This window comes from Conger conger, chromosome 10 (genome assembly GCF_963514075.1).
Source record: "Conger conger chromosome 10, fConCon1.1, whole genome shotgun sequence".
In the NCBI taxonomy this organism is placed as follows: domain Eukaryota; kingdom Metazoa; phylum Chordata; class Actinopteri; order Anguilliformes; family Congridae; genus Conger; species Conger conger.
Genome location: NC_083769.1, coordinates 6,891,158 through 6,963,246, shown reverse-complemented (window position 1 = coordinate 6,963,246; position 72,089 = coordinate 6,891,158).

The window sequence follows — 72,089 nt, the reverse complement described above, 5'->3', positions numbered from 1 at the left end:
TGTGAGAGCCGTCCGCCTGTCAGACACGTCGGGGCTGCTGCAGTCAAGGTCTCATCAGCTCTGTCACCGAGCTTGTGACACGGCGGTGCACGAGGGCAGAGCGTGGAAAGCCTCTCCCTCTAATACAAATCGCCTCCGAGCCCCGCCGGAGTCAAAATGACGCCATCTTCTCACGAAGGTCTTCTCGCCCTTTCCTTGTTCCAGATGAAACTACCTCTCCTTAAAAATGGATTAGAAAGAGGCCCCGGCACTTCAATGCAATCTCGCACAGGAGGAGTCATTCAGGGACAATTTATCTCTTTATGAGCGAAGAGGCACAGGGGTAATTTAATTTGACCGTTATGTTGTTTATAGCTCCGTAATATTAGTTTTATCCTTTAAGAGCTGAGTCAAGCACAGTGTCTACAGCTTTCAAAGCGGTGTACAGAGGTGGTGTACAGAGACACATCCAACCGAAAAATGTTTCGCTACATTTTGCTACGGTTGAACGATACGTTTCCTCCCAACTGAGCGTAACGTTACACAACGGGCTTTTAGGTTTATTTTGCTACGCTTTTCGAGGCCGAACGTGACACAGGCGTATGCGCATCACAACATGCTGAATCTATATGGTAAAATATCACACTCACATTTCCAGCAAGCTTAATAAACATGTATACGATCTCATGTGGGCGATAAGAAATAATCTTACAGTAAGTGCAAAACTGTTATGCAACCAACATATGCACAGTGAGTGGAAACGCCTGGTCTGTCGGCCTATGCCGAGAACACAGCAGACCTGTATACCTCCAGGGCAAAAAGGGAGAACGCAAAAATGAAAAGAAAATTATCTTTGGATCAGACTCTAATCAAAGTGATGGCTCTCTTGGGCTATTGCATCCAGAGACCATTGGAGCTTGGCGTAATGAGCTGTACACTGGGTTTACAGGTGTTTTGGGGATAAGGGACCTCTCGCACTGACAGCAGAGATTTTCAACAGAAAGTTTTAAAACACAAGAACTCCACCAGGGATTCACCCACCTAAGGCTGGACTCAAAACTTTACTTTTTAAATCCCCCTGAATTTCAGTTTAAATATGTTATTAAATGTGTTATTTTATGTTCGATGTTTTGCACTGAAAGATGATTGGCTGAAAGAAACAGGAGTAATTATTTTGTCATTTCAGGTCCCTGGAATATCCATATTTATAGAAGAGCAGCGCATTTTTCCTACATTTTGTCTTGTTTTCTGCATAACCTCCCTAAACTGTACTGGACCATTATACTGGTTCCCCGTATACTGCACTGGACCACAATGCTGGTACCCCCCATATTGTACTAGGTCGCAATGCTGGTATCCCCTATACTGTACTGGACTGCAATGCTGGTATCCCCTATACTGTACTGGACCACAATGTTGGTACCCCCTATACTGTACTATGATGTAGGTTCACCACAACTGTACTAGAGCACCAAGGAAACGTGGGCATGTCTTTATAAAGAACATGTCCAATGAAATAAAGAACTATGGTTGATTAAACAATTAAGGGGACAAGTTATTATGAAATCCTGAAATAGATGTGTACGTCTCACCGTGTGCACGTCTCCTCAGGGTCATGAAAGCGTAATAACTGACACACCAAACAACCTGGACAGTGAATTCTGTCCGCAGCTGCTTTGATGAACATCAAGCGTGTTTGTATAATGATCGCGTGGATCTCTGGCTTAAGGAAATGAGTTCCATTAATCAAAAGATCCCTTGGTAGAGATTGCCTTTACACAGGACTCAGGAAAAGCAGGGTACTGTTCTGTAAGGGGAAAAACAAACTCATGAATTCATTATTGTTATATAGCCCCAGTGACTATGGACTGTTGGGGAAGTGATGTGTCAGTTATTTCTTTCTGTAGTCAGGACATTAATTAGCTATATTACATTATATTAGGGCAGCTTCTCTTTTTACATTACATTACAGTTAATGTAATTTCACGCTTTTTATCCAAAGCGACTTACAGTTAGACTAAGCAGGAGACAATCCTCCCCTGGAGCAATGAAGGGTTAAGGGCGTTGCTCAAGGGCCCAATGGCTGTGCGGACCTTATTGTGGCTACATTGGGGATCGAACCACCGACCTTTCTGGTCCCAGTCATGTACCTTAACCACTACGCTACAGGCCGCCCTCTATTTGCTCTTTTGAAGATGCCATGAAAAGCAGTGTGTCTGTAAGTTGAAGATGAAGACCAGAAGAAAAGAAGGTTGAGACCAGGGTAAAAATATGGACGTTAAGTACTTTAGCCCTTTAGACGCTGGTAAAATGCGAACTTTCATCAGAAAACGGAACGGCAACGGAAACACTTGGCACTGAGGCCAGCGAAAACAGAAGTTTCTTTCTCCGTTCTCAGGAATCGTAGACCACTCATACACAGTACAGCTGTGTGACCCAGGTCAGGTGGGTGCTGGACCATAAGGCCTGGACGGTGCTGCCTTTGAATTCTGGGACAGCCGTTTGGAGGAGTAAGCAGAGCGCCAGTTCCGTTCTCCATTGGGATGGTGCTGCTCTATACGGTAGGACAATTGATCTGGAAAACAAGGTCAAACCAACGCAAGTTCAATCACCGAGACTTAATTGAGAGATTTAATAGCGAAATTAGTTTTACAATAGAAATGTTTTGGCGATGACTCCGTCACTTCACGTGACCCCTCTGGCAAAGGGAGGATGCTGCTCTGCCTGTGGAGCCATCCCCCTGGTGGAGGAAGGGCCAGGCGAGGGAGCCAGAAGCTGGTGGTGGTAGGGAGGTAGAAACGTTTCTGAAATGCAGACAGAAGTGGATAATGGATCATTTTTATACTCTACATATGTCAGGGACTGGGCAGACTCAGGCTCCAGGCTGAGCGGGGCAGGCAGAGCGTAATCGTGAAAACAGGCAGAGTTCAGACGACCAAGAAGACAGACCAAACCAGTGAAAATACAAAATACAAAAACACAGAAGAGTCAAAACCAGGCAGATATCAAAAACAGAAAAATCCAAAAAGAGAGCAAAACCAGACAGAAAATAACTAGCAACGAGAACTGTAAAGGACAGTAAATACAACACAACGAGAAACGGGTGAAACGAATGACATGAGACAGGACGGAAGCACACATAAGGAGTGGAAGGCAGACGGAACAAATGAATGAGAGGGAATGACACTGAAAACAGACTACGGTGGTCACAGAGGGGACTAGAAAACAGAACAGAGAAATGTAGACGGCAAAAAGGGCACAGACGTGACAACGTAAATGGTTATAATTGGCTGATTGAGCAAGGCGTTGCCATCCAACGTCTCTGCGATTGAACTTTCGTCTCACTTTTCTGCACATTGCTCTGGATAACGTGCGCTATTCAGGGATTCTCATCTTTTCACAATGTGGGAGGAAAAGCTATTTGTTATTTTCTCAGGTCGATTGTGCCTTGCCTCTGGGGAACAGCTACTCTCAAACCAGATCTCTCAGTCAGAACGTCGAGTCTTATTAAGACGAAACATGCCACTGGTCTCAGAAGCACTGTTCCCTTTTCTCTCACCTTTAAGACTGGCAAAGGCCTCACAAAGCCGCTTCCAATTAAAACAAGGCTGTATTAATGCGACTGCTTGGTCAGGATTATTAAAAACTGCCAGGGATAAATGCCTATGCTGTAAATGCAAATAATTTAACCCGGGGAAGATTATGAACATTTCCACTTGGATCACACCACCCTTGAAAAACTCAGTAGTGTAAGGGCACGGGGACGGAGGACCAGATGCAACTGAAAAGGGGGTCTTCAAGTAACCACCAGAACGTGTGATAACCAGAGCTAGTGAGCGGAGCTGAGTGGTCAGAATATCCCGCTCCTCGCTCAGGTGGCTGTTCACTGGGCCGCTCCTCCGCTCAATTTCGCTCCGCGCTCGACTCAAAAATCCTCCCGCTCCTGTGAAATCGCTCCACGCTCGCTCCAATTTAAAAGAGGGAGAAATAATCTACAAGCCGAATTGTCACCTTAAACGGAAAACTTATATCCTAAAGAATTAAGAGCAACGGCAATAACGGAAACGTCTATGGCTAAGAAACCATAACCATAGCTATGCGGCCACAATTAGCCCATCAGAAATGTAGCCTATTGAACTGCCTTCATGTAGCCTATTTCAAAAATCAAATGAGCCTGTAATTACTGTCGTCCTTAACATTAAATACAAATATGAATTAGGCCTAAAAATAAAATAATTAGGCAGGCTAAGCATCCAAGAGTGCACTTTAAAAATGAAATGTGTCTATGCCTAACAATTGCCGTCCTATAGCCTAAATAACAGCCTAATAAATAAAAAAGGAATTAGATAGACAGGCCTACATTAGTTATTTTGCATTCACTTTCAAGAAAACAAGTCTGGCCAAGGTCTGAGGCTTCAGACTAGTGTGGTGACAGCAGACAACACCCTCTCGGCACTTGCAGACCCAAACTTTTTTGGCTCGTGACCCCATTTTGACATCACAAATTTCTGGCCACCCCAGAGACTTTTTTTTTCTTTCTAGAATTAGTTCTTGATCATGTTTGTTATACTGTGCTGCATATACAGAGTAGCCAGATTAGTGCACAAAGTGACATTTTATTTTCCCTGATCAGGAAATACATGTACAGATAGGCAAGCTACAAGGCTGAAAATTAATACTGAACAAACAAACTCTCAAACAATGAATTGTGAAAAAAGAATTACTGCAGCATCTTAAACTGGCCACAGTAAAGATTTGAAATATGGAAAGTATCACAATGCTTCTGTTTCAGTTTCAGTTTTCATGTCTTTTATGTATTATTATTGTCTCTCTCAACTCACCACATTTAATGGGATAGCTGAGCCTGCACACCTCGCTGCAGTCAGGTGCTGTAGTAGACAGAGCACATCTCATCTCTCACATAATATCCAGTCGGGAACGGTACTTTGACTTCATACACACATGGGCACTAAATCCAGCTTCACACAAATATGTGCTTCCAAAAGGAACCAACCGTTTTAGAGCACACAGTGAGATCTCTAGGCATTTCAGGTGGCCGCACATCTCCTTTGTGGAATACTTATCGATGCTGTTGTCTTTTAAAAACTGACTCATCTGGGGGAAAGGGGTGAAGTTTGCCTTTGAAAGGCTTTCGCTCCAGTATGAGAGCTTCCGCCTGAATCCATCAATACGATCACTCATCTGCATGACATTCTTGTTTTTCCCCTGCATGCTTGTGTTAAGTTCGTTTAGTTTTCCAAAGATGTCTGTTACATATGCAAAGAGGCACATGTTCTGCTGGTCACACAGAAAGTCGACAAAAATCAGTTTTTTTCACATCCATGGAAAACGCCAACAGTTCGTCTCTCAGCTTGAAAAACCGCTCCAACGTGTAAAATCTCGACAACCACCGTGCCTCTGTGTGAAACAGTAAATTTTTTATATTCAGAGCCCATGTCTGCGCATAGTTTTGCAAACAGACGTGTGCGCAGAGGATGTGGCTTGATGTAGTTCACCATGGTTACGACCTGCTGCAGTATGTCTGCGATGGGCGCACTCAGTTCTTTAGATGCCAGTTGTTCACGGTGAATCATGCAGTGATTCCATATTGCAGATGGGGCCCGCTGGGTGATAAGTGTTCGCAAACCACTTCGCCTTCCCGCCATTGACGGCGCCCCGTCTGTGCAGAATCCCACCATATGCTCCCAGGGAATTCTGTTTTTCTCCATATAATCGTGAAGGACATCGTACATTGCTTGGGCAGTCTCATGTTCAGGAAGAGGGAGGCAGTACAAAATATCCTCGTGAATTGCATTCTCCTGCATGTAACGAACAAATGTCAAAGCATGGGCATTTTTTCCTTCTGTGCTCACATTCAATTGAAGAGCGTAAGCTGGGGAATTGCGAAGTTTTTCTGCCAGCCTGCTCTCTTGGTCATCGGCGATTGCATGAATCCTTCTTTTCACTGTGTTATCAGACAGTGGTATCGTCTTCAGTTTTTGAGCCTCTTCCTCCCCGCACATCGTTTTTACCATTTCGATGGCAGCTGGCAATATTAATGTCTCAGCAATGGTATGCGGCTTCATAGCCCTAGCAATGAGATCGCTCACCTCGAAAGACACTTTCAGTGCCCGCTCACTAACCGTCACAGCCTTTTTGAAGTTCACTCGCTGCTTATTCAGTTCGCCATATTTCTTTTCGAAAAAAGATCTTGGTTTGCCGACATGTTCTTTGTGTGTTGTCTCAAAGTGTCTTTTAAGCTTGTTGGGTTTCTTACTCTCGGCAGACAGGACGTTAACCACACAGCAGACATTTCGGCTTCTCCTCGTTGCTTTCAATGACGCTAGTAAATCCATACTGAAGGAAACTTTCATCGTATTTTCTTTTTGGTGTCTGTTAATCCGCTCCTCTTGGAACTGTCTTTTCAGGGCCAGGTGGGCGAAGAAATCTTTCCATTTTGTTTTCTGTTTTCCCTACTGGCTGCAACTTTGTGTTTAGACAGGTTGAAGCACGGGAATTCGTATGTGGTGTTTTTAATCATAATTTTAAAAAGAATAATAATAAAAAATATTTTTATCAGTCATTTTTTTAATCAATTACTACACATTTCAGACAACCCCATTTGAATTCCACAGGACCCCACGTGGGGTCGCGACCCCAAGGTTGAAAAACACTGCTCTAAATTAAAAAGTGCTCCACGCACATAATCTAGGGAAACCACTAGAGGAGAAAAGGGAAAACAGAAAACTTGGTACAAGTCTATTTTGACTCAATAGGTATGAGAAAGAAAACCTGATACGATTACCCAAATACGCGGTAACACGGCTTTAGGTCTCTAATGAGAAAGGGTCTCTGAGAAAACCAACCTTGCAGGCTGCCTCTACCTGGCTCAGTGTCTGAAACACAATGTAACACTCAAGCACAGAGACAATGAGTCTTAAATAGGGTAGAGCCCGCCTACCAGTAAGAGATAATTGTTAGTAATTAGACTGCACCTGGATATCAATTAACCAAGGCAGCAATCTGCATGCATGAGCCCGAATAACGATACTGCCTGGAAAATGAGCAGGAAAACCCAGACAAGTAGGTTTTACTTAGATAATTGAAGTTTAAATAAACTCAAACAAAACCAGACTTGTTACTTTTTGGAGACACACTCATGCTCATAATTATTGGCACCATTGATAAACATGACCAATCAAAGGGGCAGTTCACCCAGAAATAATATTAAAGTGTTTCCACTTAACCACAGTACTATCTGTTTAGGTCTGCTGAAATTTTCACAGTTCACAGTAATTCCACACAAAACCAATCTAGACACATCAAATGCGCGGTCTGATGCTTGTAATGTGATACACTGTATTAGGCCCTTGTATGATGCTTTCTGCGGACATTGGACTGATATTTAAATTCCTTGAAATATCCATGTTCATGCTTCAGCTATTTTCTGTATTGTGTTATTTTGTGTTTGAAGACTTTATTTTGTGTTCGAACAGAAAAAAAACCAGAGAACTAGCGCAGAAAATGACAGTCTTTGGGGAGGACAGTTCCCTCTATTGGGGTTGGAAAGAGGTGCTTATTGGTTATTGTAGAAGCAGAGAGCAGACATGACTTTGTTCAAATGAGTTCCCAGCCTCTGTCAGTGGCAGCAGAATTGGGACATACTCGTTCAGGCTGATTCTGCTCCAGCAACAAAACAACCTGAGAGGCCGGCAATCAATCAACTCCACCCTCTGTACAAGGGTCAATTATTTCTGTTGCAATTGGATGTTTGGGAGGCGGCTTGTCTTTTTGAGATAGCTAAATTCAAATAATGCTGGGAGAACTGTTTTTATTTTTTTTCTTCTTCAAGGTTTGTGGCTATCTCCAAATATAAATAGAAAAAAAAGGCTACTGCCACAGACCCAATCACATATTTCAGAACCGAATGTCAATGTTTTGCAGTTTTTTGAGATGTTTACTGTGTAACATTCAGTAACCGTGCTTTATAGTCTCCCCTTCAGACACTGCAAAACTTCAAGGGGGGGGGGATGTTGGGGATGAGGCTCTGCGTTCCCCCCCCCCTCTCAAAACAACCCCAAACTCCCCCACAGGATAGAGCCATGTCTCCATCAAGGCTCTGGATATAGGACTGCGCTCCTTGCTGTGAATCTGCCACATCCACTCAGCAGGAGGCAGTACTACAGAACACACCACCAAAAACATCATTAGCTTCATCACCACGCAGCGACTCTATAGCGGATACGCTGATAATTCACAAGCCGGTTTCACGGTCAGGTTTCGCCACTACCGGGGCCCTGACTGGCCAGAGGCTGACTTGTGCGGTGAGCAGCTAAAATGGACGACACCTTCGTAATTGCGTGTTTTCAAAGTGTTACACTTTTAAAAATAAAATAAAACATGGATCGAGCCCCTCGTGCCTTGTTTGAGAAACAACTATATAGCTGGGACACACTGTTTCGCACGCAAACAATAAACTGTTCGGATGAACCAAACTGGTGTCTGAGGCAGATAATCCGTAATGCACGATGACAGCTAACGACAACCTGATATGCGTTCGCAGAACTCCGAAGGACGCAATTAATCTCACGCATGGGCGTCCTTTTCGCTGCTGCACTCTGTAATGAGTGACAATTGGCAGGGAAGAGAGATCAGCACGCAACACATCAAAGTGAATTAGGAACACGAAACGGCAATCTCTCTGCTCTCTCTACCTCTCCAAGTAGAGCACTCCAACAGCCAAGTGTTCTGCGATTAACCCTCTGGGGTCTCAATGGAAAAATTAGGAAAACTGGTGACTGTGCCATGCTCTGACATTTGTGTCATTTTAATCTACTTTTTATACAGTGATTCCAATGTGTTTCATGTCTTTGTTTTGAGCACAAACTCAACTACAATTGGCAACAGTAAGTAGGTTAGAGTTATATGTTGGTTGCAAATTGCTCTAGAATCACACAAAATGTAAACTGTAGTTTTGAACACGCATAGAACTTGAGTAAAAACACACACTAAACAATTGTAACGGAATTTTTGGATGACTGAAATGTGTTCATCTAGGTCTTGGGTATCAAAAGATGACAAAATATTGTAGGAAATCCAATTAGAAATATAAAATAAATTTCAAAACCTTAGTGTTGTCACTACTATTTTTCAGCAGCAGTTGACAATGGGAGGGCTAATGGCCTTTCTTCAATTAATATTTATGAGGTATGTGGTCCTGCCAGATAAGTAGGCTTTTCACACCTGGCCTGACCCCTCCCTACCTCTTAGACAAAGCCTTCCCACAAAGCAATACTCAGTGAGCCATTTAGAAGACAGAAACAAATACATTTTCTGATTCAGGAAATTGAATTGAAATCACCACACAAACTACATTCGATTAGATTAGATTCAACTTTATTGTCACTGCCCAAGTCCTATCACAATGAAATACAGTTTGGCATCTAACCAGAAGTGCAAAATAGTGCAATGAAGATGCCATTCACATCAAAGTTTTGCATGCCATTTTTCAAAACAGTTCCTGTTCAGCTGCAAGCACAGGGGGACATCACAGCTTTTACACTTCCAAGGAGTGCTCAGTTTTTTCCCAGCGTCCATGCTGCAAAGTGTGCACATCTTGCGACCACACAACACCATCTTGCTGGCATCCAGAATCTGCGTGGCTGTAGGCACAGGCACATGATCGTAATTGGCCGGTTGAAGTTTCTTGACAGCATCTGTAGAGAAAAATAATTTGAACAAGTCCAGTGGAGTGTGCGTGTGTGCCGGACTCCGCTGCACTCCAGGTGGCCGCGTAGGATGGAAACGCATCCCCGGTGGAGCCACATCAGCAACATTCTCCGTTTCCCATGACTGGTGGACTGGTGGAGCTGGAGCTGGTGAGCTTGGTGGAGGCCCGCTGCGACGCCTGCGTGGCGTTTTCGCTGGCCGTGAACTCGTCTGTGTTTCCTGATCAGCATCTCTGTAAACATAAATACATAAAAACTATTGTTCCCAATAAAAGCTAATGCTAATAATACAAGCTATAAATTATGTTGAAACCACATTAGCTGAAACACGCGACACGTTTTCCTAGTTCGGTTAGGCCACACTCTCGCCCGTTGAAGGCAAGGTAGGTACAAATTGTTGCTAAATGGTACCGATAGATTAGTCACTCCAAGGGGTTAAGGTTCTGTTCCACTGAAAAAAATCACATTCTCAGTTCACATTCCTGCAACTATTCAACTTTCAGGATAATACCACCTTTTGAATGATTAGGCCCTGTGTATGCTGGAATTAGTATCATTATTTACCATTTCTATCTTTGGAGTCGATTTTCTCAAAAATTGATATTACAGGACATTTTTCTTCGCACATAGTCCTATCATCATAAAACATATCCAGTGTTTTGAGCCAATTATTCTCTTGTTATAAGCTTTAGGAGTGGGTACAGCATCACAAATCTCATTGTTGCATCCAGAAATGTCATAATTTTTCATCCTTTGTGAAATCCAAATTCCTAGGAAATTGGGTACTGGTGATTAAAAAAAACATTCTTCAGACATGTCTTATTTATTCATCATTCATTCATTACCCCAACCCGCTTATCCTGAACAGGGTCACTGGGGGACTGGAGCCTATCCCTGCATGGGCTCCAGCCCCCCTGAAGAATGTCTTATTTAGAATTTGAAAGAATTATAATGATGTCTTACTTGGTTCAGAATATAGACTGCCACAAAAATGTTTGTTTATGAAGTATGCAAATGAGCTAATTTAGATTTGTTGATAGAATCTTTTCAAGTCCATACCTCGTGATAATTGAAGTATGTACCTCTGAAATGACCAAGGATGCATTTTTGGAGGAACATAACATTTCTCATTTTTCAAAATGACAGTGCACCATCCACAGAGTATGAGTAGGCTTAATGGTGTGAGAAACATGACACCAACGTCCTCTATGCCTCTTTATGACCGCCACCAGATCCCAGTTCCAGCAACTAACCATCAATTGATGGGCTTTCTTGTGAACAATAAAATTCCTCAAAAAACTCATACAGGTTTGTAAATGTATTAAGTACCGGCTGAGTTAAGTGGCCCCATATCTCTTTTTCAGTATGCCTGGAATCCTGGAAGAGCAGAGTATTTCAAAATCACATGAATCTGATCAAAATAGGCTCAATATTTGTGCCATTATCATACCACAATAATAACACAATAAATGTAAGCATGCCCTTGCACAGGAAGAAAATAACCAGAGAGACAAATACAACTTGAATAACCTGTTATCTTACAAGACAGCTCCGGATCACATTATGATTATAGCAACACTGCCACCGCGGGTATAAAAAATTTAGCTTTTTAATTCTAGCTTAGCCTCCCATTGACAGCTTGTTGTGGAGGGGGTAAGTTGGACTGCTGTTTTTACAAAGGACTGCCTTACCACAGTAATACTAGCCTTTTCTTTTTACCGTGCATAGTAACTTTGTTAATGTTCCAGAGTTTTCATTGTCTACAATGCACACAGAAAGCAAATCAAATTATCTTAAAAAAGCTACCAAGAGCGTGACATCTAGTTTTACACATACAAATTAAGTGCTTTTTCTTTGAATCTCGCAATGATATCCAAAGCAGTGTAAATATTATGATCTATAAAAAATACAAATGTCAGACACCGAAGATGCTCAAAGAAACAGGAGTAATTATTTTGCTGTCGTTCAAGTTTGTGTCATTGTCCGTTGTAATGTTTAAAACATAACAAAAAAACTGCCCAATTGGAATATCTGAGTTTATAGAACGCAGTACCTTATTTTCCCTATGTTTTGGCTCCGTTACCCCGCGTGAATAATGCAGAATTATTCGTTAGCGTGACGTCTGTTAATAGCTACTCCACTGGCTGCCAGTTGCCGCCAGGATCAGATTCAAAGTCCTGACCCTGGCCAACAGTATGTTGCAGCAAACAAGACGGTCCCTCCCTACCTACAGGACATACAATTCAACCCTACACACCAGCTCAACCTCTCCACAGGAATTGTACCTAATCCAACCTGTTCTGTAGTTTGTTCTGACCATGGTTTGCCCTTTTCGTATGTCTCTTTGGATAAAAGCGTCTGCTAAATAAAATCTAATATAATGTCATAGGCAAAGAAAGAGAGAAATACTGCCACTGGTATTGGCCTATATTTCATGTGGCAGAGAGGTCCATTTTGATCTATTTTTATGAAAAAGGTTCCATAAATTTGTAATGGCACTCTACATTTAAAATGCCTAATCAGGTCATGCAAGGAAAGCACTGAAGTAGTTTAAAAAGTAAACAACAGGATAGATAAAATGGACAGCAACTAATTAACAGCTCTCACAAGATCTTCAATCTGTCTAAATGCACTCACACATTATGCACGCACGATGAGAGACCGCTTACGCTTTAAAGAGCCCAACACGTGCACACAGGTTAATTCGGACAAACATATATGGAGGCAATGCTGCCATCGCTGTTCCTCAAGGGCGTACTTGCGTTTGTCAGCGCTAGTGTTTACAACCTGTTATACACTATAATTCACAGAACCAGGCAGGCTGTATAGAGGTTCCTCACAGCTTCTGTCCAACTGAGATTCACACATTCTACAAGCGCTGTCTGAGGGAACTGACAGACAACCATAATAAAGATTCTGTGAAAATGCTTGCAGCGTGTTTGCTAAATTTATGACTAATTGAGATATGTGATTATTTCAAATGATTTCTAACAGATGGCTTGGAAAAAAAACGGAAGATACTCATACTCGGTAGGCGGCTGCCTTTGGAGTCAAGCTGTGGAACAGTCACCCTACCCTGACTTTTGTTATTTCATTTACTTCCCTTCTGAACACATACTCCTTCTCTGCATTTTTTGGTTCAACCTCCATTACTTTAATGGAAAAGGACCACCCACCATAAGCGTCCGGACCACATACCCTGTGTTACTGTCACCTTCCTGTTGGTTTTGAGCAGTCCAGCCCTTCTCCTCGGACTTCTCATTGACAAGGCGTTTCTGTCTGCAGAACTGCTGCTTTTTGTTCCATTCTCTGCAAACTCTACTGCAGACTGTTGTGCGTGAAAATCTCAGGAGATGAGCAGTTTCTGAGAAATTCAAACCACCCTGTCTGGCACCAACAATCATTCCACGGTCAAAGTCACTTAGACATAGATCACATTTCTCCTCCATTCCAAAATTTGGTCTGAAAAACAGTTGAACCTCTTGACCATGTCTGCATGCTTTTACGTATTTAGTTGCTGCCACATGATGGGCTGCTTAAATATTTGCATTAACAAGCTGGTGTACAGGTCTACCTAATAAAGTCATCAGTGACTGTATCTCCAGAAATATTTACTCAATCTCACCAAGTAATACCTTGTTGTGTAGCTCTTGGTCATATGTACATACTTTACTTCAAATTTTGAAACATGGAGCCGGTCACATAATGTGCATCGAATAACTAAATAACTAAATTGTGAACTAGTCAAAGTCTGTATGGTGACGTTGGCAAAGCAACAAGGTATTGCACTGTTATAGTGTAATAGTAAGCAAAAGTCAAAGTCGTCAAAGTTGCACTGGCCGTAGCCATCTTTACTGGATTTAAAATCATTCGCCTCCATTCACTTCCATCCAACAGCAAAATTTGTCCTGGTCCTTTTTGACCTGTACTTTCCTTGTAGGCTACCAACAGCCGTTATCAATTAATTTAGAATTACTGTTATACTTCCGATTCTATACCCTGTTTGGGTTAACCAGACTTTCAGTTTCAGATCTCCGAAGTTCTCCGCTGTTCTCCGCTGCCTGATGATTAGCAATTTATTAACCCGCCGAATTCCCTTGGCCCTCTGCGTCTCCCCTGGTCTTCCCCACACAGTGCTGAATGGTTATCTCGTCCCTACAGTGCCTGGTTAGCTAAGGGCTAACACATATTGTTGCTTGTAATTGCTTATTTGCTTATTTGAAGCTTTAAAGCTTATTTCCTTCAATTTGTACAATTTGTACAATTTTGTACTATATATATATATATATATATATATATATATATATATATATATATATATACCAAGCACTTTATTAGGAACAATTTTACTTTATTACACCTACTTATTCATGTCATTATCTAATCAGCCAATTGTGTGGCAGCAGTGCACACAATCATGCTTCTTGCATTGCTATGCTTGCATGCTTGAATTGTTTTAAAAGTCCATTTTTAAACTACATACATATATTATACACCGAACTGTTCAGCGATTCTGTGTCTTCTGTTTGTCACAATGTTAATAGCTTTCATGTCATATTCAGGTACCATTTGTTTGAAAACAGCATTTTTCTCACTCTAGTCTCACTCTATTGGCTGAACTGTAGTCCACCAATTTGCTGCAATTACACTCTGCATTTTCATCAGGAAATGCACATCTGTAGTTGAAAATAAAATTCAACCACTATCAGATGAAATTATACCCCCCCCCCCCCCCCCCCAAATCTGCATAGAACTTATTCTGCCAGTCATTGAAATCACTTATTGATTGCTTTTTTGATGAGGAGCATGAGGGCATAAGGAAAAGCAGCCTTGTTCGCTTGTGTATAAAAACTCTGCTGAATGATTGCAATATGGCATTTTATCACCTTGCACATTAGCAATAACAATGTTTTTATCGAGCATTAGACACCACAGTGTTTAACGCTTAGCCACAGCGCTCCATAATTCACTCCACCTCATCAAACTCACCTCCATAAAGTGCCTTTCCTGTCATGGGACAGCGCCCAAAATAGTCCTGCTCTCTGGAGCGGCAAGGCCCCGCACCTTTCTTTCATTAAAGAGGTATCCCTGGTTCCGCCAGTAACATGATACAATAAGGCTAAGTACTGAGAAGTCAATCAAAAACATTAAAGTATTTATTAATGGTTAACCAATTATAAGTATATTCGATGGTTTGCTAATGTATAAATATTAATGTATCTGGCTATCGGGCGGCTATCTGGGGGCTCAGAGCTGGTATTTCCCCCTTTTATTCTTCCCTTCTGTTACTCTGTACAAGTGCCTTTGTGACAGTTTTCTGTGCAAAGCGCTATACAAATGAACTAAACAAAATTGAATGTAACCAACACATTAGTTAGTAGTTAGCGAATACATCATTTATGACAAGTTAATATCACGCATAATGTATTTGCACATCATTTAGTTCATGTTAACAGCTACATTAGTTAATGCCAATTCATGTACCCTTGTTGTAATCAGCCTCTAAGCAGACCACATTGTCTGCCGGCTTTTTGTGCGCTTCTGAATTAAATACATTCAAGTCACCGATTTGTTCAAGAGTCCACACACGTCGTTCCTAAGGGCCGGATCTGACCGCGGATTGAAAGGAAGCCACACAAACCTGCAGCCCTATAAGAGTGCAAGATTGACACCTCCGGTTGAAACAGTGCCCGGGCATGAAGCCTGTGAACACTATTCACGGAAGGTGATGACTATTTTAAAAAAAGGAAATATTAATGCAAAGCGCAAGACTGGGCATGAAGCTGAAAGTGATCTTGCAGCTTTACTGTATGTAATCTCTGCAGAATTGAATTGCAGATGGTAGACGGTTTCTTCACTGAGGAAATGAGGCCATCACTGCTGGTATTTCATCTGTATTATTTTATTTAATTATTAAATGCTTTCTCCTCTGGAGAAAAAGATAGGTATGAGCACAACCATGTTTTGATGAGGACACCGTTTTTTTTGTATTTCTTTACTTTTCATTTATTTATATAAAAAAACAACAATTTGGCAGCAAACATGGGGCTGCACGAATGCCTCCCGAAAACAGTACAGTATGTGTTGTCTTTTTAAGATCCCGAGAGAGAGAGAGAGAAAGAGAGAAAGAGAGAGAGAGGGGATGGTGGGTGTGGAAATGTTCTTGCCTTACAACATTTTTCAACATATCAACACATATTTTTAAATGACCTATGTGACATCACGATTCTTGCCAATCATCAGGAGCAAGGGTTGAGGTCAGTTCCATTTTAAATCTAGCCAATCACAAAATTCACTTTACTTCAAGGAGTGAAAAGAAAAATCCTCGCTCAACCTAACGGAAACTTTTCTGTTCCTGAGCTGAATTATAATTCACTTTGTGAATCGCCCGAGTTGAAAATGCCACTGACCTCAACAAACACAGAGTGAAACCCTTTAGCATGCTATGTAAAGCGCTCCTCCTAAATGTATCATACTCTGTATCTCACACGGAGTCAGATGTAATTAAACCATTAACCCCTGGTGTATGGATATGTCAGAGCTGCGATATCAGAGGCGCATAAACCATAAAGGCATGACCTCTGACCTCCACTGCTCCATCACAGCTTCTCACTGTAATGTTCTCAAACTGTTCAATTATGCAAGCAAATTAATAGCACTTACCCAGACAACCTGTCACCGCTCAGTCAAATCAAACCCGATTTCCCTGGAGCACGATCGCACTGGGCGGAAATGGAGTGAGCGCGCGATTGGAAGAGATCTCTGCTTGCATGTATTATTTCTGCTCCGAGAGCGGCAAAGTATTATAATGTATAATTATCAGTACACCATTATTAAAATATGCCATTTCTATTATGCCAACACTGGTGAAGTGCACACCTGTGAACACATGAATATACAGATCGTGCATTCCATTTTGGAAAGTGTACAATGCATATTGCACATGTATTTCCATTTGGACATACACTCACACTCACACTTTATTAGGAACACCTTTTTATTCATGCAATTATCTAATCAGCCATTTGTGTGGCAGTAGTAACCATCAGAATGGGGGAAAAAGTGATCTGAGCGACTTTGACAAAAAAAGAAATCCAGTGAGCAGCAGACCGAAACAGCTTGTTAATGAGAGAGGTCAGTGGAGAATGGCCAGACTGGTCAAAGCTGACAGGAAGGTGACAGTAATGCAAATAACTGCAATTTACAACAGTGGTATGCAGAAGAGCATCTCTGAACACACAACGTGTGGATAGGTTACAACAGCAGAAGAAAAATAAGTCTAATAAATACCTAATAAAGTGCTCACTGAGTGCATATTTCCATATAATTACAATACCTTTACAAGAGCAATTAATTATTGTAAAGACAGTGAACAGCTGCTACTTGTAAGACCTGTCTATACACAGCATAAGTACTACTTAGGTAGGTATAGTTCAGCAAAGACAAACTAACTAGATAGAGCATTCAGGAAGGAACTGGCCAATAGCCAAGGATGCTCAAATTTAACAGAAGTTGGCTGCAGTGTTATCTCAGCCTATGGGGTAAAACCAGATGCACGGATCAAAAGAAATTCAGGAATGGCTTTTTATAAAAAAATATAACTTGTCGAGCATGAAACATGAAATAGACTGCGGGTTCCTGTGAGCACCGTCCCCCAGAGAAATGACTGAAACGGCCCCTTATTAAAGACAGGAGCTGAAAGGAACGTTTGAGCTGCCCGAGCTGCTGCAGTATGACATATATACGTGAGTGAAACAGATCTTTCGAGGGGGGACTGGGTCAATTTGACGCAGACGTTGAATGAGGAGGGGGAAGCAGAGCTGTAGCCTGCGGCTCCGGGGGGAAGAATACGATATTGAAGGCATGAAGGGATATTGATTGGAGGAGAACGGAAAATTGACAGACATTTGATCGAAATACACGCCCGCTGGTCCAAAATGAGTTTTCCAGAAAGCGAATGAAAAAAAAAAACTTTAAACTTGAAAATATACTGGTATTTCTTTCTGGAATATACTGTATACTTTAAAACATGTTTATTTGGTTATGAAGAATTGGCTAAATGGAGGAAAAAGAAATTAGATTTCAGCTTGTCTGTAAGAACAATGTCCAGCATAACTACAGCTAGCTGAATGGCCCTGCTGAATTAATCGTTAGCGTAGTGGTTAGCATGGCTGCTTCTAGTCCAGGAGGCCTGAGTTCGAGCCGCGCCAGATCGTAAACGGTTGCAGGCGATCGATTCTGCGTTGCCACAATGATGCCAATTCCATCCCATCCATCCATCTCAACCAGTGTGGTGAGCGCTCTGGAGCCAAAATGGCTTCTACTGTACGTGTCTCCCACGGGCCTACACAGTAATAGTTGCTGTTACCACCTCACTGTATGCAATCCATCATTATACTTATTGTCAATCTGGTATGTGGAAGACCAAACACCAGTGCTACAATGCTCATAAGGGTAGCGATGTGTCTGTGGGAGGTGGTGACCGCTGGCATGGTAAAAGAACAAGCAATTCCTGTTTGTGCCATCTGCCATGTCATTTACTCTCCTCTATGCGCTGAAAAGACAACGTTCTTCCCACACAAAGAATAACACTAAAAGTTACAGAGTAAGTGCTAGAGCCCTCACTTACCCATCAGCCAGAACTACGAAATTATGCAATGAAAGGTCTGGGACATTGTCTAACCTTGTCACAAGTAAAAAATATTTTTCTCTCATTTAAAAATGATTTATTAGAAATTAGTGGGTGGTTAAGAAAACATTTAAATGCAAAACGTGGCAAGTCGATTAAAAACATTTTTATGTGTCTGTCAGGGTGGCAGGACAGATGAACCAGGCACAGACTCTGGACTAAAAGAACAAGGCAGACTTTAATATAAAAGGGCAGATCCAGAACGCAGTCCAAAAACACAGACAGGTAGGTTGACATTTGTTCACGACTTTACCTTGCTGGATTGAATAACATAATGCATTTGTTCACGTTGTCAGACCTACTGACAAGTAAACTGCCTTTTGGGCCTGCACTCATGACCATTGTTCCAGTTAATACACACATTCCTTGAATATTTACATACACATTATAAACATATTAAAACAGGTTAGTCTCAATACTGTACATTAAGTTCCCCAGCAGAATGATATCTACAATATACAGTAGCATACTGCATGGGCTTGGATTATATATATAACACATTGTCCTATCCATCCTCATCTTTGAGTCTTCATGTTGGGTGGGTGGATAAAATTGTTCTCTGGCGGTGCTACTTCTCCTTCCTTATGTACACTCTCTTTGCTAATTTCAGTATTTTATGGTGTATACACATACAGAATAAATACCTGCCTGTGTGTTCAATTACATTCACATACAGTATAGAGCATATTTTATGGCATGCACGCATTTAAATAGAAGCCTGTGTGTTCAATTCACCTACATTCACATACAGCCTGCTTTTTACAGCAAGTGTCCAGGGTAACACAGTGAAGGAAGTGGCAACTTGAAAATGCGTGCATTTACATTACGTTACATTAAGTGGCATTTAGCAGACGCTCTTATCCAGAGCGACGTACAACAAAGTGCAAATCAATCACAAGAACAAGTGCAAAAGTGTTTTGTTTTTCAGTTATAGTACAGCACAATAGCTTCCAGTCATTTTGGTGATCAAGCATCTTCCCACAGAAGAAGATAGATGGAATAGGAGAACTGGAATTGCATCAGAACCATCTTCCCACTCAAACTCAAATTGCATTATGCATTGGATGGCCCGAACATAATAATAATTTGTTATTTAGCTGTTATTTAGTTATCCAAACCAACTTACAGTTGATTAGACCATTCCCCCATGGATTAATGCAGGGTTAAGAATTCAGCGCTCAAGGGCCCAACAGCTGTGCGGATCTTATTGTGGCTACATCGGGGCTTGAACCTCAAACCTTCTGGGTCCCAGTTCCTCAGCCACTGCTACATTCAATTCACATTTGGATATACTTTCATTTAGTTCCTCTGAAACCACCGGCCTAACTCCTACAAGTGAATTTTTTTCAATCTACTGTCCTGCTACACAAACACAATGTGATTTGACTTTTTGAATAAAGCAAACATTTCAGTTGAGGCAACGGGGAAAGACATACAGTGGTGTGAAAAAGTGTTTGCCCCCTTCCTGATTTCTTATTTTTTTTAATGTTTGTCATACTTAAATGTTTCAGATCATCAAACAAATTTAAATATTAGTCAAAGACAACACAAGTAAACACAAAATGCAGTTTTTAAATGAAGGTTGTATTATTAAGGGAGAAAAAAAATCCAAACCTACATGGCCCTGTGTGAAAAAGTGATTGCCCCCTAAACCTAATAACTGGTTGGGCCACCCTTAGCAGCAACAACTGCAATCAAGCGTTTGCGATAACTTGCAATGAGTCTCTTACAGCGCTGTGGAGGAATTTTGGCCCACTCATCTTTGCAGAATTGTTGTAATTCAGCCACATTGGAGGGTTTTCGAGCATGAACTGCCTTTTTAAGGTCATGCCACAGCATCTCAATAGGATTCAGGTCAGGACTTTGACTAGGCCACTCCAAAGTCTTCATTTTGTTTTTCTTCAGCCATTCAGAGGTGGACTTGCTGGTGTGTTTTGGATCATTGTCCTGCGGCAGAACCCAAGTTCGTTTCAGCTTGAGGTCACAAACAGATGGCCGGACATTCTCCTTCAAGCCGGACAGCAGAATTCATGATTCCATTTATCACAGCAAGTCTTCCAGGTCCTGAAGCAGCAAAACAGCCCAGACCATCACACTACCACCACCATATTTTACTGTTGGTATGATGTTCTTTTTCTGAAATGCAGTGTTACTTTTACGCCAGATGTAATGGGACACACACCTTCCAAAAAGTTCCAACTTTTGTCTCGTCAGACCACAGAGTATTTTCCCAAAAGTCTTGGGGATCATCAAGATGTTTTCTGGCAAAATTGAGACGAGCCTTAATGTTCTTTTTGCTCAGCAGTGGTTTTCGTCTTGGAACTCTGCCATGCAGGCCATTTTTGCCCAGTCTCTTTCTTATGGTGGAGTCATGAACACTGACCATAACTGAGGCAAGTGAGGCCTGCAGTTCTTTGGATGTTGTTGTGGGGTCTTTTGTGACCTCTTGGATGAGTCGTCACTGCGCTCTTGGGGCAATTTTGGTCGGCCGGCCACTCCTGGGAAGGTTCACCACTGTTCCATGTTTTTCGCCATTTGTGGATAATGACTCTCACTGTGGTTCGCTGGAGTCCCAAAGCTTTAGAAATGGCTTTATAACCTTTCCCAGACTGATAGATCTCAATTACTTTCTTTCTCATTTGTTCCTGAATTTCTTTAGATCTCGGCATAATGTCTAGCTTTTGAGGATTATTTGGTCTACTTCACTTTGTCAGGCAGGTCCTATTTAAGTGATTTCTTGATTGAGAACAGGTGTGGCAATAATCAGGCTTGGGTGTGGCTAGAGAAATTGAACTCAGGTTTGATAAACCACAGTTAAGTTAGGTTTTAACAGGGGGGGCAATCACTTTCTCACACAGGACCATGTAGGATTGGATTTTTTTTCTCCCTTAATAATAAAAACCTTCATTTAAAAACTGCATTTTGTGTTTACTTGTGTTGTCTTTGACTAATATTTAAATTTGTTTGATGATCTGAAACATTTAAGTGTGACAAACATGCAAAAAAATAAGAAATCAGGAAGGGCGCAAACACTTTTTCACACCACTGTACATTTGTACAGTATAAAATTAAGCATACTGTAATACTGTACTGTAAGCATTGGTGTTTTGAAGTATAAAATCTTAAACTTAAACATCAATATTATTAACTTTTCCTGAGCTATGACACCTAGACAGAGAGAGTTCACTGGTGTATGTGCCCCGAGTTCCGCATGCCTGTCTATTTATAAAAACAAAAGTGTGACTGACGTGCTTTTGTTAAACCCAGCTAACACTGCAAAACGGCAAGGCTAGATTGTTAAAAAGACTGCTAGCAAGAACACATTTCAGATTCTTATCAACCTCTTATTTGCAATGCAGGGCAATATAACTGTAGGCTCCCCCATTCCTCGCAATATTGCTGCCATGTAGTGGCAACGCTATAACATCCCAGCAACATTGTGAGAATGTTTTGTGTCGGCAGGGAACCTTCACCGTCAGTGGTATTTTACTCCATTTGACAGGACAGAAAATCAATGAAACTCAATCTCTGCTTTCAGTTCCCCATTTTCTAATAGCTGCTAGAAAAACACATGGCATCCCATCATAAACTTCTTGATAGATGAACACATCCAATAAAGGTGTAGATTCACCTTAATTTGCAGTCGACGCAGAAGTTCAGATATCTGTGGTGCATCAAAGACAGTAACACCTGCATTTGTATGCAAGTCAAAGCTATGAGGGAAAATGCTGACGGGACACAGGGCGGAGGCCTTCAGCTATCAAACCACCTGTATTCATTCACAATGCTCCCCTGAGACCACTGTCTGTATGAAGTCTGAAAAAAAAAAAACACACTACTAAAGCATATTTGAAAATGCTGAAACTGTCGCTTATGTTAGTCCAGTTCCTGCGTCACAGTTATGAGTTTCAGCGACAAGTTTCAACTGCTGAGACGCTGCTGCTTTAAATGCTACAACCTTTTTTAGTGTTCGGAACCAGAAACCCAAATGCAGACCAGGGAATTCCAAAAACATTGTTTATTACAGTCCAAAAGCCAAGTAATCCAGAAACGCAGTGGCTAATCGAGTTGCAAGAGAGTAGTCACAATACAGTCCGAAGGTCAAAAATCCAAGACAGCAGAAAATCAGCCAAGGGATTAGGCATAAGAAGTGTCGAAAACAAAGTGGAGATCAAAAAAACAATAATTGCAGCATATAAAACAGAAGGGGCAAGCCAAACTCGTAATCAGGCAAAGGGTGTCTCGGGAATCTAAAGTATTTCAGGTTTACTAACAATCGGCACTGGAATATTGATCAACGTTCTGAATACTCCGACTGCCCAGAGGGATAAGACAAACTAGGCGGGGCATGGGAGTAAGTGTAATCTAAATAGACATCAGGTAAGATACAGGAAAGGGCAATCATACAATAACAAGGGATGCACAAAGACGTGGAACTGGATTCACATAGACACACGTAATGGTGGAGCTACAGAGCAGTGCAGAAATAGGGATATTGTTAAAATGTTAGTTTATGTAATTAAACTATAATGACCAAAAACTAGTGAATGTTAGTTAGTTAGACAGACAAATTAGTGTGTTAATATAATTACTACTGTACAAACGCTATGTTAGTCGGGATTAGTAGATTAGTGCAATCTACGAACATGAATGGAGAGAATGCAGGTAGTAAGAAAAGTGAGACTGAGAAACTCCCGAATAGTGATTCACGCAGACAGGGAAGTGACTCGGGCTCAGAACTACATAAAGACACAGACATCACAGGGCAAGACGAGTGCAATGAATACCAGACATCTCTAAACCAGACACGAATATGAAAAATAATAAAGTTACAAAAATACCAAATAAACTAACGCAGGAACATTACAGTCGTCTCAAAAGCTTGCTGTACAGGAAGTAGTTTGTTTCCAAATGAACGCCTCGAGAAGCCAGAGAGCCCATCTTAATGCATAGGGCAGCCATTTGCAGACCGTGCATCAACTGAGGGGATGGTATTACACAAGTGCGCACTACGTAATCCTTTCACTCGGCCAGATACTCTTACAAAAACAGTTTGGGTCAAGGACCCTCATTCAGCAGCTGTTGTCGTCATACTCAAGTGGTGGTGTACTAACCATTTGATAGTTATTTTTGGCAGTAACAATGGGAGCACTGCCATAAAGAAGGCAGGACACACTGTATACGTGAGAAGTTGTTTGTGAAAACATGAGCCAAATTTATTCGCTCAGAACAAAACCTAAATCTGGGCCAAAGTTTAGAAATGGAATTAATGACGTGTACATTAACTCAAGAGCGGTGTATTGGATGGGTGTTCATTGTGAATGTTTTGGGGGAGATGTTGAGAGAACTCTGACTCAATTAGGCAGTGTGTGCTGAGGATAGTGATATTCAAGACTAGCTCCCTCAGGACAACAATCAATAACAGGCAGTGAGGCTCACCTCATTTCCCATCATTTTATTCAGGGAACACTTGAGAAAAGTCGAAGTGTTATTGGAGAAGGTTACATCTCCGATTCATCCCTTCGTAGACCTTCTAGGCAACACATTTAATTATCTTCTCTTTCCTCATCATTTTCATTTCAAAATGATGAGGCTTCATTGTTCAGTGTTCCTCAAATACTATATCAGCAAAATTTGCAAAGATGTACTTAATGTATTTGCAGTGATTTGGCATGGTAAAATAGATAATTCACTTACTATAAACTGCACTGTTCAGAAGAAAAATAATAAGAAAATGTATGCTGTGTTGTTTATAACAGATTTGTGTAGGCAATAAAAAAAAAACTATAAAGCCACATAATTTTTTATTCCAAACGGAGGCTGGGCGGGAAGACCCTTGCAGCGTCAGGGATCGATGAATGTTCTGGACAGCAAGCACCGTTCTTTACAGCAGGCAAATCTGTTCCTCGAATCCAAATTCAGCCCTGGTTTTCTTTTCTCCCGGGTAATCAGTGCTACTGATTGGCCAGACTGTCTTCACACCTGACTCCCAGGTAAAGGGAGGATGGAAAACCAGCAGTTCTCGGCCTTAAAAGAGGACTGTGAGTTGCTGACCCCTGCTTTACATTAAGATTAAGTGCTTTTTCTCGGACATACAGTACATACCTACATACGCCCACCTGGGTATGACCAAATCCGCAACAACAGCAAACAGCTCTTGGTCATGACCGTAACGAGCAGCCGTTGTTCTCACGCTCATACATACACACGCGTGTTTACTGCCAAATCTGATGCAAACAGCTCTTCTTCACCGTATCCACGGTGACGGTCGACGTTTATGACCGTGGCGAGTGGCGGTCGCTCTCACGCTCACGCTCCTGACGTGTTTTATCCCCCTGACCCACTGAACTCAGAGCGCCTTTATCTCTCTGGGAGAGAGAGAGGAGGATGTGTCACCTTGTCCCTAGCACCATGATCAAATGCTACCCGCTCATGCCCGTTAGTAAAACTGTCGACAGTATATGAGAATGACCTTCCATCCGTTAAACAGCCAATGGCAGAGCAAAAAAGAGCAAAGTGGTGGCTTACCCAGAAGAATAAAACAGGAACATGAATTGAATGGCCTTCTGTATAACCATGGTTCCAGGGCAGCGGTGGAGTTAAGCAAACAGATGCTCGTAAGCCGAGGGGACTCTCGCGCTCTGGAGATCCAGAAAGCAAACATTCAGAGAGAGAGGTACGATGTTTAACAGAGACAGAACTCAAATGGGTCCAGGGTTTTCGAATCGAATTTCACCTTTCAGCAGAAACTGTAAATGACAAGCAGCTAAAAGAGTGAAATGTGCCTGCAGGGTAAGCATTCTTTAGATGTTTCACATTAAAGATTAATCATCGGACTGAGGAGTCAAAGCAGGGCAACATTACCTGCAGTAGATCCACATGTCGACAAGTTCAGCACTAGTGCACATGAATAAGTGATGCCGAGTGCTTAATTAAGCAAGTGCAGAGCTGCAGAGGTGAATGTAAACAGAAGGGTGGGGTGCAAGAGAGGGCGGGGTATTGGACTAGCAGAAACCAGCCTCCTACCTACTGTGTCCTCAAAATATGTACCATCGACTTAACATCCTAAACTTATCAGCGGTCTGCTCCAGAATGGAGACTGTGTGTGCACTGGCTGAGAATGACGTTAAGTAGCCTAAATTTTCTCTCCATGTAGGGAACTTTACGATACATTTTAACGAGTGCATTCACAAGCAGACTTTTCAGGTAAACCATACTTTTCAGGAGGTCCCACAGAGAGGCATATACATCTTTGGGTCCAATCACAGTCCAGAATGTCATAGAGGAAGAGTCGGGGCTTATTATTTTAAGTGTGGGGGCCTTACGACACTTCCGCCATCGTAGCACCTGAGCATGTTAGCATCTTAGCACCTTAGCATCTTAGCACCTGAACATCTTAGCATCTTAGCACCTGAACATTTAGCATCTTAGCACCTGAGCACCCAACAGTCAATACAACATCCATTTGCAAGCCACTGCAACAAACATAACTATTCATTTTAGAAATCATAAAAAAATTGTATAGTTATGTAATTATTAATTTCAATTACTGTATATACTGTACGTGCAATTCACTGATAAGATCTGGGGGAAGACTTTTAGTTTTTTTTTTATGTATATGTACTGTACACATTTTATGTATGTATATGTATATGTACTGTACACATGGACCTATTGGCTTATCGATGAAGAAAAGACCCAGAGCTCGGAGGTCCCAGCACATGGACAATCACGATTGCAGGGGTTGCTGGCTTGAAACTCTTGCGCAAACACTAATGACAGGCTAACGCTTAACAAAAGCTAAATCCCGCCCGGTGCTAAAATAAGAATTTGTCCCGGCTGAATCATTTTCTTTTCATTAAAGGTTCGAGTCGCCTCAGAGTTCCAACATCAATGCTATCTGGATTTCTCAGCACAGCAGATAAGCCACCCCCCCCCTTCATACCTCCTTATCTTTGGTTATTCTGTAAGGAGCGAGTCACTCCACTTCCACTGTAAGTTTATCGTCGTGTTCTGGTGACAAATGACTCTGTCGTATCTGATCCTCCAGGCTTGGCTTTGGATGACTTGCAGCCAGACCTATGTCAAACACCACTAAAATTCCTGCATATTACTGAACTAAAAAAAAAAAAACAAGATATTCAGGTTCAGGGCAGGATTATTGAGCACAAATGAAATAAAAAATATGGGCAGAGATTAAGAAGGGGATGGCATTTCATTTATTGTTTTGTGTATTCTTCTGGTACTGTATATATGGGCTATGTTTTATATGGTGTTGAATAGTGCAAGCCTGAGTTTGGTTGCATTTTAATTATGTGCTGATTGAATAGTGGTTTAATAGTGTTTTAATACATGTGGTGAAATGCTATGTCTGTTGATAGTATACACTCAGTGACCACTTTATTAACTAGACTTAATCATTTTTTAATTTAATCAGCCAATCATGTGGCAGCAACTAAATGCATAAAAGCATGCAGAGGTTCAGCTTTTCAGACCAAATGCCAGAATGGGGAAGAAATGTGATCTAAGTGACTTAGACCATGACATGATTGTTGGTGCCAGACAGGGTGGTTTAAGTAAACTCAGAAACTGCTGATATCCTGTGATTTTCACGCGCAACAGTCTTGAGAGTTTGCAGAGAATGGTGCGAAAATAAAAAAAACATCCAGTGAGCAGCAGTTCTGTGGGCAAAAACCCATTGTTAATGACAGAGGTCAGAAGAGAAGGGCCAGACTGGTCAAAGTAAAATAAGTAAAATGGTCAAAATAAGTCTATAATAAATACCTAATAAAGTGCTCACTGAGTGTATTTCCCCCTCCCCGGTCCACAGTGAAACTAGGAGGGGAATTGAGTGCGACACCCAGAGTGTCACAGCGCTGCCCAGAGTGTCACAGCGCTGCCCAGAGTGTCACAGGGCTGTCCAGAGTGTCACAGTGACCCCCAGAGTGTCACAGTGACCCCCAGAGTGTCACAGTGACCCCCAGAGTGTCACAGCGCTGCCCAGAGTGTCACAGTGATGCCCAGAGTGTCACAGTGACCCCCAGAGTGTCACAGTGACCCCCAGAGTGTCACAGCGCTGCCCAGAGTGTCACAGTGCTGCCCAGAGTGTCACAGTGCTGCCCAGAGTGTCACAGTGCTGCCCAGAGTGTCACAGCGACCCCCAGAGTGTCACAGTGAAGCCCAGAGTGTCACAGTGCTGCCCAGAGTGTCACAGTGATGCCCAGAGTGTCACAGTGACCCCCAGAGTGTCACAGTGACCCCCAGAGTGTCACAGTGACCCCCAGAGTGTCACAGTGATGCCCAGAGTGTCACAGCCACCCCAGGAGTGTCACAGTGCTGCCCAGAGTGTCACAGTGCTGCCCAGAGTGTCACAGTGATGCCCAGAGTGTCACAGTGCTGCGGGAAGCGGCACACCCGTGCCGAGGACGCTGGACGCAGCGCAGGCGCGCGGGGCGCCCGCTTCCTGTTTATTTGCCCTTCCTGCACGCCGGGCCTGCCTCCCCCCGCAGCTCATACATGGGTAATGAGTGTGAGGCTCAGAAATCGTCCCAGAAATCACAGCATCGCCAGAGACGCCACAGCCCCGAACCACTGCACGGAATCCATTTCACCGATTCACACGGAGGCTGTGCCAGCCGACAAAGGAAATTGATTTAGCAAGGTACGAGAAAGAAAAAGGAACTAATAGCCTATCAACGAGTGCGTGCCAGGTCCCCGAAATAGAACAACGGGTTATATTTGCCTAGAGAATGCAGGCATTAGCGTCTGAAAAGCGATTCTTATTTTATCGTCCCCAAATCCTGTTTTTATTGGTTGCCTCCAGCCCATGTGGCATCACAGCAGCTGTGTGACAATGTTACCTCAGGCGTAATTCATCGGACTCTCGCTGCCACACAAAGTCCCTGCTGTCGCTCTAGGCGCCATGTTGCCCCAAACCAGCGGAATCACCCACTGCTGCATGTTTGCCCCAGTTCATTTTTTTCTTCTTTATTTTTAACCCACCACCCCATCGGAGGACCTCTTTATTAAATACATAAAAACAAAGACAACGAACACAATAAATAAGCAAGATGGATTACAAGGAAGAAAAACATGGACAAATGGGTTAAAATGAGCCAAAACACAAATCCAGAATCAAAAATACTCATCAATAATCTTTCTGCCTAAACCACTAATAGTGAATGTCCCCCTAACTATCCCTTGTGTCCTGCAGTCCTAACCCCTCTCCCCAGCCTCTGGGCCCAGTCCCCATCCTACAGGTACAAGAAAGCTTTCAGTATCTAGTCTTGATTCTAGCCTCTTGATTGCCTTTGGAGTCTTTTTTTATTTTTGGAGTCTGTTATTGGCGTTTGTCAACATGAAGCGCAGACTTGTGCCAAAGACAGTCGAGGATGCCATTATGACTGAGAAGTAAGCCAAAAACATTCAGAGACATTGGCTAAACAATAGGCTTTCCAAAGTAAACTGTTCGGAAAGTCATTAAATTGTACCGACCGTCCAAATACATACGGACTGCGCTGTATGTGGGCTGTGTAGGTGACAGTGACGAGCGTGCCAGGGGGAGCGGTTTGTTATCGCTGTTCCTACGTGCCGTGAACCCGGTGAACCAGGGACTCTCACTGTCGCTGGCCAGCGTCGTTAGCAGATGGTCTTCACCCAGAAGTGCCCGGGGGTATTTATATCCCTGATATCACCGGATAAGTGGGCGGCTCAAAGGAAAAATCATCCAGATGGCTGTTGTCCTTCAGGGTCAGGGGACTGACACATCAGATGGGTGATGGGGGGGGGGGGCTGAATTATGACGCAGAGCCTTTAATATCTCTAAAGAAAGTAGTCATTGTGCTCCTGTATGTATCGTCTCGTGGCGTGCCCTCTGCCCAGTGGTCCCGTAGTGACGCAGTGCTGAGGCGGTAGCCATCCTCCCTGATAGCAGCGACAGGCTGGAGGGGCCTACACGTACAGGGATGAACCGCACACTATGCGAACGCACCAGAGACTCACCTCCGATGTCCCTTCACCCCTACACAGAGATACATGACCGGGGCAGCCTGTAGCCTAGTGGCTAAGGTACATGACTGGGGCAGCCTGTAGCCTAGTGGCTAAGGTACATGACTGGGGCAGCCTGTAGCATAGTGGCTAAGGTACATGACTGGGGCAGCCTGTAGCCTAGTGGCTAAGGTACATGACCGGGGCAGCCTGTAGCCTAGTGGCTAAGGTACATGACTGGGGCAGCCTGTAGTGTAGTGGCTAAGGTACATGACTGGGGCAGCCTGTACTGTAGTGGCTAAGGTACATGACTGGGGCAGCCTGTAGCCTAGTGGCTAAGGTACATGACTGGGGCAGCCTGTACTGTATTGGCGAAGGTACATGACTGGGGCAGCCTGTAGCCTAGTAGCTAAGGTGCAAGACAGGGACAGCCTGTAGCATAGTGGCTAAGGTACATGACTGGGGCCCAGAAGGTTGGTGGTTCAAGCCTCGGTGTAGCCATGATAAGATCCGCATATCTGTTGGGCCCTTGAGAAAGGCCCTTAACCCGACATTGCTCCAGGGGGGATTGTCCACTGCTTAGTCTAATCAACAGTCAGTCACTTTGGATAAAAGCGTGAGCTAAATAGCGTGGATCCATTGCTACATTGTACTGCATTGAAGTAAGAAATGATGTTGAGAACTTGGAGAGAAACTTTGGCCGAGTCTGTGACAGAGATTTCAATATTACGAATATGTGTGCAAGTATCTTGCGCATCTAAATTATGAGGATGGATGCTCCGTGCTGGACAGAACGGTCGGACTGTTCCCACCCTCTCCTCAGACAACATCTCTGTACTTTATCTTTCCATGGCTATTGGAATGACAGACCTACTGGTTTAGTATATCACATTACATTTGTACATTACTCAAATACACACACACACACAAACCCAGACTCTCACAAAACATCCACACTTCACACACAGACCATGCTCACTTGCGCTAACACTCACACAATTTACTTAAACATCTCAACGTAACATCTGCTCGGACTATCTGATCAATTTGACATGACTGAATGACAATTAAACTGACAATGACCAATTTAAAAATGCTAGATATCTTAAAATGTCACCGTCAAACGGCTAGAAAGAACAGGCCTACGTTCACTGGCTGGGGCTCTTCCTGCTCCAACTTCCCTAAAGCATAAGCCATCAGCACCTGAGGCTCCCCACAGTACAGTACTGTGAGAGTGTAATAATGCTGCACAAAAATGAGCATATTACTCAGATATTAAAGGAAAGCATATTACTCAGATATTAAAGGAAAGCATATTACTCAGATATTAAAGGTCTTCTTTATGTCTAGTAATAGTCTTTGGACACAAGCACGCTACTAGCTGTAATTACATATCCATTACATGTGTCAATTCACAAATAAACAAACAAGTCGTAGATTAGCAGAAAATGGAGAACGCAGAAAATGCATTCAGTTCTCTGCATCGCTAATTATGTTTAGTCAATTTGGAGTTTAATTATGAGGTGGAACAACAACGGAGCTATGGAGCCCATTATTTCGGCAAATTTAGGACAATTTGAATGACAATTAAGTAAAAGTTACGACTAAAAGCTTGCTTCATTAATTATTCATACAAATGTTTGCTGTTTTAATTGAGTGTTATTTGCTCACCTTGAGGAAAACAACCCTGGTCTGTAGAATAACCAAGTTTGAGTGTAGATAGTATTGATACAGAAAGGGGTAGGCCTGCTCTCCTTGTCTGTATTTACTGGCGTTGAGCCAGGGCGAACATTGAGCTTCTGCCCCTGGCACTCGTACCCAAAAAAGCCAAGGTCACCGCTCCCTCCTGCCTTCGTTCCCCTTGCGAGATGTCACGCCCCTGCGTGAGGTCTCCGTTCGCCGGTCTCAGGTCATCTGCCGATCCCTCTCGTCTCATCTGACACACGCCCAGCTATCCTGCAGAGCGCTGGCCTGCAGAGCGCTATCCTGCAGAGCGCTAGCCTGAGCTGCGAACCGTGACCTGGGAATTATCAGAGTTCTATCTGCGTTCTGAGCAAGCGGCCTAAACCGGGTTTCTTCTCTGAAGCTCATTACCTGGTCGGGCTGAGAGATGGTGCTCACTGTGGCTGGCGCCAGTATAGGCCATTCAGAGCTGTTTTCAATGTAAAGTAAATGGTACAATTGCGGTACTTTTTCCCCCACAAGAAAATGTAGTCGCAATCTGTGTTTTTTTCTTCATGTAATGCCTCCCTCATGTGCTGATTTTCTTAGTTATTGTGTTATTAGGACAGTACAGCGATACTTTGAGGCACAGAGCGGAGTGGAGGAGCTCTATCGGTTTCCCTACTGCGCAGTCTCTGGCTCCAAATTGTACGACATGTTGGCGCTGGTAAACTTGACTTCCCGCGCTTCAAAGCACTTTTCACAAGTCCATGGATAGTCAGTGGGTGACGTAACAGGCACTTGGTCCATATTCCTCTCTGGTATATGATTCTGAGTGGTTATTTATGACACCAACTCAACCTTATAATTCCATGTCCATAAAACCAGTACTGTGGTTTCTGTCAATCGCCGTTTAGAATGCTGTAATGTGCCAATTTAGCCTTTAGGCTCATTGTGCACATGAGTTTGATGCAGGACGGAATAAAATTCAATTTTTGCGCTTATGTTTGAGTTTTTCCCCACCTGCTTGATAGGCTCAATCAGTGCTACTGGCTGCACTGAGCCTAATGTATTCATGGGTGTCTGGGTATAACTAAACGAAATGCCCCTGAACATAAATGAGTCTGGACAGTTTTGGAATCGAGAGCACTGAGTCATTTTTGACTGCAGATATTCCGGTTCACAGCCTGTTTCATTTACTACAGTAGAGTTCTTAAACCTTTTAAAAGAACAGGCCATTTTAACGTCGGTCTGCCATTTATTTCCGCCAATATTCGCTGCTGAGCTCACTTTAGAACACCCACCACCTCCCCAGCTTTTCTTTTGTCTTTGATTATGATACATGTTTTTATTTTCTGTTTTATCTTTTCACTAAAGCAAATAGTTATTGTTGTTCAAACCATTTCGTCCTTATTGCCATTTGTATTTCTAAGTGTATTACGTGTACGTATTATTGTGTATGTATTTTATGGTATTTAATGTGTCTTATGTTTTGCATACGTAATAAAAATGTTATGTTATATACTCATACTACCAGAATGTCGAGACGTAGCCCCCCAAACTAAGCCATTCCTCCAAAGATTGTGATGTGACCTACTCCATAATGTTCGAATAAATCGCTATTGTACCAGACGAGAGTGGCCTTGACTGAACTGCCATTTGCATGTCATCAAGGTGAGTCATCGCAAGGTGCGCTTCTCTATTACAGTACTGCGGGAAACTTAAGAGGATAGAAATACCAGCATCATACAGTCCCGAGGGCGACTGCTGTCGACAGAAATGCAAATGTTTCAGAGTGCCTAGGTTCTGCACATAGTTCAAGATCATTTGTAGGCTGATCTGTGAATGAACGTTCTGCGGTGAACTTGGATTGCTACAGTTCAAGTTATTTATGGGGATAAACCAAAAACAAGTTTTGGTGACAGTTAATATTTAAACTCACTTAATATTGGGGGTAAAGTATAATGTTGGTATCGCAAGAAATTAGAGATTCTCCTCTTTACAATAAATTGTAAATTAGATCTATCGTTTATCCAACTATTCGAATAAAACCAAGCACTGTTTGTGTCACAATACTGTCAATGATAGCCTACTGTCTGCCTAGCTGTGCCCAATTTGAGATTAATTTGATGGAAAATGGTTTTCACTCTTTGGCTACACATTACCAGACCATTTAACCAAACTGAAAAGCCCTGAAAATAAATGATTTATTTTTACCATCAATATTGTTTGACTTTGTCCTGGCCAATACTTTACAACTTACAAATTACATGTGGATATGTCTATAACTTATAGGGCCTCTATAAAGTAGCTTCTGTTGTCCCTCATTAACAAGTAATTTTGTAATTCTGCTCTGTAATTCAGTATAAATGATATGTTTTATTGGAGGTTTGTGCAGTGACACGACCAGTCTAAAATGTAGAATGCAGCCATATTGGTTTGCACTGCGGGGACAGAAATGTTCCTTTTAGTGGACAACCCGAAAGAACAACAATAAACCACTTACATAGCCAAACATAAAATCAATAAAAAGCAATAAAAGCATCCTAGCAAACACAAGTTCAGTAATACTGAGTTAACAGCTAACAGTCAATTAGAGGTTACAGGGAGGTAGGGAGGGGTGAAAAGGTGTGTTTTCAGTCTGCACTTGAATGTGGTCTGAGTCTCTGCTGTTCTGACCTCTACAGGGCGGTCGTTCCTCCACCATAGGGCCAGAACAGACAGCAGTCGTGACCGAGAAGTGCAGGTGTGATGAGGCACCAGGTGTCCTGCGATTGCTGAACAGAGAGGTCTTGCAGGCGTGTAAATGAGATAATATTTGTCTGCCAATTGAGCAAAGACACATGATTCATACTGTCAGCTACACCGGGGCCAATATAACACTGCTTGTGCAATAAGTGAACGGTTAAGTTATTCCCATCTCAAATACTTTGTGCCAACTTTGCAGTACAACTTCAAACCCTCAGCACTCTCTCAGAGTTTTTGCTCTTTAATTGCGGTGGAAAGCAGTGACAGGACCTGACATCCATTATGCAGCCCTAGAAACTAAAATAAAACCGTCAGCATAGCCCAATGGCTCTGAGCAAATCAATTTCCAAACCCACTTAACTCAAAAATAAAGCTTGTCAGGATGGATATCAAGGCTTTCCAGGGCTTGACCTTCTCAAATTAATAACTGCACATGAAAACCTCCCAAGAGCAATAGCGAGAATTCTTTTTTCTTCTTCTTCTTCTTCCAGGCAAGAATGTTTGATTTTTGATATTTTACACTAAGTAGGCATTTGGCCAGGCGAACGCCAAAGAGCAATCTGTGAAAAATGTTACTGTCAAACGCAAGTGATTCAATCAACATTGATCTTTACCTTTGAATAAAAATAAAAAAGCTTTTAGTTTTTTTTATCTTTTTCATTGACGTCAAACTGAGTTGCAATTTTAAACATCATAAACACCACCACAAACATATTTTGTACTGAAAAGTTAAAGTTAACCCATTAAGGCACCCTACAGAAAACCCATAGAAAGGCCTAGGAATCACAATGCATTTCAATGGTCATGTGTCTTGAAAAACGGTCATATGATTAAATACAATATGGCATCACATCTGTCTGTTAAGGGAGATGTAACGTGCAGGTCACATCCGTCTGTTATGGGAGATGTAACACGCAGGTCACATCCGTCTGTTAAGGGAGATGTAACGTGCAGGTCACATCCGTCTGTTAAGGGAGATGTCACACGCAGGTCACATCCATCTGTTAAGGGAGATGTAATGTGCAGGTCACATCCGTCTGTTAAGGGAGATGTAATGTGCAGGTCACATCCGTCTGTTAAGGGAGATGTAACACACAGGTCACATCCGTGTGTTAAGGGAGATGTAACATGCAGGTCACACCCGTCTGTTAAGGGTCATGTGAATGTACATGGGCAGGGTAACATCAAAACAGGCAACACAACATTCCCACAATCAGTGCAATAACAGTGTGCGGGAATCGAAGGCGTAATCTAGCACGAATGCGATTCATCTTGGAATTGCATTATCTACTGCATACTTGCGTGCAAGCAATGAACAGATTAGCATCCATAACTATCACTTAATTAGTATGAGCAGCCATGTATGTAAATTACTATGTATTCCATATGCTCTTCTTCCATTGCATACTAGTGGATAATTTAGCATAGAATAACACTTATTTATGATTGCCCTGCATGAGGAAAAGTGGAGAGGAAAGATAATTATATTATATGACTGCATTCCTTGTCGATGGATAATGACCTGTAGTTGCAAACGCAAAGCAGATCGACTCAAAAGAAATAAACAGGTGCGTTCACGTTTCTTGAGTAACTTAATCGAAAATGAATCTGTCACTGAATCTGTCCCATGAAATATCCAGTTAATACCTTACCAGCAGGTTGCAAACCGGTTTATACCAGTCCAATCCAGTTTTGACGTTCAACACAACTTGGGAGTAAATTAATTCTGTGGCCTTGTTAACAGCCACAGTATGATAGCAATGGTAGAAAGAAAAGTGGTGTTATATTGCATTGCTTTAATATTCCAAAATAGCGCCTGTCAATACAAAAAAAAAAACCTCATTTTCAGGCTTGTATGATTATTTGAAGTACAGCACGACTACAATTCAGTATGCATAATGAATATGAATTTTACAATGGTCTGCCCAACACATATCGATGCTGAAATATTTGTCAGAAACACATACAGTACAGGTGCAGAGTACTTGCACTTACCAAAATGGAAGCACAACAGCGTTGATCAGTGAAGTTCCCCGCTGTAGAATTCAGCTATGGCAGCTTGACCAACTTGAAAATTGAGCCGGTCATAAGCTGGTCTACCTGGGCATGACCTGGTTAACCAGCTACCAGCTGTTTCAAAACATAGCTTCAGCTGGTCAAACCACGTCAAGCTGGGAGCTGGTCTGAACTGGTAACACAAAAGCAGTAAATCTGAAAGGCACACAAACCCAAAAAGGGATATTAACACTTCCTTTTTGGGAGTGAACATACGGCTGGCATGGCTGGTAACCATTTCACTGGATAAACTTAGCGTAGCTTGGTTTGCCACCATGACAACGCAGCTATGTATTGCTTGACGAACGAGGGTGATTTCGGGAGGGACACATCTCCCAAGAACGGAGGATATTCCTCCATCACTCTGCTTATGAGCTGATATCAATCTTCCTCCCTACTGTGTGCTCATGAATGCCTCCGCACAGTTAAAAGCCACCATCTTCTTCTCGAGGACACACATACCCTTCATCATCTCCCTCCTGCCCTTCAGAAAAATTACACTTTTTCAAAGAGAGTTGCTGGGGATTAAAATATCCTGCTCGCACTGTGATGAAAAATAAAATCTAATTAGCACGGAGACAGCTGTTACCTGACGAAACAGGAATCTTGCAGTTATTTTTGATTTACGGCTAACAATTTCAGCAATAAATACTGAACAAGGACCACAACGGATGCAAAATGATGTTAAAAAATAATAATACAAACTACAGCGCACGTGGTGCTCAGCTCGATCAGTTTGGGGGGGGGGAGGGGGGGGGGGGAATGTGAAAACAGCTCAAAAGCTGCAAACAGCTTTCACTGCAAGACACTCAAAGTCCTTTTTACTCCTCTTAATGAGATATCAGACCTGCATTGAAGAGCAAACAGTTACTGTTGAACGATTTTAAATGAACATTCCATTTAGTTCGCCACCTACACATTTTGAATACAAATGCTCGCAACTTAGATCTAACAATGCCAGCTAGCCGATTCATTGATTACCTGTGATTTATTTTTCAGGTAAGAACAAATATTATATTGATTAAAGTGTATTATAACCGCCAAATAATTCTCTACTTTTTTTCTCTCTGCGTTTTTGCCATCAGCAGCAATTTTTGTTAGCCGTTTCAAACTGTTAGCGAACGTTAGCTAACGTTCGTGGCGAAACAGAAAAAAATGTAATAATGTTCACGAACGTTAGCTAACATTAGCTAATGTTTGCCATCTTGAACGCACATCGATTCGTTTGTAACAGGCAACCTCTGAACATCTCAACACACACAATGAAAAACAAGCAATTAGAGGCCAAGATGTAGAAAGCAGAGCTTTATTGGCTTCAACAAAAAATGGCCATTAGTACACAAAATTACAATTCACAAGCACGGTTCCAAACAATTACCTCATTCAGGCCAGTGGCACCAGACCCTTCATATGGCAAGACTGAGGGTACGAGGCTGAGGGTGTGTGGAATCACTTACGCAGTGTGCACCGTGACCGAGTAATTACAAAAACATCTACAGGGAAGACATCTGAATGCACTGAGGCTTGGCGACAAACATGGTTTTATGAGAGAGAGAGAGAGAGAGAGCGAGAGAGAGAGAAAGAGAGAGAGAGAGAGAGAGAGAGAGACAAAGAGAGAGATAGAGTGAGAGAGACAGAGATAGAGAGACAGAGAGAGAGAGAGAGAGATAGAGAGAAAGACAGAGAGAGAGACAGAGTGAGTGAGAGAGAGAGAGAGACAGAGAGAGAGATAGAGAGAGAGAGACAGAGAGAGAGATAGAGTGAGAGAGAGAGATAGAGACAGAGAGAGAGAGAGAGAAAGAGAGAGACAGAGTGAGAGATAGAGTGAGAGAGAGAGATAGAGAGAGAGAGAGGTAAAAGGTTGGTGGCAATTAAAAGTGATAGTGGCACAATGCTCATCAGCAATTCAACATTTCATAAAAGATTACAGTCATTTCAGTAAATCACTGAATGTGTGCTTTTGTACAGCTTGGATTATATTGTACGTACTGTCCATGATTGTCTGTAGAGATGACGAGCATGGAAAGGATGTTTATATGAAAGCAAATTCCATACTGTGGATGTCTACTTCCATTAAAATCCCAGGCAGTACACAAACCTGCCCGGTTACACACGGCGGTCCGCACCGCTAGCCCTGCGTGTTTAAGAAAAAGCATCAAAGAGTTTTCAAGGCTCCTTTTCAAACAGCAGTCATTCGCATTCACCCCAGTGCGTCCACTTCCTGTTTTCACCGGGACTGACAAGAAAGCAAGACTTCAAAGGCACCCTCTCAAATCATTCCCCTTTTTCCTCTGAATTAAGCAGCTGTACTTTTTACAGGAGAAATTAACCCTCACGTTTTGCCCCACGGGTGAGAAAAATACTCTCCTTTGTTGTGCGCGGTTTCTTGTAGCAGGATTACAGTTGCATCACGTTTCTCCCTTTGAGTCTCGTCCTACATCGGAGTTACATTAGAGAGATTTGTTATGCATTATCAGAACATAGGGCATGTCCATTGGGACTGGAAAATGACTCTGACATTTGGAAAAACATAACATTACATAATCTCCGGGGGGAGAGACCTTTATGGTCGCTGCAAATTCAGTATGGAAAAAAATTGTATGCTGCCATCAGCATTTCATTACCAAAATAGATGTGCTGTTGTCCAATTAAAATATATTCTTATAATTACATTTGGAGCGCATTTTTGTGACTCCAGAGAGTGACCCATTGGTGGCATGTGTTTGGTCGCATTAGAGCTAGTCGCAGAATGTAGCTGGTTAGTTATAAATGTATATACGGTGATGGAATGCATATGCATTATGCAGGTGATTAGTTATATATGTATATACGGTGGTGGAATGCATATGCATTATGCAGGTGATTAGTTATGTATATATGGTGGTGGATTGCGTATGCATTATGCAGGTGATTAGTTATATATGTACAGTGGGAGCAATAATTATTTGATCCCTTGCTGATTTTGTAGGTTTGCCCACTTACAAAGAATGGAACTGTGTATAATTTTAATCATAGGTACATTTTAACATGGCGAGACATAATATCACAAAATAATCCACAATAACAACATCATATACATTTTATAAATTTAATATCATATTTTCACATGAAATAAGTGTTTGATCCATTGAACAATAGGACTTAATACTTGGTGGAGAAACCTTTGTTGACAAGCACAGAGGTCAGACGTTTGTTGTAGTTTTTCACCAGGTTTGCACAGATCTTGAGAAGGATTTTGGTCCACTCCTCTTTGCAGATCCTCTCCAAATCATTAAGGTTCCGAGGCTGTCGCTTGGCAACTCGAAGCTTCAGCTCCCTCCCAGATGGTGTTCTTGGGGTTGTACTCAGCATTTCTCTTCCTCCAAACACGACGAGTCGAGTTGATGCCAAAAAGCTCTATTTTGGTCTCATCTGATCACATCACCTTCTCCTAAGCCTCCTCTGGATCATCCAGGTGTTCTTTGGCAAACTTCAGATGGGCCTGTACATGTGCCTTCTTCAGCAGAGTGTCTGTGGTCCCAACTGCCTTCAGGTCATTAACAAGCTCCTCCTGTGTAGTACTGGGCTGATCCCTGACCTTTCTCATGATCATTGATATCCCATGAGGCGAGATCTTGCGTGGAGCCCCAGACTGAGGGAGATTGGCGGTGACTTTGTGTTTCTTCCATTTTCTAATAATTGCTCCAACAATTGTAAACTTCTCACCAAGCTGCTTGCTTATTTTCTTGTAGCCCATCCCAGCCTTGTGCAGGTCTACAATTTTGTCCCTGATGTCCTTAGACAGCTCCTTTGTCTTGCCCATGGTGGAAACGTTGGAATCTGGAAATTGATTGTGTGGACAAGTGTCTTTTATACAGCTACATAACGATTTAAGGAGTTGACACAGGTGTTTTGGGTAATGAGTTGAGAGTAAGGAGTGCTTCTTAATGGAAAACTAACTGGTCTGTGGGAGCCAGAATTATTGCTGATTGGTAGGGATCAAATACTTATTTCATGCAAAAATACGATAATAAATTTATAAAATGTATATGATGTTGTTATTGTGGATTATTTTAAAATGTTAAAATGTACCTATGATTAAAATTCTACACAGTTCCATTCTTTGTAAGTGGGCAAACCTACAAAATAAGCAAGGGATCAAATAATTATTGCTCCCACTGTATATATGGTGGTGGATTATGTATGCATTATGCAGGTGATTAGTTATACATGTATATACGGTGGTGGATTATGTATGCATTATGCAGGTGATTAGTTATACATGTATATACGGTGGTGGAATGCATATGCATTATGCAGGTGATTAGTTATATATGTATATACAGTGGTGGATTGTGTATACATTATGCAGATATTTTGTGGATGCATCATGCAGGTGATTAGTTATATATGTATATACGGTGGTGGATTGTGTATGCATTATGTAGGTGATTAGTTATATATGTATATACAGTTGTGGATTATGTATGCATTATGCAGGTGATTAGTTATACATGTATATACGGTGGTGGAATGCATATGCATTATGCAGGTGATTAGTTATATATGTATATACAGTGGTGGATTGTGTATACATTATGCAGATATTTTGTGGATGCATCATGCAGGTGATTAGTTATATATGTATATACGGTGGTGGATTGTGTATGCATTATGCAGGTGATTAGTTATATATGTATATATGGTGGTGGATTGTGTATGCATTATGCAGGTGATTAGTTATATATGTATATATGGTGGTGGATTGTGTATGCATTATGCAGGTGATTAGTTATATATGTATATATGGTGGTGGATTGTGTATGCATTATGCAGGTGATTGTATATGTATATAAGGTCCACGTAATCCACCACCATATATACATGTGTAACTAATCACCTGCATAATGCATACACAATCCACCACCGTATATACATATACAATCACCAGACCCATTGGTCACATGAGTTTGGTCACATCAGAGCTAGTCGCAGAATGTAGCTGGTTTGTTTTCTCTCAAATCCTAAAATTTGACATGGTCAAGCCATTATTGTAATGGTAGGAGCGGTTAGAAATAGCGTCAGCTAAAAGTGGAGTTTGTTAACTCTCTCCCTGTCAGAGTAATTATTAAGGATAAATGAGGAATAACACTATTTATGCTTAAGAGTAACACAATAACGCACACACAGTGCCACATTAAGGTACAATAGGTAAGATTTTTGTATTAAAACATTGTTACAAGACCATTGTAAATCCCTTCCTATCATTGAAAAAGGCTCACTGACATGTTGACTCACCCTCTGCCTGTGTTTATAGTCCTTAAATTCAGGCTTCAAAATATACAGTTGATGTCCCGACACTCTGTACCAAAACATTGTATAACTGTACAATAATTCAAGCTCATTGGTTGAAAATTGGTTCTAATTGCCACAGCCAATGGCGTTTCAACATCAGCGTGTTTTCAGAGAAAGGGGAGGGATAAATAGTGTTTGTTGCTGCTATTCCATTCTTGACCGTTAGAAGTCCGAAATTACCTATTGTACCTTTAAAGAAAGCTGGGTACATATTACTTTGACATATGCCTTTTGATTTTTGATTTTTGATGGCCATATCGATTTCTGGCCGATTTCGCTCTTAATTTGCACAGGTTTGGCATTTTGGAATCGATGTAGCCTCATCTTACATTCGGACCGGTGCAAGTACTTAAGGGGCCAAAAAACTCACCGTATTGTAGGCTTACTTCCTACAATGAGACAAAAGCTCTGACTGCACAAAAAACCCACAAAAGTCACATTGCCATCAGCTTCCTGCCTTGGGGCGAAATTGGCTCAGGAGGTAAGAGCAGTTGTCTGGCAGTCAGAGGGTTGCCCGTTCGATCCTGACCCTGGGTGTGTTGAAGTATCCCTGAGCAAGACGCCTAACCCCCAATTGCCAATAAATGCCAATTTACCATTAGCTTCTGCTCCCTGAGAGCATTGTAGTGTATGAAACAAAAAGCAAGATGCCCAGCTCTGAATCCCACTTAGGGGAAATCAAGGTTTCCATGGCTACACTTCCTGTGTGAGCTTAACACAAAGATGAGCTTGCACAATGGAAAGCAAGACCCAAAAACATGAAATGCAGAATAGTCTGAAGGCTGATGTAGGCTGTGTAACTGGATGGAGAGTGAGAGTTTGATCCAGACACAGTAGGTACCATAATACACAGTTGGAACAAGATTTTCTCGTAAAAAGCCACCTGCTTGAATGAGCCGGCAGCCTTGTACTCAACACCTGTATGGTGCTTGGAGTCTACGGTATGAAACATGCAGAGCACAGTGGATAATTCTCTCCAGATGACATTGTGAAGCTGTAATAGTATGTCCTTTGAAATGCGGGAAGGAATTTGTGACTGCTATACCCCTTTCACACTAAAGCAACAGCCTGGGTAAAACCATTTTTTGCAGTTTGTGTGACAGTGTCAACCCACGTTATAACCAGCAAGGGTCCGCAACGCTGCCCACCAGCTGGGATATAGTATTTTGGTCGATAATACAACCTGCATCAGGAATCCACCACCATATATACACACACATTGGCTGTGAAATACATACACATCTGCACATATCCCTGCATACACAGATCCATATACAGTACACGTATACATGCATGATGCATCCATACGATAAAAGACATAATCAAAAAATTGTGTTGAACACTTTATTTGTGGTTGATGTCATTTTACAATACTGCTTAAACATCAATGATTCAATGAATATTTGTTCAATGAATATTTGTCCTATTTGTCCATAGTTTGGCAACTTCATCAAGCTCTAAATATTTAATCGGCACACAGCTGGCAAAGGGCAGAAAGCCTAACACTACTTTGATGGCAAAGTTAAGAATGCGCGTTAATGCGACCCAGGCTTCAGCATGTTGGGCTGTACCCTTGGGCAGAGAGCAGTCATCAGAACTTTGTTGGTAAAAGTTGAGGCGGGCCATGGCCACTGGGTGACTCATCGTGTCAAGGTTAAAGTGTGGTATGTAAATGGGGCCTTGTGGTCTGGTATCGAATTGAGACAGCGCAAATGGCAACTGTGGCAGGCTGAACGCGGGGAGAGCATAATTTAACTCTGCCGGACGCGTCGGATCCCCGGCGTCTCGCGACGGCCTCCGGTCAGCCTGCGCAAGCTGCAGATGTAACGTCCTCCTCGGACTCAACGTCCCCGGGAGCTTGACGGATCGACCACAGGGCGAAGAGAGGCGTCGGCTGGGATCACGCGTCTCCGAGGAGCATGCCCAATCCGACAGAGGAACATGAATACCAATTTGGACTTCAAGTTGGGAGAAAAGGACACGAGAAATTGGAGGCAGATGGAGACTGTAGGAATGAAATTGCAACATGAATCACTTGGAAGCAGCAATGGAAAACATGCCCGGCAGGCTAACCACTAGCAGACCGCCCTAGGTAGCAGCTGCATAACCAGCTCGCCCAAATCAGGTTAATGGAAGCTGAGATTGTCAACTGATATTAAGCACAGCACTGCTGCTAAACAAATGCTGATTTCTGTTTATCCATACCAACATGTAACATGGCAAAGTTCAGATTTTTTGTACTTTTATTGCAGTAAAAGTTTAAGTAACCAATCCCTGCCCAAATGAAAGCATGAAATACAATATCTTAGAGATGGCAGACGGTCAAAAACCTGAAAGTTAAATGCATATTCTGATATTAATATCTAATGAATGTGTAATATACTGTCCACTCAGGTGGTATATAACATATTGGAGAACTTGCCAATATACTTCTACAGGACCGCATGCTTCAGGCCCTCTAGCTAATCTCAGACAGCTGATCAAGTTTTTATCTGAAAAGTCTATTACTTAATATATCTGTTACTTTATTTAAATAAATACAAAAAATGGTCAGTAACATATATTTATTTGGAAAATTAGTGTCTGTCAAATTTAAAATTCTACTGACACTAATGCAGAAAAAAAAACGGATAAACATCGAAGACCAAATTTATATCACAGAAAATCTTGGGTGCCTAAGACATTTGCACAGCACTGTATATGCTAATCTTGAAATGTGTGTGCCCAGTCAACCCTCACCCTTGAGAAAAGGAAGTTTTTTTTAGTTTGTTTGTTTGTTTGTGCACATATGTGTCCTCATTATGAACCCAGCACGACTCCGTCGATGCAGACAGGGGATTACACCCTGATCAGAACAGCGACTCATTTCCCTGCACAGAACACACCTCGCAGTCCCACAGAGAGGGCTATCGGGATGAAAATGCAATAAGTCACACTCATGGTGGGGTTTCATTTCTCTTCCGCACGGAAGCGCTCGGAGCCCCTGTCACAAGGTGGAAAAGCTTGGCAGAGCCCAGCTTCCTGCCACTTGCGTCATCACAAGAGAGACTCGTCCTAAAATGCAAGGAAACATCTCGCCAGCATCTCGTCGATAGTGCTTTGCCTGTGCGGTTACCTCAGTGACGTTGTTTCAGTTTAGCCGTCTGGGAATCGATAACAATTTCAGAACGAACGGCAGGTGCTTGTCTGAACACACCGGGTGAAGAGCAACAACAGGGCTGTTTGATTAGTTTAGTTTTGTCTGGTCCCCCAGAGGTCATGCCCCCTGATGTATTTAAATAAATGAGATGGCAGAGCCATTTAGTGAGACAGAGATTGGTTTAGGCCGACTGTGACTGCGAGCCCCAGGGCAATCGGTTTCACACCCCATAAGACACTGCCCTCACGGCACGGGGGCAGATAGACCGTCACCGTCAGGAGGGCTGAACCCTGTTTGTGCTTCTAGAGCCCTTCCCCAACGCTGTTCTTCAGGGGTGCAATTTCATCGACAGTCTCTAACGCTCCAGCCATAACTGAAGGTGTAGGTGTAACAGATTCATCAAGTGCTAATAATGGGAGCTCTTTTGAGAAAGACACTCACCGAGCACTTTATTATGTTATGATGGGCTATTATTGTAATGTGAGGTTATTTGCGTTACTGTCGCCTCCTGTCAGCTTTGTCCAGTCTGAGCATTCTCCTCTGACCTCTCTCATTACCACGGTGTTTCTGCTGCTCACTGGATTTTTTTTGTTTTTTGAACCATTCTTTGCTTTGAACCATTCAACTCTAGAGACGAGTGTGCGTGAAAATTCCAGGAGATCAGTAGTTTCTGAGACACTCAAACCACCTGTCTGCCACCAACAATCATCCCACAGTCAAAGTCACTTAGATCACATTTTTTCCCCATTCTGATGGTTGATGTGAACATTAACTGAAGCTCCTGACCAGTATCTACATGATTGTATGCACTGCACTGCTGCCACACAATTGGCTGATTAGATAATCGCATGGATAAGTAGGTGTGATAAAGTTAAAATGTTCATAATATGTTCCTAATAAAGTAGAAATGTTCCCAAAAAATCTTTCCCAATACATTTTATGCACCTATAGGGTACCGCCCCAGTCACATTCATACCTTTTTAGTAACTTTTTGCACCTTTATTTCTGAGAGTGTATCTGTAATACTGAAAGAATTAAAAACATAAACAAAGCACAAAGCATGTGGGTGCGGACTAGCTGATAAATGCTAAATGCTTTGTATTTAGCAGCGCCGGTGAGCTGAAATAACAGTAATATTGTACTTTCATGCACGCATGCTGACCCAGAACCTTCCAGAGCTCTTAAAAAGAACCGTATTCATCTCACTCAGAGTTCCTTCAGTGGTCGTGTTAATAATCATACGACGTGCCGCGTATGACAGATGGAAATTCTCCCGAGAAACACAGAAAGATGGTACACCTCCCTGCCCATGCCTGCAGAGATTAGCCAGACCGAGTGCCAGTTTAAAGTACTGCACAAGGCTGTCAGCCTGCCAGAGAGCCCTGGAGCCAAACATTTCTCGGCACAGCTATCTCAGTGTGCAGTCCTGGAGGGCCGGCTTGTCGACTGCCCTTTCCGCACCGAAGCGATTCGTTTAAGTTACTGCCGCCATTCCAGGGGCTAAATTGGCTGTTGATTGATAGGAAACCACAAGAAAGAAAAAAGAAAAAAAGTTACCAGGAATGGTTTGAGATTAGCCTCATGCAACCTGATTGGTCTCTCTCTTTATTACGCATTCTTCTTCTTCATTATTATTCCTCCCACAGAGTAGAAAACCGTTTCTGCTCAGAGATGCAGGGCTCCCACTGGTTTCAAAACAGCATTTTCCAGGAAACTGTTTGTCACCAACACCTGTAATATATAAAGGGGGAGATTGTGATCGCAGACCAGGGGTGCAGGGAATGGGGATTGCGTTCAAGAACTGGAGCACCTGTGGTTTCACCTATGATGATACAATACAAATATTTTCCATGACAATGCGACATTTCACAGGACATTTTCCCACTTCCCAGGATGCATGGGAACCCTGAGATGCTTCTACGCAAGTGAACCGACACAACAAACAGTTAGCGTAGCTCGTTAGCTGCTAGCGGCCTCCGAATGTCGATCTTCCTCGTGGTACCCAAGAATTTCCCCTGAAACATGTTGCAAAACAAAGCATAATCACACGAAAGGAAGACTTGTTCTGAATAACAGCGCAGAGGGCTTTAAACTAACTTTTTCAATTGGCAGCTCAATCACTAAATTTGAATTATCTTCAGTTTTTATAAGCGAGCTACTACCATGTTATTTTCTCATAGTGGTTTTATTTATTGTTAGGCTATTAATTGTTGTTCATCATTGTTCCTTTGACTTTGGGTGGATTCTCTTTTGATTACAGATAATACGGCCATTACATAATAAATATATCATAATTCCACACCATACAGATACATACATTGTGATTTAATTAATGATATATGGTAATAGGCTATAAATGTTGTTCAGTTGAAAGATTTGAGCACTGATTGATGCATTGACCAGTTTATTACTGGATTTAGAGATGGTTTTGGTATCATGCAGCCATCAGATGAGAACTGCATTTGCTGCATTATCTGCTGAGTCACAGACCTGGGAACGCCACACACAGAAGTGACGTATAGAAATTAGCATTATCCCATCGCGAATCGATTAACTGTAGTGACTTGATGAACCAAAAAGTGTGAGGAACCCCTACAAATCGTGTGATTTGTGGGAGGAAGGACAATGATTCGAAGGACAACGGGAGCATAAGTTGGTTATCTTTTTTATTCGCACTGCCACTATCATTTAAAATAGCACGTGACCGAGGTCTGGTCTGGCAGCAGAAATTGGGATGAGAATATTTTGGTTATTCAGAAATGAAGACTGGTCAGCAGTGCCTTCGGGTCCCACTGCTGATAGAGAATGACTCACAGTAAAGAATGACTCACAAAAAAACTGTCAGCTGACACAGCAGAGTTTTACAGCCTCATTAAACTCTTAAGCACAGAACACATAACATTTCATGACCAAGTCTACTAACCAAATTTTAGTATTTATTTTTTGCTTAGAGGCCAGTCTGAACATGTGTCACCAATAGGCTATTGCACAGCTTAATGTTTAAGTTTAACAGTGCCTCTAAAGAGTTTAAAGTGTGAGGGGTACTGATCGTACAGACCAGGTTGTAAATCAGTGTGGACTTGTGGAGGCCTTCTAACCTTTACACATGGGCTTAGCTGAGCAGCATAGTGTTACGTCTTGGGGGGTATTTCACAAAGCAGGACAGCTTTGCTGTGTAAAAACCTGGAACACTCTTTTTTACTTCAGTCCATGCTACAGATTTTGGGATTGTTCTGGGTTATACTCCGGGCAGCTATCCAGCTAACTCCCGAATCCTGCTTTGTGAAACTGGGCCCAGGTCAAGTAGTAGGACATCCTTGATGTTCAGGTGGTGTTCAAGTCCAGGTCTGATCCACTGCTAAATTCTCTTGATGAGGGCGAGCAGGTTTAGGTTCTGGACAATTAATCAAGAAGCCTGATTTCAATGAATCAATTTCAGTTCCTGTTCTGAACAACATGCAGATGGACCAAATTGGTTTGGGTCATTAGATGTTCATGTCCCATAATACAACTGCGGTCCAGGACTGAAGTCCTGTTCCTTTATGTGCCTTTGGGTATAGTGACACCATTGATGAATATCAGGGCTTAAAGCACACAGACTCAGCGCTTCTTCTAGAATGATTAATGCGTATAGACCACACAGCCAATACGTCTTGGGGCTGCCAACAATATCAATGTCTATTTCTAAATAGGACCACCTATTTTCCATACTTTTAACTTTTTAGCTTTGTCTGTGTTGTACGATTGCGCAGAATGTTTCTGCCTCTTACAGAAGTTCCCGAAGAGGAAAATAAAGCATTTTGAATTTGAACATAAAATCCATTAAACTATTAATCAAATTTTTATGGAATAAATACAATGGCATTGCATTTCAAAGGCTGCTGATTGAAATAGGCTTGATCAGTTTACTTATGTACTGAACCATCTGCTTCTTGTCACTGAAAGACCATCTGCCATCCCATTCGGAAATGAGCCAGGCATCTCCTCTGAGCCACGATGAAATGTCAGAGGACTAGCTGCCAGGGAGCTTAGCAAAGGCTATTTGTCTCCAGGCATTCTGCGTCCAGTTTACATGACAGTATTCCAGTCTGCCGAAACTGGGTCCTGTTACAACATCATTAAGGGGTTTCAGATCACTGCGTTAAAGGCTGCCTGTTTTCCGTATTCGGCACAGGGAATAATGGGACATGACGTTCATTTGAGTCGTGTGGGTTACCACCAGAACATTCCGTAGGCTACATATTCCAAGAAGGATGGAATTGTGTTGTGTTCTGAGTTTTTATAGTAAAGGCAAGGACAAAGTGCCTGCTTTCGCCCTTTGGTGAGGACAAGATGGCTGCTCAGTTATTTTATTACATTTTATTATCTATTTTATTTTATTTGTTAAAGGCCCTCAGTTATTTTCCTCTACCGTCCCTGGCAGGGGACCAGGGAGGGACATTAACTCTGATGCTTGTAAATTCCAGTGGTTACTGGAGGTATTGTAGTTCAGTCATTTCAGTAATTTCTTGGCTGGGGTGGGGTGAGGTTAATAGGTGGGGGTGCAGTTTCAAATTTTTCTAATTTTCAAATTGAATTGATTCATTTTAGGGTTTAAAAGTTGTACATATGCCTCTAGATTTTGTAAATGGTTCTGTCCCGCCTGGACTACTGCAACTCCCATTGGCTGGCCTCCCAGCATCCGCCATCAGACCCCTTCAACTTATCCAGAATGCAGCAGCTTGTCTGGTCTTCAACCTTCCCAAATACTCACATGTCACCCCCCTGCTTACTTCCCTCCACTGGCTGCCTGTCATGGCTCACATCAAATTCAAAACATTGGTGCTAGCCTTCCAAGCAGTTAAGGGGTCTTCCCCAACTTATCTACAAAAAATCATCAGACCCTACACCCCTGCCAGACCTCTTCGTTCACCTGTGATATTTGTGTATTAGGATGTTTTGTTTGGTTAGGTAAGCGGTTTGTTCATACATCTGCGTGTTATGGGACTACGAAAAAAAAGAAAAAAACGATGATCAAATAGGCCTTATCTTTGTTGTGCAGGTAGCAGTTGAAATTGTACCTCCCTCTAGGCTCTTTCAGCAGGTTATGGGTATGCACTTTGCACTTTGTTGTACGTCGCTCTGGATAAGAGCGTCTGCCAAATGCCATTAATGTAATGTAATGTAAATGTGGCTTAAATTTGAGGAAATATCAAAGACCAATCCCCTCCTAAATTAATTGCAACAGATTAATCAATTGAATGAAACTGAATTTAAGCTTTTGAAATGGACATTTGCTACCAATATAGAAATGTCAACATGTTCATGTGGCCTGTGCTCAAGCTGGCTCATTTCGTTGAGCTAATATTTCCTGCTGAGCTACAGTAGACTGAATGACCGCCTGATGACTATTATTGTTACCTTGGAAAATAAAATGACAGCATTACATGACCTGACTGATGAAACGTCCTGCGATGTGAATATATATTTATGGTTCATAGCCATTTCTGCCATGATGTGACCGCAAGAGAGTAAATTATCCTCCAACTGACATTAACTGTCCAATTAAGAACAATTAATTGCTCATTACTATTCAGTTCTGCATTAACGACTGTAACAGCAGCCAGTATAACAGAGAGAAAGTGTGTCTGCATTAATGGATTCTCTCAGCTAGCACGCACAGTCTGATCTCACACGCCGACTAGCTGCGCTTTGATTTAGCATTGCAGGAACGATGATGAATCGTGGAACAGGCGCATTGCATTATGTCTCATTTACGGGCTTCATCTCGGTCTTCTGGAGATTCACGGAACAGGAATGCGAGATATGTGCCAGACAATTACACAGCAGGAGACAGAAAGCAATTACAATGGTGATAAATAAGCTGCAACTCAGCCCCGCACTTCTCTGCTGGAGAATCTTCATATCGCACTGGACTTTTCTCCTCTCGTACTGGTATGAACTTATATCTCCCAGGTGGGCCTTGAACCTTGGTATTTCTAAAAGTGTTTAGAAATTCTACTGGTTTTTTTAAAACCCTCATTATGTTAAAATGTTTCAGACAAACCCCAATAGTTTGAATTGACACAAAATGATTGTAATAGAAAAATGTTGACACTTTGTGTGTTGCCTTCTTGTTGTCTCCCAAATGACTAGCCTTTTATCCACAAATATGAATAAAATGTCTGTGAACCTGAAGTACGTCAAGGTTTGACACCAGTATGGGACAGTGCCAACAGAATCATCCACAAGGAAATCTGAGATAAAAATAAAAATGGTTGTATGTTTTCTTATAGTTTATACAGTTTCAGAGGGTAAAGCTAACCCCACACCACATCTTTGTACAAATATATTTATTTAATGTTTACTGTTTAATCCCACCAAATTAGAAATTTTGTACAAAATGTGCTTGCTTCATGAGTGGGAGCATTGTTTTGATTTGCTTTTGAAGAGAGGCACTTTTTTTTAACTCCACAAATGGAACAGACATTGTTATGATAATTCAATTTATTGGCTTTGAGAGAGCTCCAACAGCGTGTGGTATTAAGTTTTTGTTTGATCATTGAATCTCTATATTCATGTTCATTTTCATTTTAGAATTCAATTACATTTCTTGTCCACTAGTGGAGACATCTACATTTGCTGTTCTACTTTTCTAGATTTGCAGTTCGAGCTAGAAGCATAAATTGCGTTCCTTAAGGCCCATGTGTCAAACAATCAGTTCATCCATCACAGGTTTGTAACCAAAAGCCTGAAATTCTTCCCTGATGGATTTTAGCATTTCTCCGATTGAGAGGCTTCTGAGAGACACTGTCCAGCCCCAATCAGTGTCCAAATGTTTGCTGACTGACTCCTACACAGACAAAATCGATAAAATTAAAACTCAGCGGGAGGCAGATATCGGTATTCTGATTAAAATTGCAGACTGAAAGGATGCATTTGAGCCTGTCCTACCTTGCAATTCGGCCTGGGAGACACGATTCAAAGTATTGCATCGTTTATATGCAACTCCAGCTTCCGGACATGAACCCTTGCCTCTCTGTAACCTATGGCAGACTACAGAAGGAATCCATATACATGCTTCTGGAGGTGTGTAAAAATCCATGGTTTTTGGTATCTGTGAAGGGAGAAACACAAAATATCAGGCTGTTCCTGACTCGACCCCGAGGCGTGTGCGCTCGGGATTAGAGAGGAGATTCCATTAGACTTTGCTCACAAATTCTTTGCTCTCGCACAACGCTCACAAATGTATCTTACAGCTTTGGATAACTGATGAAAGCCCAACGGGCTCAAATAGTAACAGGCTTAATTCCTAATGAAACGCTCTCCACATTACTGAGAGTCAAGCCAGATAAGTTCTTTAAACTATTGGATCCTTTCCGGAATAATCTTGGCCCTGGGAAACCACACGCTTTGAGGTTTGAGGCTTAGCCCAGAGGGATGAAAGGGAACGGACATGTGAATGTGAAATAAAGTGCTGTAACTGCTCACACACGTCACACATTTATGTTAGTACATTTACATATATTTTTTATCTCTCTTGTTACCTGGCATTATTGTCATTATTATTTTGATTTGCCCATTCATTTCACGTGTATTTTACCCCATTATTATTTATCTGCATATCTAACGTCTGTATTACTCTGCAATACAAACATTCAGTTCAGCCTAATGAATGGCAGTTCGACCAGCATTTGCCAAGGTTTTGGATAGTGCTCATCTTGACATTTGCATCACTGCATGGTTCCTACTTGCATGTGCAAACAAATCAACTGCACTCTGCCTTTGTCAGATACGCAAAAACATTGGAACTCAAACAAACAGCCATTCAACCCAGTAACTGCTTTGTCATTATAAAAAATATACAGTACACATAACTGTTTTGAATGGAAACAATGGAAACAATAAGAAATATTTGCCTAGCCTACGGTCTTCTGATGTCCAACTTCATGATTCAGCCCTGCTCCTACCACCAGTACTCGTAAAGGTAAAACCAGGTAAAACGTGGCACTAGGCTACAGAGTGATGAATGGAACGGATCCACCATGCCTCCAATCAAATGGCTGGCATTCATGTAGAGCTTTTTTCTGAATTAATGCCTCTCCTTCACCCATTTATACACACTCATACACCAACTGCGATAGGCTGCCAAGCAAGGCACCGACTAGCTCGTCGAGATTGGGGGTTAGCTGTCTTAGCGGCCTGTAGTGTAGTGGTTAAGGTACATGTCCGGTGTAGCCACAATAAGATCCGCACAGCCGTTTGGCCCTTGAGCAAGGCCCTAACCCTGCATTGCTCCAGGGGAGGATTGTCTCCTGCTTAGTCTAATCAACCGTACGTCATTCTGGATAAGAGAGTCTGACAAATGCCATTAATGTAATGTAATGTCTTGCTCAGAGACACTTCGACACACCCAGGGCGGGGGACCGAACCGGCAACTCTCCGACTGCCAGACGAGTGCTCTTACCTCCTCAGCCCCTGTCGCTCCCCCAATCAATCTTCAGAGCCTGCTCCGCGACGTCAGAGGTGTCTGCGTCTCCCCTGCACGCACGGTCGCTCCTCACAGTCAGAGCAGCTGTTGCTAATTCAGCCCCACAGCGATGGAACAAACGTCAAAAAGCAGGTTAGGACAGCAGCAATGTCAGCCATCTTCTAACACAGATGGACCCACCTCTTCAGGCCGCATGGTTCCTTGCCCATCCCCACTGCCTGCAATAGCATTCCTAGTGTTTTTATCTTTCAGGTCCATTATGGACTGAGGCGCCCTATAGAAAAGCCATAGAAAGGCCTAGGAATCACAATGCATTTCAACGGTCATGTGTCTTGAAAAACAGTCATATCATCAAATACAATATGGCATCCATCTGTTAAGGGAGAGGTAATGCACAGGTCACATCCGCCCATAAGGAGTTGAGGTATTCCATGGTTTTTTAGATCTATTTTTATGCTCTTGCATTTCTCTTCCTAGGGATTATGGGTGTACATTTTATGTACTCAGAATTTGTACAGCACACCCTTCTGAAAAAAAACAGCTCAAGCTAGGTTTTTAAACAGCTGGTAGTGGGTTGACCAGTTCAGACCAGCTCTATACTTAACACGGTTTGACCAGCTAAAGCTATGTTTTGAAACAGCTGGTACCCGGTCATTTCAGGCTGGTCATAGCTGGATTTTACAGCAGGGTAGTTTGAAACAGCTGGCAGCTTGCACTAGTACAGTACGTTATGATGTTGCTACTTTGCTTGCTGTTCTGGGAATGTTCTTTTCCAGATTTGACACTCATAGGCAGTAATTTAGCTGAATGCACATACACTTCTCCTGCACTGCAAGTGTCCCTCATCCAAGCATCCCTGGATCTTATCCCCAGAAACCTGGATAAGACGCCAAGATGCTGAATCAATGCAATTAAATGTAATGAATAACTTAGCCGGTCGATGATGTCCATGTCCATAGATAATCTCCTCATTTTCAGAACGGCTTTACAGTCTCCCTAAAGAACAAACACATGCAGAAACACAGGGACTGCGAGTCTGGTGGCAGGAAGAAGAAAGAAATGAAGGATTCGGAGGGATTTGAGTACTGGTACAAGCAGATGAAGCAGCCACATTCAGTGAGCACTTTATTAGGTATTTATTAGACTTATTTTTATTTTGGTCATCTACTGCTGTAGCCTATCCACTTAGAGGTTTTGACTTGTTGTGTGTTCAAAGATGCTCTTCTGCACACCACTAACGTGTGGTTATTTGAATTACTGTCAGCTTCCTGTCAGCTTTGACCAGTTTGGCCATTCTCCTCTGACATTTCTCATTAGCAATGTGTTTTCGCCAGCAGAACTGCTGCTCACTGGAATCCATATCACTGTTTTTAGTTTATTCTCAGTAAAATGTAGAGACAAAATGCCAGGAGATCAGCAGTTTCTGAGATTCTCTACCCACAATCATTCAACTGTCAAAGCACCTTAGATCACTCTTTGGTCTGAAAAACAGCTGAACCTCTTGCTCATGTTTGCATGCTTTTATGCATTTAGTTGCTGCCTCATGGTTGGCTGATTAAATATTTGCATTAACAAGCTGGTGTCCAGGTCTACCTATTAAAGTGCTCACTGAGTGTATAATTTATACATATTCTGTTTAATGTTTGTGAAACACCTCTGTTGGTGCGGCTAGACAAAGCCCCACAGGCTCATTTTGTCTTGTCATGTTTACAGGTGGCTCTCTCAGATACCATTATGAAGACTAAAGCTTTCTCCAGTTAGAGAAGAAAATAAGCCATTATTAATCACGGCAGGAAGAAAAATCTATAGGAGGGCTTCAGTGCATTGCTCTGCTGGTACGTAACAAGAACTACTGCGGGTGGGCAGAAAAGAAAAACCGATACAGCTCAGCATTGTGTTACTTTCTTCTGCCGCGCAGAATCAATCCAGTGGAGCCAAGTATCAATATTTCATCTAAATATATGCACAGTTTAAAATGCATTTAATTTTTATGTTATGATTTTAATGCGACAGAGGCAAATCATATTAACCACACCTCTCATCTTGGATTATCTTCTTTACTGTCACAAATTAAAACAAAGGCAATTAGACGTTTAGCATTCAAAATTATAGGTCATTAGCAAGAGGGGTGCTGTTACCCTGGCAACACACGAGGGTCAGATTGGAAAACAACCACCGCCACCCTGTAACACATTTGTTTACAATACAATGGAAACATTACTTCACAGTTCCAGTAATTAGCCCAAACTACAGCTGTACTTTACAGGATAACTGGGCTGTAAGAAAAAGACTGAGGACTTTCTCCCTTCCAAGTTATGCACATTTACACACACCTGCACAATACGAAGAAAGGGTGCCGTTTTATCAGACCAAGAAACAATAACGATGGTGGAAATTAAGAATGGCTGAAAATAGAGGGTACAAGTACCTTGGAGTATACAAATAGAGACCATTGACTGCAAAATCCCTTCCTTAATAAAGATAATAAACTACAGCTACAGAATAAGCTACAGGATGTAGCCTACGTGTGTGCTCCAGCCATAAAAAGCTGAAGGAACTCCTTTCTATAGACAGCAGGAAGAACAACTCCGGACAGGACCTTCCCTGCTCTGAGCCATTCCTGGGGGTTACTTCAATAAAAAAGGGAATTAAAGGAAAAAATATATGAGGATTTGTTTATCCTCGTATGTCCTCAGGACATTGTCTGACAGAGGGAGGGGGTCATCCTGGTTTCTAAATCCAGACAGGCGGTGCTCAGTGCAAACTTCAATTTTAGCATAATTCAGCCAAAGTATAATTGGCATCTCCGCCACCACCCACCATACTGTCCATGCATAAATATTTAATAGCGCCTGAAAGTTAAGGACTGTCGATCCAAGCCAGTGGCAATCTCAGATTACATTACAGTATTGGCATTTTGGCAGACGCTCTTATCCAGAGCGACGTACAGTTGATTAGACTACGCAGGAGACAATCCTCCCCTGGAGCAATGCAGGGTTAAGGGCCTTGCTCAAGGGCCCAACGGCGGTGCGGATCTTATGGTGGCTACACCGGGATTAGAACCACCGACCTTGCATGTCGCAGTCATTTACCTTAACCACTACGCTACAGGCCGCCCCCAGATCCTGACTCTAGCACTGCAGATAACTATCATTCATCTTAAGCCTGTCTTAAGTTGAAGAATTATTACTTCATAGCTAAAAGCTGATGCATAATGTCAGACTGCAGACATGACAAACACCACTTCATTTCTGTCACCTTCTCTCACCCCTGGGGTATAAACAGGCCCTTGTGCACAAAACGGTATATCAAGAATTTCAATATGACCAACTTTCCTACACTGAACGGTTTCAAGTTAAGCCGGTATATTTCAAGCGGACACCCAGGCCTGCCAAATAAACGTCACGTCCACTGTAATGCAGAAATGAAAAGGTGCTGCTATGAAAACCCATTAGCTCTGAATGGCTTTTAGTCATCCTCCATGCTCAGAGGACTTCCGGGTGTCTAACAGCAGTGCAGTTTAAATTGGCCAGGAGGGCAAGTCGGGCTGTTAAATAGGCTGCTGATTACACAGAACTGTTTTACACTTTACGAGGTCCTGGCACCACGGGCTGAATCTCAGCCACAGCCCTGGAGGCCGTAGCTAGTGAATAATTGTGCCCACGCAGCATTTTTAGGCAACAAAAAAAAATAGTAATCCACGACAGGAATAAATTGTAAACTATAAATTACTCTTCTGTCGACTGCACGGTATGTAAAATGCCAAGACCCGTTCTGTCGGACAGGGCGGAAATTGAATATGGATTGTTGATCTTCGTAGCGAGTGAGATTTTGACGTGACAATACTGGTCCATCGGGTTTCTCATCCATCACACTTTCACTCTCACTACTGTGCTTGTCACAAGAGTAATGCCTCAATGCACCCTACGCACAGCTGAATTTGACTTGGCCTGGGCTATATTAATAGGGCCTAATTTGCATGAAAACACACCCAGATCACTTCGATTCAGCAATGACTTTGGGGAAAAAAAAGTACTGTTACTGTGGCCCTTTGATATCAACTGAAAATAGAAACAGATAAACACATTTCTTCCGGGTACTATACAGTAATGTAAAGCTTGTGTTGGAAAATATGAGATACAGGGCCGTAAAGGGATACTTCTGGTTTCTAGAAAAAAAAACTGTCTATAAAATTGATATCATCTGAGAAATACAAAAAGAAATTTGAACACATAAATAAAACAGCTTTTCCAGTTTTGGTTGTCCGAGATTGTGAGTATAGCCTTCTGTATGAATTCATCTGAACAATGAATAAATGTACAAGGGTCAGAGGCTACTGGTTATGAAATTATTTACATTGCTCCAATAGCATGTTTCCGCCAGCATCTGGTTACAGGTCTTATTGTTGCACTCCTCCAGGTCACCGTGGTAACCCATATAAAACTAATCTAAACTAAACTAAAACCTGTCGATGATGTGTACTCATCATCAGGGATCACCAAATCACGTACCTCGAGGTCTGAGAAATGCTGCCATTCCACCCTCCCTTCACCTGGGAGTCAGGGGTGAAGACAGTCTGTCCAATCAGTCCTTATCGTTCAGCTACCTGAGAGAAAAGAAAACCAGGGCCGCTTTTGGATTCGAGGTCCAGATTTAACGATCGCTGCCAAGGACAATGTCACAGGTGCCGCTTGTTGGAAGCGCATTTGATGCCAGCTGGAAATGTGGCTTGGATTAATTTAGATTGAATTCTGAGCAAAATATGTCTTCATTTGCATGTCAGATATGGTCACCTTTTACGTCTAGCCTTCGCTCTGCAAAGCACGTATGTAAGTGCTGCAAAATGAATACAATCAGGATCCAAAGTTTTGAATATTTATGCGGGTGCCTGAAGACATTTTATTTAGCGAACTCAATTCACCTAAATGGGAAGCAGCTGCAGTCATTGCTGCTTAAGCGTTAGCTACATGGGCCACTCCGTGTCAACTCAAATGAAGTGCACCACAGCATATCTTCAATTTCTTTCATTTTGTGTGGTGGGAGGCAATGGAGAGGAATAGAAATACATAAATTTTTAGCTTCATATGCTGCTTCGTTTCTGTGCTAGGGCCTTCTAAAATTTAGGGGGCCGTCACATAAAAAGTGCCAAGTTGGATGACGTCCAATTTTTAAATGGTCATAATTCTACAAGGAAACTGCCAAATCATTTAATACTTTGTATCTTGGGAGTACTAGGAATGGCCCACATGAAAAAAAACAGTCGAGTGGCAGGAAGGGATAGTGGATACCGGATGCGAGTTACCAAATATATGGGTGCAGCACTGCAAAATAAGCTTTAGCTGTGCTACCAAAAATAGAGCAGAAAGCATGAAAATGGCCATCTTTATACAGCATCAAACAACCCCATCCATCACATAGTGGTGAGAAAATACAGGCTTGAGTGTTTGAGGCCAGAGATGGGGCAGAGATATTCAGCTCTGTTCCTGGAGGGGGACTGCTGGCTGATGTCTCATCCAGCTCTCGGTAATTTACTGCCACTTACAGAACCCACGGTGGAGGCACAGGGAGTCGATTCAGGCCAGATAGTATTGGAAGAGCTTGTAAAACCTGAAGGCACTCCTTTAACTCAGAGTTAAAGGCGGCTGCTTTCCAGGATAAGGGTTAACGGTGAGCAGAGCCAGCAGCAAGGATCTCTGCAATTCAGAGAGAGTCGCGTGCGCAGTTTGTTCTCCTCTTTTTGGCCCTCCCGTCAACAGACAGACTGCGGCATTGCTCAAAATTTGGTTTGCATGCTTAGCAACCTCCACGCTTAGCAGAGAAAAGGCCCTCATGCAAGAGCCACTCATACGAACAGACTTATTCTTAATTCGCTTGTACGAGTGATTGAAGAGAACTAGGCACATTATTAATAAGGTACGAACAACATTTTTGAGCGGCCCCAACCTGTCGTATGAATCATGTGAACAAGAGCCTTGCAGAGCATGTCAGCGCAGCTCGCCCGGCACACAGAAAACTAGGCGTTGCAGATCAAATATTAATCAAGATTCAGCAACTGCATTGCTTATTTCTTGCCTCAAATGTTTTCAGGAACGGATTTTAGCGGGCTGTTTAGGAGGAATAAGAGAACATTTATCAACGGTCTGCCATTATGTTTTCCCAAACATAAATGAACCGCAGTCATTTGAATTGCGGTGTGTTTTTTTAATCTGACTTGGCACACTCGTACGAGCCCTTCATATGAAAATAGCAAGATAAATTTATGATAAAAATTGATGTGTGGCCCAATGTCCCCATGGGTGCCATAAAGGAAGAAGCCTTCCAGACTCAGCTTGAGCTTCAGATGGAGATATAATTAAAGGGGAAAAAGATTAAAAGAAAGGCAATGCACCACATGGTAGCGATGGCTGTGATTGCATCCAATAATTATCATTGCGGTATATCAACCAGCCCTAATATAGGATAATTGTCGATTAACATATTTTGATGATTTAACAACAGCAGTGCTCTTATTCAGAACTTGCTCACACCTTGAATAACTTCTGGTTTTATGCTTTGTTAAATATTTTTGAAAAGATATGTTACGTTCACATGACATTTAATGAGAAATTATTGGTGATTTAGAATGACAGTGGTATGATTCGATATCAATACCGTACTAATGCTGGTATCGATATCAAAGTGAAAATGTTGCAATCAGAACGACACTAGCATGTAGCGTAAGGTGTGAAATATGAGTCATAAGGAAACAAAAAAAATGGGAAGTGCTCCCCGGGCACTAACATCTGCAGAAGGCATATGACACGCGCAGCTGAATTTAGTTCTTAACAAGCCATCTGGCACAGTTCTGATTCTGGTGGGTGAGCCACGCTCGCAGAAGCACTGCTAACAGAAAATAGCGAAATGGCTTTCAACCTCCTCCAGACACAACACGCATAATGTGCTTCTCAGTCTCATTTCCTTCACGAGCTGTATTGGAAGTCTCCAATAACACATTATAAATGGAAAAACAGACTGGCAATCTCAATTTCCAATTTGTCCCCAGTGACAGAATATCTTTATACGGGGCCATCTTGAGAAATCTGTATTCCGTACATTACGCTGTGCTGGTGAGCCCTTGGCTTCACTTATCTTGCCAATCAGCCGAACAACTTTGGCCTTTAAAGGCTTGACACAGCTCAGCACTGCATACATAGCTTTGTAAAAGTTATGGTCAGGGTCCTGTGGTCCTGGAGAGCCAGTTTCCAGTGTCCTGAAAAACCTGCAGCTCTTCAGGACCACAATTGCAGAACTTAAATTCAAATTGGAAATAAACTTGCAATCTTTGACTGGAGATAAAAGTTATTTCATACACTATAATTTAAAGTTACTTTTCAGCTTAGGAAGAGCGCTTAACACATTACATTACATTATTGGCATTTGGCAGACGCTCTTATCCAGAGCAACATACAGTTGATTAGACTAAGCAGGAGACAATCCTCCCCTGGAGCAATGCAGGGTTAAGGGCCTTGTTCAAGGGCCCAACGGCTGTGCACATCTTATTGTGGCTACACCGGGAATCGAACTGCCGACCATGCGTGTCCCAGTCATTTACCTTAACCACTACACTTTCAGTCACTTTTTGCTTGACAAGTGAAATTTCCTTACCCTATTGACAAATCTGGAGTCCAGTCTCACCTCATTGGCAATATTTCAGTTTAAGGTATTTCACTTAAATATAATACAAAAATGCTTGCTGAGATTGAGTTCTTTCTTGGTTTTTGTAATACAAATGTATATTATAATTTTTTAGCCTCTGGGTGCCAGTTGGCCCCACAGGGGGATGAAACAGGTTTTTAATGGGCTGTGGGCGGTACCCTGGGGAAACTGTACAGTAAAGGGCCAATGACATGAAGGAGAATGCTGCAGGAGAAAATGACAGCGCCTGATTGGTTGCTCCTCTGACAGAACGTTCACACTGAGGGTTCAAACGACAACAGAACCTTTTCTTCCGACTTACCCAGACTTACCTAATTTAATTTTTGTACATTCACTGGCACAATTTCCATGTTAGTAAAACATGTTAGCTTAGCCTAAAGACTTGAAGCCTATCGGAGTCAGTAGCCTACCTCCTTACAGCAACTCCGAAGCTGTCTTATTTACACAAGGTATCATGTGTATTTGAAATAAATGGTAGAATTTCCTCGAGTGTCTGACTGCAGAGGGAAGCTTACATGTTTTTATCCCATTACCTTTCAGTTTAGCATACATACCACATACGCGTGCTGCAGATTACACATCAAATGAAATGGACTGCTCAGAACTGCAGTCTGAATAAAAACCAGGACAGGGTCATCACAGATCCACACTGTTACCATTTATTCTATTTATAAACCTTCATTTGCTAATTTATTTACCTGCTAGGTTGTAAATAAATCCTGTTACATCCTGTTAATGTATACATAAATGCAGACATTTTGACTGAGCACACATGTTCTTCTACAAGCAAAATCCAGCTAATGCCCCCCCCCCGCCTTCCCTCTGCCAAATAGACTTCACTGGATGCCTTTGGAAACCGGAGTAGCCAGAGGAAACCCACAAATTGTTACTTTGCATAACATTTCCATGTGTTAATCACCCTCCACTGATCTCCATGACATGTTTTGACATTCATTTCTGTTTATCCAGTTCCACTGAAATGTAAGGGGGCCTTGGCACCAAACACTGGTCACATAATTGCTTGCAAACTGCCTTGCCAGTGTAATGAGAAATTAGGAATGTGAATAAAGCTTGGAACACCACCGTCTTCAATTGCCTGTCACTTGGAAATATTAACCCCTTCAGACCTGAATTATGTTCCAGGGATGGGAAAAATACAACTATCCAGTGTAAACATTCTAAAGCACTATTGTTCACAGTAGTGAGTGTTCTCATCAATACTAGACAATGAGGTCCAATAGCATACACTCAGACCTAAACGTACACTGAAATGTTAAAATTTTGAATGAAACATATGATATTGAGCTTTTTATTTCACAACACATCGTTCAATATTATATAAAAACTAAAAAAATCATGGGTGAAATATCACTAAATATGAAAAATAGTTTAAAATATTGCTTACTTTTGCGTTTTGTGTGGTTCTGCATGCCTCTCTTCACTGCGGAGTATTTATTTTTCAAAAGAAAGCAGGCAGGACTAACATCCAATCAGATGGAATAATACCCTCATGTGATGAAAAATGTCACAAAAAGCATTAAAAAAATGTGCGAACAAGTGGTGTACATTGTAATGTGTCTCAAAGAGTTAATATTATTCACCTGCATTTGTACTCACCGATGTTACAACTCAATAAAAGTACAACCGTACAACGAGCTGGACCCAGACACTAATTTCCTCATCTGCCTATTGGGAGTCATTTAATTAAAAGTGTAGGGTGTAGCCCAGAAGAAAAACGGGAGAATTGATGAGCTGTGTGCTTATTTGATAGATGCAGCGATGAACTGGTCGCTTCCTAATTTGAAGGCTGAAGAACAATTGTGCCAGAGTCTGAGGCCACTTAACTATCAACAAAATATTAATACCGACTCACGAGTAGAATCTGTAATGACGGCAGCGGCAAAGCGCTTGTGTTTGTGCTTGTGCTTGTGTTTGTGCTTGTGTTTGTGTTTGTGTTTGTGCTTGTGCTTGTGCTTGTGCTTGTGTTTGTGCTTGTGTTTGTTTGTGCTTGTGCTTGTGCTTGTGCTTGTGTTTGTGCTTGTGTTTGTGTTTGTGCTTGTGTTTGTGCTTGTGTTTGTGCTTGTGCTTGTGTTTGTGCTTGTGCTTGTGTTTGTGTTTGTGCTTGTGCTTGTGCTTGTGTTTGTGCTTGTGTTTGTGCTTGTGCTTGTGTTTGTGTTTGTGTTTGTGTTTGTGCTTGTGTTTGTGCTTGTGCTTGTGTTTGTGATTGTGCTTGTGTTTGTGCTTGTGCTTGTGTTTGTGTTTGTGCTTGTGTTTGTGCTTGTGCTTGTGTTTGTTTGTGCTTGTGCTTGTGCTTGTGCTTGTGTTTGTGCTTGTGCTTGTGCTTGTGCTTGTGCTTGTGCTTGTGTTTGTGCTTGTGCTTGTGCTTGTGTTTGTGTTTGTGCTTGTGCTTGTGTTTGTGCTTGTGTTTGTATTTGCGTTTGCGTTTGCGTTTGCGTTTGCGTTTGCGTTTGCGCTTGCGTTTGCGCTTGCGTTTGCGTTTGTGTTTCCAGCCAGCACGGGTGATGTATTGTTTGAAACCTCAGAGCATCTCAATGGCGCTTTACAGTGGGGGGAGGCAGCCCAAGACTAATTTATCCACATTTGAAGCGTGTAATAAATCTCATACAACTTCCGAAGGAGTCGGAGCGCTCCCAGCTAAGCACGGATTCGCCAGCACTGTGGGCTGTCTTTGAGTAGGTTTGCCTTTGAAGCTGTACAATTAAATATGCTATCTGTGATGTGTCATGAAGGAAAATGTTTCATTCAGATGAATGCAGGTATCAGGCCTCGAATCAACCAGAATTTCCCCTGAATTTGGACCTACCGATAATTGCAGGCGGCGGCACGAATGGTGCAGTGGGTAGTACTGCCGTCTCACAGCAGTCCAAAGACATGCAGGTTAGGCTGATTGGAGAGTCTAAACTGCCCGTAGGTATGAGTGTGTGAGTAAATGGTGTGTGTGCCCTGCGATGGACTGGCGACCTGTCCAGGGTGTATTCCTGCCTTTCGCCCAATGTATGCTGGGATAGGCTCCAGCCCCCCTGCGACCCTGTTCAGGATAAGCAGGTTAGGATAATGAATGAATGAATGAATGAATGATAATTGCAGGCGTTACAAACACAGCTTCTCTTTACAAACACAGTTTGGCAAATAGTTTGGTGATTTTTGGACTTAAAGGTAAGGAGAAATGTTGACTGAAGCCAGGGCTGGGCTTTGTCTCTACACCAAACCAGTCTTGGTGAACGCATTCAAAAAAGATGCGGTCCAGCATTTGCACAAATTTAATGTCACTTTCACTGGTTCACACACACACACACACACACACACACACACACAGCAAGCTGTTTAATTCCAGTGTCACAGTGGTTCCTGCAAAATGTAAGAGCAGCTCAGTACACTCAATACAATTCACATGAGTATTCTTCGTCATAACATCTCAAAGTTACCTGTTGTGACACATGTCTTTGTACCACCAAGTTGGCTTCGGTGTCATTGGCATTTGTTCCAGCTCCTATAGGGATCCTGTGAGACAACGTGTACACACACCACACACACACATACACACACACACAGACACACACGCACACAGACACACACACACGCACACACACACACTCACACACAGACACACACATAGACACACATACACACACACACTCACACACCACACACACACATACACACACACACAGACACACACGCACACAGACACACACACACGCACACACACACACTCACACACAGACACACACATAGACACACATACACACACACACTCACACACAGACACACACACACACACACACACACACACACACAGACACGCACACAGACACACAGTTCCTGACCTTCTGTGCCTGAAATGAAAGTGTCAGATGAGCCTGTCAGGCTTGTCTTTCTGTGTGTTGCTTTAGGATCAGAGGCACTCTGTGCCCTGGGCCCATGGGACTCAACACGCACGCTGCACTACTTCTGTGCCAAACACGATCGATTGAACACGCACACACACACACGCGCACGCACGCACGCACGCACACACACGCACACACACGCACGCACACACACACACGCACGCACGCACCCACACACACACACACGCACGCACACACACGCACGCACACACACGCACACACACACACACACACAAGCGTGCGTGCAAACACACACACACGCACACACACGCAGGTGTGCGCACACACACGCACACACACACACACACACAAGCGTGCGCGCAAACACACACACACACACACACACAAGCGTGCGTGCAAACACACACACACACAAGCGCGCACACGCACACACACACACACACAAGCGTGCGCGCAAACACACACACACAAGCGCGCACGCGCACACACACACACACGCACGCACACACACGACAGTGCACACACACATACACACACACGAGCGCACACACACCCAGTTAGTTCATTACTCAAGTTGTCCATAATTAAAGGCACGTGTTCCTTTTGTCCCTTTTCACAATCACAAACAGTTCAGCGTTCAGCTGTCACCAAAACCCTTGCCAAACTGTTCACGGAGGAAAAAAAGGACACTTGCATTTAATTTTCACTCAAAATTAGGAATTGTTTTAATTCAATTCAGGGGTGACCGTTTAGAATCGATACAAGGTTTGAATCACAGAAAGCAAAACCCATATTCTTTTTAAAAATGCTTTATTTGAATATTTTTTTCATTTCAAATTTGGTGTCCAACATAGGGCTGAGTATATCCAAATTCCACCCAGATTTGGAAGAAATGGCCAAAATGGTTAAAATAAATGATATCAATCGCCATTAGTGTGCAAAAATGCCAGCAGCGTCTCCGTTACAGCAGCAAACCTCCACTGCCAGTATCGTTGTATTATTCTGCAAGTCATTTACTATTAGCAGAACACCAATCTTTTGCAATATTTTACGTATTCAGACAAGAAACATGCATACGGTGCCCTCCATAATGTTTGGTACAAAGACCCATCATTTATTTGGCTCTGTGTTCGACAATTTGAGATTTGTCAGATCTTAACAAAGGCCATTTATTTACGCATTTTGGTTTTACCATGTAATTCAAGCATTGTGCTGCTGCTAGATATGCAGTAGATACAAAAATAATTGTTTCTCCTGACAAATTTTCTTGTTGAACAATACTTTTTTTTGTACCAGCTGCATATCTGGCAGCAGCATGGTAATCTGAGGCTCGGCCTTGATGACTTTAAGTAATTTAGCCAACAAATGTATTCCATACTGTATCAGCATATTTTACAGCTGAATCTAGTCCCACCCCCATAGAGATCCATTCATATGCAAAGAGTTTTAGTATCACTTGTAGGACAACCTGAAAAAAGATTCAGACTCTGATGTTGATAGGTAACAGACATCAAAAATTCATGGCATACAAAGGATATGCAACAAAAGACTAAACATGTTTACTAAACAACTACTTTCATTTACATTACATTGCTGTGTCCCAAACATTATGGTGCCCTGAAATGAAGGGACTAAGTATAAAAATTACAAATATCAAATTGTGGAGTATAGAAGCAAATAAATAAATGATTTGGGTCTTTGTCCCAAAGAACCAATCAGCTGTCTGGGGAAAAAACCCTAGAGGAAACACTGTCAGTGTTTAGGAAGGTATAGGAAAATATTTGGAGTGAATTGTGTACATTCAAGTGTCGGGTGCAATGCATCGCAGTGTAATGTCCTGTTTATAGGAATATAGTGATATGTAAGGATTTGTCAGCCATCAGCAAGCAACCAAGCTGTCCCATTAGTATTTCAAGCTGATCTTAGCTGGATTTTGCACCAGAGATATCAACTGTCCTGAGATGTGAACTGTTCTTCTGCTCTAGCATGAAAATGATGACTAATAAAACCAAGATGGAGTGATTGATGAATTAATTACAGATTGTTTTAAATGGGCTACATGGATTATAATACAATGTTGCCAGAAGTAGCTCTTTTTCACCTTTGAGTTTTTGTTTTTTTACCACAAATGTGCTGAATATTAGATGGATGGCGAAAATAAAAAATAGTTTCCATTGGTTGAACTGCTGAGCAGGTGCAGTAGGAACCGAAGCGTGATGGCTGGTAAAGATCAGCCACTAGCCATGGCGATAAATCACTGAACAGTCACTGAGTGATTGATTCTGTGGGTCAGTAATGATCGTCACTCAGTATCCTTTTTTAAGAGTACCAATGTTAAAGCTGTGGTACGCAATCTTTGGGCGCGAGCAGAAAATGGGCAGAAGAAGAAAGATTTTGAATGTATACAGAGGCGAAAAACCCAACCCCCCCTCTTTGTCACCCCCACTGTCTGTCCTGGGACAGTCATAGATATCAGATTTTTTTTCCCCCCAGAGCAGTTGGTTTATTGCTAGCTGTTGGAATGTGAAGATAATTTTACCAAATATTACACACACAAAAAATCGCCTACCCAAGCTTTAACAATTCTTTTTCAATCACTCAAGCCCCATATAAACATAAACTACTTTCCCTGATTGCCCAAACGATTGCCAAATTATGGGAAGTGTGTCCTAGTTTGTGAATTAGTAGTGCACATTCACTATATGATTGTACAATTATTATACAATTGTAAACATTGAATCATACAAATGGTTTGTTTTGGTAATGTTTAAAAATTGAAATATATTTAACATTATGGCATAAACCACCATTTTCAAATGTTAAAATGTCATTTTTATTATCAAACTTTCAGGCAATTCAGCAAATCCATTCAGCCAATAAATAGTGGCTTCCCCTATGGCACTAATGGAGGCCTAACTCCATTTGTTTAATTGAGTGAGTCTGCTCCTCTACATATCTTCCTGCGGAGAGGTGATTGAGATGGATTCTTTTCCCCATGGATGGGGAGTGTGAGCGATCATATCACTGATGTTTAATGACTTAACCGCACATTAAAGAGATTCTCGCTATCAGTCTCAGCCAGTCATTGGTCAGTGGCCAATCATCAGCCTGTCATGCCGTTTATGGAGCAGTCCAATAAGCAGCCATCCAAGATGGAAAAATTATTCAAAAAAAGAATATAGGGGATAAATTTGAAATCGAGATAAATGGAGTTGAAATAGCGCTGCAAGCGGATTGGCCTGCGGTCATGGTTTGGGTGGTCAGAAATCCTTGGTATGATCGTCGCACTCCTACTGAAAGGCGGCCGCCATTTTGAAATGGCTGCCTGTGATGGCCGACCCTCGACCATGACCACACCTATTCTCACTAACTGGACCAATGACGATCAAGGGAAATACAAGGGCAGAATGAGAAGACGTGACCGCAGCACAACCGATGCTCAGGAGTGGCTGTGAAAAAGCAGAGAAGCCTGGCATTGGCTAGCTTGCCAAAATCCACCTGCGATTGTGTGCTCTACTGATTTTCCTCTCCCAGGGCCTGGGAGTCTGGGCCCGGGTCTGAGTCTGGGTCCAGGTCTGGTTCTGAGTTTTAGCTTGGCAGCTAAAAATGCCACAGCCTCAGAAAGCTATTCGCCTATTTCAGTTGTACATCTACATGTGCAGCACATTCATCTGATGTTTATTTACTAAGTGCAATGTGAATGCCATCACTATTTGTCAGATAGTTATGTCAGAAGTTGAAGGTGACGGGTCAGATGTCACCACAAAAAGCGCCCCACTAATAAATAAAACGTTCCGAACTACCATGCTTTCGCACTCCAAGTGCGGACTCCCGAACGCTGACTGGAGTATGGACTCGGGAGCACGGTAGTCCGGAGCAGAGAAGTTTCAGACACAGCTTCAGTGTTACCATGCTCCCTGCACCTGGTTTGTGTTTCCATGTGTCATTCCACTCACCTGATCCTCAAAGACTCCTTGTTAGTCTTGTATTTATGCCTTTCTGTTTCTTTTAAATATTTCTCCATTATTTCAGGTTATTTTTACTCATTCTCCACCCAGCCACATGAAAGAACAACTGAATCCATGTATCATGATGCTGCTTTGGAAATCTGTTTCTACATTAGTTAAGTTTCTACATTAATCCATTGCTGTATTTGGTTACAGTCAACCTGCGGGATCCAGGTGGTTGATGGAAGATTTTGCTCAAGGAAAGGACATTTTTATATCCCAACAACACCATCCCAGCTTACAGGGAACGTTCTGAGAAGATTCAGTAACATATTCAATAGGTTCTAAATAGGTTCCACTGTACCGTTACAAAAATAATATTCCTGCAACGTTCTGGAAACATGATTCAAGAACGTTTTCCCTCACAATGTTTTTAAAATGCTTCACAGAACGTTTCCCAGAAAATGTTCAGGTAACCTACAAGAAGATTGATAAGAGCACTAAGAAACGTTACGTAAAAATGTTTGAATACCTCCCATAAAACTTGACAAAGTGAACATTCTGGTAACTAAAACTAACCATCAGAAAATGTTTCTGGAACCTAAGATTGCTAGCCTGGGATCTGAGATGGGAATTCAGTAATGCAAAATATATAAAAATTACAGTCGATCAGGATGCAAGTCAGAACACCACTGTGACAATGCGTGTGATGGCGGCTCATGTCCCCAGGAATGGAGTTTCATGGAGGCCTCTGTGTTTGAAGCCAGCAGCTTTCACAACTGTGGCAGGTTAGGTGGCACAGGGGTGCAGTATTGACACCTTGTGAGAAGGTTCCGGGTTCTCTCTGTGGAGTTTGCACGTCCTCCCCGGGTGTCTGGTTTCCTCACACACTGAGAGACAGACATGCCAGGTTAGGTGTGCTCCTGCCATTGCCCTTGACCAAGGCACTGGCCTAGAGCAAGTGGAAAATGAACATAATTGAATGTAATGTATTCTGTGTTTGCAACTGAGATGGTTGAGCTGGTGTACATACACTTGCAGGGCATGACTCATGTATGGGGTTTACATTACCCAGTAGTGTGCAAAAATGTGGGCACCCCAGGTCAAAAAGCCTTTTGCAATTAATATCTAAGTGAACAGAAGTGAACCTGACCTCTAAATGGTACAACATTAAACATGACACACTTTTCTCTCATTTTAAAGCAAGACTACTTCTTTCTTTTTTTTACAGTTCAAAATAATAAAAAAGGAAAAAGGCCCTGTGCAAAAGTTTGGGAGCCCTGTCAGTTAGTACTTTCTCCTCAGTACCTCCTCAGGCAACTACCGTAAATCCTCAAATTGTGGCCGGGGTCTTTTATTTACTTAGGCTGCACAAAGCACAGGCCTTTATTTGGGGCAGGCTTGTATTTGAGACAGGCCTTTATTTCTTATTAGGCTTCTGTTGTAGAATTTTATTCTTAAGGATCTTTTTTTCCTAAAGTGCATTTTATTGTGAGACATACGTTTCGTTTGGAGCAGCATACCAGTAGGCTATCAAAAGATTTTTGCTTTGGTTTGGGATTTAATTGACTTTTAGACTGTTTGATTCTATTGCTAAATGTTGGGACTGATGGGCACTGAAATCTGGGGGGTATTTGATGGTTCACGGTTAAGCTTTATGTAGTTGAAAGAGTGTTCGGATTTCCACCCGTCTGTTTATTGCGAGCCAAGGCACCATGTTGTGCTACACAGTGAACGTGCGCTGTGCTGTAAATACATGGAAACCTTATTGCGTAGCCAAGTAGCCTAAATTGAGTTAATTTTTTATTTTGCCTGATTTACTTTTTATTAAATTCGTAGGCTGGAATGCCTCGCGGCAACAATTGTGTTTAAATGTATACTGCTTCAGCCATTGGCAAGCTACTCAGAAGGGGGGCGGCAAGCGACTGGTAGCTTGAGAGCAATGTTTTGGAGACCCATGGTGTAGGACAACAACTTTTCATTGGCAACAGTATTAAACCAACCAACAATATAAAATATTCAGATTTTTTTTTTTATATTAAGACTTTTATTTCATTGAGTTAAATCAAAACAATGTCTTCTAGTGCTCATGGACTGATAGCCCTACTGGTAGGCAATATTACCCCGGCTTGTATTTGGGGCCAGCCTTTATTTGTCCGAATCGACCACGCCCCCGGCTATTATCCGAGGCCCGGCTTCAAATAGAATCCCGTACACAATTTGAGTATTTACGGTATAAGTATAACAGCTTGTAAACACTTCCTGTAGCCAGCTAAGGGTCTTTCAATTCTCACTTTTGGAATTTCTTCCCATTCTTCCAGGCAGAACACCTCTAGCCCAGAAATATTATTTGTCTTATTGCATTTACAGCATGTTTGTGATCTCTCCACAGATTTTCAATAATATTCAAGTCTGGGGACTGTGGTGTCCATTCTAAAACCTTCATCAGTCTTTCCTGGAGGTACATCATGGTTGAATTTGAGGTATGCTTTGGATAATTGTCAACTGTTTACAGGAACCCGTGGTTCTAACACCAGACAGCCACTGCAGTTGGATACATTAGAAGGCATGAGAGTTAATTTAGAATAGAAAGTTCATCCCTGAAATCATAGTCACCTGTCTCATTGAATAATGAGTAAATCACCTGGGTCTGGGCCTTTGTAATCATCTTTTTAAAAAGCAACAAAGAATAAAGGCTTTTGCACAGGGCCTTTTTCCTTTTATCATTTATAAACATTAAAGAAAATGCTTTAAAAATTGCAGAAAGATCTCATGTTTAAAGGTACAATAGGTAATTTCAGACTTCTAACAGTCAAGAGAGGAATAGCAGCAACAGACACCTTCAAACCACAACACTGTTTATCCCTCCCCCTTCTCTGTAAACGTGCTGACGTTGGCTGTGGCAATTAGAACCAAATTTCAACCAATGAGCTTGAATTATTGTACAGTTATACAATGTTTTGGGTACAGCGTGTCTGGCAATCAAGTGTATATTTTCAAGTCAACATGTCAGTGAGCCTTTTTCAGTGATAGGAAGGGATTTACAATTGTCTTGTAGCAATGTTTTAACACAAAAATCTTACCTATTGTACCTTTAACTTAGTACCATTTAGAGTTCATGTCAGATATGTAAACCAGGGGTGCCCAAATCTTTGCACCCCACTGTAATGTGTATGAAACTAGAGCACTAGTACCTACTGACCAAGGTGACCTCACCAAACAATAAAAACAAATGTAGGATTATTGAATTCGAGATAAGAGTTAAGAGAGCATTAATAACTGCCCACATATTTCTGAATATGACCAAGAGAAAGAGATTGATTGCCTAAGTACTGGATTTAATCAAAATGTAATGAAAGTCAGACAAACGCAAATGCTTCTTCACAGTTTGGCAAGTTCGATGGCCAATATAATTTATTTGACAGGTTATGTAAACAGTCACATTTGATTGCAAAGTAGAGGACAAACACTGACTACAGACCAGGGAGGGCCCACTGCACCTATTCCTTCCTACATTCTAGGCACCAGAGAATATCATTAATCATTCTCTGGGCTAGCCTATTACTTCATTCAGTTTTTATCTTAAAGATTCTACTGTACATGTATATACTGCATTTAACAAACTCATATCTTGGACAGTTTGGTGTTGGTGTGTAGAGACTCTCTCTGTCTCTCTGTGACTGCTTGTCATTCCCATATGTCCATATGTTCCTACATTACATTATTACATTACATTACATGTAATTTGGCTGACACTTTCATCCAAAGCTACTTACAGTTGCATT